The sequence below is a fragment of the Mytilus edulis genome, chromosome 6, assembly GCF_963676685.1.
Source record: "Mytilus edulis chromosome 6, xbMytEdul2.2, whole genome shotgun sequence".
Lineage (NCBI taxonomy): Eukaryota > Metazoa > Mollusca > Bivalvia > Mytilida > Mytilidae > Mytilus > Mytilus edulis.
Genome location: NC_092349.1, coordinates 64,621,130 through 64,689,778, shown reverse-complemented (window position 1 = coordinate 64,689,778; position 68,649 = coordinate 64,621,130). Strand labels below are relative to the sequence as shown.

The window sequence follows — 68,649 nt, the reverse complement described above, 5'->3', positions numbered from 1 at the left end:
AGGTTAGATAATCCAAATAAATCATACAACATCATGAAGGTAACAATAATTTTAAAAATATAACGTTAGATATTGCTACTACCACGCAAAAAAACGCTAAGTAAATATTTGATAAGAAAATTTTCTTAGAAATACTGAAATAGATTTTTCAAATTATATATGAAAATAAAGGTTGCATCTTAAATTTTCACATTAGGGTGGAGAAAGAATAAGAAAATAATATTCATAGGCTTCGGAAGACACAGATTATCAGCAAAAAAGTTTACTTAGCGTTGTCCCATGTAACGAACTCGAAACATAAAACTCGAACAATAAGCGAAATGTTCACGCAATTCTTCGAAATTTTGCATGAATGTTCTGTGACGTGATATATTTCAGTATTGGTTTACATGACCGTCTCCATATGAAATTTGAATAGATATTTTGAAAAGAATATGAATAAATGACTGTCCCAGGGGAAATTTGGTTTGGAAACTTGAAACATTTCAGTTAAAAAAATAAACTTTTGACATATAATTTATTAAATTGTAAGCACGATCGTTTTGTACTACGTGTAAGCTCCAAAAATTCAAATTAATAAATAAATTGAGTTACATATTCAATTCAAAACAATAGGTTAGCAAGGTCTTGCGGACATTTAAGTTAATCTTACATGCCTTTACAAAAACTTTTACGGCCAAAAAACAGAGATTTGACTTCGTGAAGATTAAATTTTGGCTTTGATTACTATACCAATGTTACATCAAATTGTATTAAGATTACAGGGTTATCTATAAAAAATATTGATTAATGTAAATGTCTTGCAAGGTTGTCCGTTAACATTATTTGACGTCGCCACAAGCGTAATATGGGACGACATGAACTGCATTCGCAGGTTCCTTCCTCCACTTAATGTAAATGTCCTACTGACTTTCAACGAAACGAAATGATGCACATATTACAAAAATACAAATCTATTAGACGATTAAAAAGTTAAGAAACTTTAGTGTCATAAATACATGTATAAGCCATTTAATTGTCTCTTATTCCACTGCTTGAATAAAATTTTAATGATAAGAATGATTTTTAATGATATGGATGATTTTAATGATAATATGAATGATTTTTCTGATATGAATGATTTTAATGATAAGAATGATTTAAATGATATGTATGATTCAATGATATGGATGATTTTATTGATATGGATAATTTTAATGATACATTTGTTTAATAAATTATTTGATTTCACTAAGTTTCCCGAAATAGTCATTTTAAACGGTAAGTTATTTGATATACCGAGGAAGGGAAATTTCCAGATCAGACAGATAACTCATATGGCATAATACTAAGTCTTGATATTTTTTGTAAAAATTAAGATAAAATTTATCCTGAACAGTCGATTTTTTTTGGACACAGTTGGTCACCCAACAAGTCGTAATCTAAGCGTAGTTGACCACGTATTGAGCTCTATATGAAATATGTTCCACAAAATTGCTGATTTTAAAAATTATGCAAATTAGTTAATTCGGATATTTATACGCCAATCTATTTAGAACAAAAATGTAATACCGAATCCGACATTTTAAAAGTAAATGGAAGCATAAGAAGTAATAACAGATACAGACTCGCTAAATGAACACTTAAAAAGAGTATTGATATGTGGTATTAACAGAGATGAAATTACCGGATTATCGTCGCATATTTAAAAAAACAGGATAATATTAATCATGTGGATCAAAGCAGAATCAATGTCGCAATATGACTATGTGCCAAACGACATTAAATTGACGACAAAATGACGAGATACACAGCTTCAGGAAAAACAAAAGAGTAACTTCAGGAACATTTCCGCCAAATTGGTGTTGAAAACAAGCGTCACCAATTTTTTTTATTCCGTTGGTCAGTAGATCAGCACAAAATAATATGTTATAGCGAGGGTTGTACGAGCTCAATTTTTAAATTTCTAATAAAATTGAGAATGGAAATGGGGAATGTGCCAAAGAGACAAATACAACAGCAGAAGGTCACCAACAGGTCTTCAATGTAGCGAAAAATTCCCGCACCTGGAGGCGTCCTTCAGCTGGCCCCTAAACAAATATATACTAGTTCAGTGATAATGAACGCCATACTTCTTTCCAAATTGTACACAAGAAACTAAAATTAAAATAATACAAGACTAACAAAGGCCTGAGGCTCCTGACTTGGGACAGGCGCAAAAATGCGGCGGGGTTAAACATGTTTGTGAGATCTCAACCCTCCCCCTATACCTCTAGCCAATGTAGAAAAGTAAACGCATAACAATACGCACATTAAAATTCAGTTCAAGAGAAGTCCGAGTCTGATGTCAGAAGATGTAACCAAAGAAAATAAACAAAATAAGCATACTTGAGTCTTATGGTTGAAAGATTTTGTATTTGTCTAATGATGATTTAATGCATAAATCTATTCTTAAATGTTGTTTTACATACAAGCCCTTAAATAAAAGTAGCAATGCTGTATCAATGATTATAGATTCAATAACTTATTTTGTAAATACACTCAGAAACCACTTACATGTACTCCCGAAATTGCATTCTTACATTTCAAAGAAACAAACTAATTATTCCTAAAGACTAACATGTACAAGGTTCTTGATCTTAGACGTGCACATGCATTTTTTTTAGTAAATGTTAGCACTTTCCCTTTTTAATCTGTTAAAACTCATACTATTGAAACTGGTTTGATATTTTTTTAAATGTCATTCGTTGTCACGTTACAGCATTGTGTCGTCGAATTTCTGAATGTCGTGCTTTTAATATACTATTATATAGGTAAAAGTTAGTTTTTTCCGCTATCTTTTGAAAACCATTTTTCCAGATTAAAATGTTTTTAAATTTCAAATTGGCTTATTCTCATTTCGGAAGCGTATTAGGGACATAGAAAAAATAAAATTGGCAGTGAACTTTTTTTTCAAAGTCGAAATTTTTACTTTTCAAATCTGGAAATTTTGACTTTAACTTGAAATTTTGACTTTTCAAATCCCGAAATTTTGACTTAAACTTGAAATTTTTACTTTCTAAAATCTTGAAATTTCGACTTTTCAAAAAGTCGAAATTTTGACTTTTCAGAAAGTCAAAATTTCAACTTATAAAAAGTCAAAATTTCCACTTTAAACTCGAAATTTTTACTTTTTTAAAACTCGAAATGTCGACCTATCTTTAAACTCGAAATTTCGACTTATCTAAAACTCGAAATTTCAACTTATTTTAAACTCAAAATTTCGACTTTTTTAAAACTCGAAATTTCGACTTATTCTAAACTCGAAATTTCAACTTATTTTAAACTCAAAATTTCGACTTTTTTAAAACTCGAAATTTCGACATATTTTAAACTCGAAATTTTAACTTATTTTAAACTCAAAATTTCGACTTTTTTAAAACTCGAAATTTCGACTTATTTTAAACTCGAAATTTCAACTTATTTTAATAGACACAAAATTTCGACTTTTTTTTTTTAAATCGAAATTTCGACTTTGATCTCAAAATTTCGACTGTTGAAATCTCGAAATTTTTTACTTTTTCTAAGTACTCTTAAAACTTTGATGTTAGTATTCAAACAGTTATTACAATTTTAGAAGGACGCAAATTATTAAAGCGTCATTTACTTATTTGGGCAATTTATATTCAGAAACTGGTTTTGTTCTTAAGATATGGATTAGCATTTAATATTAAAGAAACCATTCGTAAAGAACATGCATGTTGACAGAATTCCCCCCCCCCCCCCGCATATTCCATGTTTTAGTTTCCACGACACTGTCATAGGATCGTCAGACCTGAGGACATTTAGCATCACAGTTGCAAAGGCCTGTTTGGTATACCAATAGCAAGTCACTGACTTTGCCTTGTTTAAACAATGGTATATCAAGTAGCCCAAAATGCCATGCATATTCAGAACGACCAATGAGCTGCCCCAGTTTTCTAGTTTTGGAAGTTTGCATTCTTATAACACAACTATTAACCCTTGTCTTTATATATTAGACTGTTGAATAAAAGTAAAAACGAACTTGAAATCAGTTGAAAAAGGCTTAACTCATCAGATGAACAAAAATACAAGTGGACGTGGCCGGGTATTTGTACATCCCGATAACAAAAAGACATTAGGAACAGATCTGAGAGTACTCGCAGTTATCTGACAGCTAGTTCAAAGCCAATAACAACTAATAAAAATAAATCATGCATTTAAGACTAAACTATCAATCCGTACAAATTTAACATCCAATGGATTTAGTGTAGAGACAAAAGAACTTGTTTTGTTTGTGACGATAAAATTTGTTTTGTTTGTGACGATAAAATTGAAACGGAGGAGCATGTATTGACTGAATGTCCGTTGTACGACGATCTTAGAGACGAACTGTATAAGATATTAAACTTTGAAAACGAAAATTTTAGTCTATTGCCGAATTCCTTGAAACTTTCATTTATTTTAGCGAATGACAATATTAATGTGATACAAAAATGTGCCAAAACTTGCCAGCTTATTTTAGACCGTAGAAGACATTTTTTATACCGATAATAGATGTAAATATGTTTGATGATGTAAATCTTGTTTTTATAATAGCTTTTTGAAAATGTGTAAATACTAGTTTCTTCTTAATCCGGCTCTCATAAGTCTTTTAAGAATGGCATAAATAATTTTAAATAGATTACTTTTAAAATGTGAATTGTGTATATATACTGTACTATTGATGGCGAGACGTTAATAAATTATTATTGTATTGTACTTCATAATTTACGTATTGTTACGATAATTAACACTGTTAACTGATCCTTTTATTAGAAATTCCAAATGTCATAAATTTAAATCTGGATGATCCTTATACATGAATGTGTTTCGTGTTACATTTAAGACCAACGTACAATTGACTGTTAATAACATATCAACTGCATGTATATTACAACTCTCTTACAGATTAGTACACTTCGGCAATACCAATATGTATTAAGAAATAAATGATATGCATTAATTGGTATTGATACTATTCAATGTACTTCTAGAAACGTGGAAAAAAATAGGAATAAAAAGATTGAATAAAGCATCCGTTCTTGGTAATAAACCCCGCAATTCGGAAAAGTATCTATTCATCTTTCGTGCTCAATTCAATGGTTAGAATTTAGATTGAAAGATATGATTGATTAAATAAAGAGCTAATAAATAATTCAGATGCTCACGGGTATAAGTGATTAGTTATAACATTGTAGCTCTATTTTCAATCAGCATGTGCATTTAGATATGTGCTAATTGTGTCATGGAATACGGTTGATATATACTTTAATAAAATAAATTATTATTTTTATTTATATACTGGCAAAACAAATTGGGCATCCAATGTAAGAGACCTTTTGTTTAGTTTAGGTTTGAATTATGTACATGTATGGATTAACCAAATCACATAAATGTGTCATTTGACCTTATTAAATCACGTTTCAACGATCAAATTTATCAAAGCTGGTAAGCTAATATTAATGCTTGTGAAAAACTGTCTATCTATAAATGTTTCAAACTAGATTTTTGTATGGAGAATTATTTACAATATGATTTTAATACCAATATACTTACAAAACTACGTAGTGGAAGCTTGAAATTATGTTTAGAAACAGGTCGCTATGACAATTTTCCTAGAGACAATAGACAATCGTATTTGTAGGTTGTGAAATGAATAATATTGAAGATGAATATCATGTGTTGATTTGTCCTGCCTATAGAACACTTAGATGTCATTTTTTGCCAAAGTATTATTGTTTATTTTGATATATACAGGTTATTGTTGTAACAATAAGATAAACAATATGTCAGATATGTACTTTATACATATAATTGTTTGTGGAAAAGGTATGCATAATATAAGTACAAAAAAAAAATAAACAATAAATTCTGTGATTAAAATAATTACAAAATCCCTAAAGTATTTAATTGTGCAAAACTCTCATTTGCAAATCCATTAACACATTTTGACAAAAAATCACACGAAACACAACTATCTTCATTTTTCGTCTCATCTGCATGTTCTTGAAAGAAATGTTTAACAGTCCGCAGTGAAAGAGGGTCTTCCGAAATACTATCAAACTGTTTACTCGAGTAGTTTTTTCAATACAATACAAGTTTATTAATACACTCAGGCACATATTGTGTGCAACAAGAGCAGCATTATGTAGTATACAAAATAATAAATATTACAAATAAAAAATAACGCAAACCTTTTATCACTACGGGTGAAAAAGAAGTTTTAAGTATCTGTGAAATAAGTTTAGGATAGTACTAGCGTAGAATTAATTTTTCAAGATAGATTATTGATAGAGTTCATGCACTTCGCACTAATTTGTATAGGCCAGGCTTTAAATTACGTATCAGGTTCGTCAGAATTAGTTCTATTCCGCTTCAGCATTTCCCGCAGATTTGGTATCGGACGATTCCATGAGTTAAAATCACTGGGTCGGGTCGAATTAATTAATTGACATTTATCCGATAATTTATCGGGTTCAAAAATTTGGCTGTTTCTGTTCTGTATTTCCTTGCGATCCATGTCTTTTGATACTCTGTCATCGTTTGTTTTGTACAATTCTCCTTCTATGAAAAGTTTGTCTCTTATCAAAACAGCTTTTTTTCGGTCTTTCTTTGCCTGCTTTAAAACAGGGTATAGGCTTTTCCTCTTCTTTTCAATTTTTACAGGAAATTGTGCGCGGACAGAAATATTTGTCCCTTTTAATTTGTGACAGTTCCTCATGACTAACTGTTTATCTTTCAAAGATACAAACTTAGTCATTATATTTTGTCTTTGCTTTCCGAAACGATGTACAAAAACGAAATTCATATTTTCAACGATTCCGAGTTTTTTGCGGATAAAATCCCTTACAATATTCTCTGTATCCTCATTTGGCTCGTGCTTTAATCCGGATATAATGATATTGTTAGTCATTGATCTCCATTGTAACTTCATTGATATTGCATGCTCATATTAATATTGTATTGTAAATTATTGTCATTCGGAGCGGACTTCATAAGTATGGCTTACTTGTGTCCAATCCATTTTACTTTGAGTAAATAAAATATGTTTAAACTATTGTTCATGACCAAATACACGAAAGCTAATTTTTCTGTTACAAGCCGGGTCAAAAAGCTTAACTAAAAAACTATGTAATTATCTTAAAGCTGAAGATAGCTAAGATTGCAAATTATCAGTTAATATGTTATTCATGTTATTATATTAAGTTATCCCTGCATTATTTAATTTATTTAATTGTTCTCTGTATTCTGTCATATTTGTCATATATGTATATACCTTGTATTATGCTAAAGCAATGTTGTTGCTAATGCAATAAAGATTCATTCATTCAATCAATATAACTATCAAATTATAATTAAACTACATTAATTCTGAATTGTTGATTAAATCCCATCTTTTGTTGGTGTAGCGCTGAATAAAATTGAGAATGGAAATTGGGAATGTGTCTAAGAGACAACAACCCGACCATAGAACGGACAACATGTATTCCTACCCTTTGAATTAAGATTTTTTTCGTTCTTGACAATTTTGATTGAGAATGTAACATTTAAAAAGCGGGGAGATTGGTAAGAGAGATTTAGATTTATTTTCATTAAAATACAAGAATTAGACATGTAAGGGTAGAATACCGGAAGTTTTAAAGTCACTGCATTGAATGTTTTTTTTTAAATTTTAACTAAAACAAATCAACATATAGGCCGTACGGCCTGTGTCATTTTGGTCTCTTGTGGACAGTTGTCTCATAGGCAATCATACCACATCTTCTTTCTTTATATATACTTCGTTATTGGATTGCCAGTAGTTTTGTTAATATCAAAACTTTGAATACACTACCATACATTTATGATGTTTCGTAGGTCAAATGTGTGATCTTTTCATCATTGTACATCCTATGGTATATATAAAAACCATGAGATAAAAATGCTTCAATGTACTTCTGGCAGTGCCTCTAATTAAATTTTATATTGAAAATAAGGTATAAATTTAGGTCTGTTAATATCAGCAACTGTAGTAGACTCTCAATTCATTGGTACTAGTAAAAAACAAGAATGTGTCCATAGTACACGGATGCCCACTTGCACCATAATTGAACATGTGTACTAAGTTTCAAGTTTCAAGTTGATTGGACTTCAACTTCATCAAAAACTACCTCGACTAAAAACTTGAAGCGGGACGAACGGTCGAACGGATCCGGACTGACGAAAGAACGAAAGAACGGAGGCACAGACCAGAAAACATAATGCCCCTCCACTATCGTAGGTGGGGCATAAAAACACGTTATTTATATATATATTTCTTGCGTCCGAAGCGTTTCTTGATTGACCTTCATCAGGAACGATCAAAGGCAAATATTTGAATACCAATGATGTGTTGTAAATTATAATTGATGTTGGTCCTCAAAAAGCCCATAGCCTCATTCGACGGCTATGTATCTATGAACAAATACATTGCATATATTTTTTGTTCATTCTAGTGCATGCGCATGCAATTTCATGATGCGCATGTCGCAAAATTAGCTGTAAAAAAACGCGAAAAATTAAAGGAAATTACACGATTTAATAACTTTATATATATTCTGAAAAAAAAACTTACCTGCAGCTCCGGTCCGTTCCATTCCAAACGGAAAATAAAAAGTTCCTCTTTTCCCAGGTAACAATACTAAAACATTTGTAACGGTAGTAGAAGATATGTAAAATAGTTTAAAAAACACTAAAAGAATCAATTTCAACTGTATCTTTTCCATTTACTTTTTAAATCAGTCTGAAACAACTTTTGCAATATAGAGATTGTCATAGAAACATACCTTATATTATTATATTGATTGAATGTAATAATTGAAAACTGATCAGGAAACAAACCATTGTCACCTGAGGGACTAGTAATTACTGACTATTCTATTGGATCAAGTTGACGACCAATCGCTAAGTAAAAAAAAAAGGATATTTTAAAAGTATAGGTTAGATAATCCAAATAAATCATACAACATCATGAAGGTAACAATAATTTTAAAAATATAACGTTAGATATTGCTACTACCACGCAAAAAAACGCTAAGTAAATATTTGATAAGAAAATTTTCTTAGAAATACTGAAATAGATTTTTCAAATTATATATGAAAATAAAGGTTGCATCTTAAATTTTCACATTAGGGTGGAGAAAGAATAAGAAAATAATATTCATAGGCTTCGGAAGACACAGATTATCAGCAAAAAAGTTTACTTAGCGTTGTCCCATGTAACGAACTCGAAACATAAAACTCGAACAATAAGCGAAATGTTCACGCAATTCTTCGAAATTTTGCATGAATGTTCTGTGACGTGATATATTTCAGTATTGGTTTACATGACCGTCTCCATATGAAATTTGAATAGATATTTTGAAAAGAATATGAATAAATGACTGTCCCAGGGGAAATTTGGTTTGGAAACTTGAAACATTTCAGTTAAAAAAATAAACTTTTGACATATAATTTATTAAATTGTAAGCACGATCGTTTTGTACTACGTGTAAGCTCCAAAAATTCAAATTAATAAATAAATTGAGTTACATATTCAATTCAAAACAATAGGTTAGCAAGGTCTTGCGGACATTTAAGTTAATCTTACATGCCTTTACAAAAACTTTTACGGCCAAAAAACAGAGATTTGACTTCGTGAAGATTAAATTTTGGCTTTGATTACTATACCAATGTTACATCAAATTGTATTAAGATTACAGGGTTATCTATAAAAAATATTGATTAATGTAAATGTCTTGCAAGGTTGTCCGTTAACATTATTTGACGTCGCCACAAGCGTAATATGGGACGACATGAACTGCATTCGCAGGTTCCTTCCTCCACTTAATGTAAATGTCCTACTGACTTTCAACGAAACGAAATGATGCACATATTACAAAAATACAAATCTATTAGACGATTAAAAAGTTAAGAAACTTTAGTGTCATAAATACATGTATAAGCCATTTAATTGTCTCTTATTCCACTGCTTGAATAAAATTTTAATGATAAGAATGATTTTTAATGATATGGATGATTTTAATGATAATATGAATGATTTTTCTGATATGAATGATTTTAATGATAAGAATGATTTAAATGATATGTATGATTCAATGATATGGATGATTTTATTGATATGGATAATTTTAATGATACATTTGTTTAATAAATTATTTGATTTCACTAAGTTTCCCGAAATAGTCATTTTAAACGGTAAGTTATTTGATATACCGAGGAAGGGAAATTTCCAGATCAGACAGATAACTCATATGGCATAATACTAAGTCTTGATATTTTTTGTAAAAATTAAGATAAAATTTATCCTGAACAGTCGATTTTTTTTGGACACAGTTGGTCACCCAACAAGTCGTAATCTAAGCGTAGTTGACCACGTATTGAGCTCTATATGAAATATGTTCCACAAAATTGCTGATTTTAAAAATTATGCAAATTAGTTAATTCGGATATTTATACGCCAATCTATTTAGAACAAAAATGTAATACCGAATCCGACATTTTAAAAGTAAATGGAAGCATAAGAAGTAATAACAGATACAGACTCGCTAAATGAACACTTAAAAAGAGTATTGATATGTGGTATTAACAGAGATGAAATTACCGGATTATCGTCGCATATTTAAAAAAACAGGATAATATTAATCATGTGGATCAAAGCAGAATCAATGTCGCAATATGACTATGTGCCAAACGACATTAAATTGACGACAAAATGACGAGATACACAGCTTCAGGAAAAACAAAAGAGTAACTTCAGGAACATTTCCGCCAAATTGGTGTTGAAAACAAGCGTCACCAATTTTTTTTATTCCGTTGGTCAGTAGATCAGCACAAAATAATATGTTATAGCGAGGGTTGTACGAGCTCAATTTTTAAATTTCTAATAAAATTGAGAATGGAAATGGGGAATGTGCCAAAGAGACAAATACAACAGCAGAAGGTCACCAACAGGTCTTCAATGTAGCGAAAAATTCCCGCACCTGGAGGCGTCCTTCAGCTGGCCCCTAAACAAATATATACTAGTTCAGTGATAATGAACGCCATACTTCTTTCCAAATTGTACACAAGAAACTAAAATTAAAATAATACAAGACTAACAAAGGCCTGAGGCTCCTGACTTGGGACAGGCGCAAAAATGCGGCGGGGTTAAACATGTTTGTGAGATCTCAACCCTCCCCCTATACCTCTAGCCAATGTAGAAAAGTAAACGCATAACAATACGCACATTAAAATTCAGTTCAAGAGAAGTCCGAGTCTGATGTCAGAAGATGTAACCAAAGAAAATAAACAAAATAAGCATACTTGAGTCTTATGGTTGAAAGATTTTGTATTTGTCTAATGATGATTTAATGCATAAATCTATTCTTAAATGTTGTTTTACATACAAGCCCTTAAATAAAAGTAGCAATGCTGTATCAATGATTATAGATTCAATAACTTATTTTGTAAATACACTCAGAAACCACTTACATGTACTCCCGAAATTGCATTCTTACATTTCAAAGAAACAAACTAATTATTCCTAAAGACTAACATGTACAAGGTTCTTGATCTTAGACGTGCACATGCATTTTTTTTAGTAAATGTTAGCACTTTCCCTTTTTAATCTGTTAAAACTCATACTATTGAAACTGGTTTGATATTTTTTTAAATGTCATTCGTTGTCACGTTACAGCATTGTGTCGTCGAATTTCTGAATGTCGTGCTTTTAATATACTATTATATAGGTAAAAGTTAGTTTTTTCCGCTATCTTTTGAAAACCATTTTTCCAGATTAAAATGTTTTTAAATTTCAAATTGGCTTATTCTCATTTCGGAAGCGTATTAGGGACATAGAAAAAATAAAATTGGCAGTGAACTTTTTTTTCAAAGTCGAAATTTTTACTTTTCAAATCTGGAAATTTTGACTTTAACTTGAAATTTTGACTTTTCAAATCCCGAAATTTTGACTTAAACTTGAAATTTTTACTTTCTAAAATCTTGAAATTTCGACTTTTCAAAAAGTCGAAATTTTGACTTTTCAGAAAGTCAAAATTTCAACTTATAAAAAGTCAAAATTTCCACTTTAAACTCGAAATTTTTACTTTTTTAAAACTCGAAATGTCGACCTATCTTTAAACTCGAAATTTCGACTTATCTAAAACTCGAAATTTCAACTTATTTTAAACTCAAAATTTCGACTTTTTTAAAACTCGAAATTTCGACTTATTCTAAACTCGAAATTTCAACTTATTTTAAACTCAAAATTTCGACTTTTTTAAAACTCGAAATTTCGACATATTTTAAACTCGAAATTTTAACTTATTTTAAACTCAAAATTTCGACTTTTTTAAAACTCGAAATTTCGACTTATTTTAAACTCGAAATTTCAACTTATTTTAATAGACACAAAATTTCGACTTTTTTTTTTTAAATCGAAATTTCGACTTTGATCTCAAAATTTCGACTGTTGAAATCTCGAAATTTTTTACTTTTTCTAAGTACTCTTAAAACTTTGATGTTAGTATTCAAACAGTTATTACAATTTTAGAAGGACGCAAATTATTAAAGCGTCATTTACTTATTTGGGCAATTTATATTCAGAAACTGGTTTTGTTCTTAAGATATGGATTAGCATTTAATATTAAAGAAACCATTCGTAAAGAACATGCATGTTGACAGAATTCCCCCCCCCCCCCCCCCCCCCGCATATTCCATGTTTTAGTTTCCACGACACTGTCATAGGATCGTCAGACCTGAGGACATTTAGCATCACAGTTGCAAAGGCCTGTTTGGTATACCAATAGCAAGTCACTGACTTTGCCTTGTTTAAACAATGGTATATCAAGTAGCCCAAAATGCCATGCATATTCAGAACGACCAATGAGCTGCCCCAGTTTTCTAGTTTTGGAAGTTTGCATTCTTATAACACAACTATTAACCCTTGTCTTTATATATTAGACTGTTGAATAAAAGTATGTCGTAATATAGGTGTGTCGGAATAGCGGGGTTACTTGATACACATATCTGAAGTCCAGACTTGAAATATGTATTTGAACGTGAAACATATTTTATTTATTCTTTGGCAAGAACAATATTTTCTATCTAAAATAACCTCTTTAAAATGTTTTAGTTTATTAAAATATGCTTATGAATCTTTTGTGGATAGTTGTCTCATTGGCAATCATACCACATCTATTTTTTTATATTATGAAGTTTATGATGTAAATGACTCTCCGCCTCGTTGATATAAATGACTGTGAATGTGGTAATCGCAAACGTATAAATACTGAGGAAAAGTCGAAATTTTAAGTTTTAAAAAAGTCGAAATTTTGAGTATAAAAGAAGTCGAAATTTTGAGTTTAAAAGAAGTCAAAATTTCGAGTTTAGAAAAAGTCGAAATTTCAAGATTTTAGAAAGTCAAAATTTCAAGATAAGAAAAGTTAAAATTTCGAGTTAAAGTCGAAATTTTGAGATTTGAAATGTCAAAATATCGACTTTAAAAAAAAGTTCACTGCCAATTTTATTTTTTCTATGTCCCTAATACGCTTCCGTAGTACTACATTTCGCCTTAGCTGTCAAAATTATTATATAAAATTAATCCCAGTTTGCCTTAGTACAAATTTTCAGGTTAAAAGAATTAACTAAGGCGAAATGGGAACTTGTGTAAACAATGGAATTAAGTTATTCTTTGTTTGTATTGCAATTATGTTTGATATCATCGGCGTTATTTTAAAATCGGCAGCAGTCCTTTTGCGCCAATTACTGTTTTTCAGGGGTATCATTTGCGCCAAATTTTATTTTCAAAATGTATCAATTGCGCCAATATTCGGAACTCATTTGCGCCAATTTACCTGTACATACATTGTATATCTATCATAAATATTAATGATTACTATATTATGTATTCTTATTTTTGCCCCAAAAGGTATCACATGTTAGGAGATATTTCACCATAAAGACGAGTTTCTGAAGAGATTTAAATGACTTAGGCAGCATTAGACATTCAATGTACAGAGAGAGAATAAAACTTATTGCTTTGCTTTACAAAGATATGCCAATATAGAAAATACAAGTTTTTGCTCTTTATGTTTTAGCCACAAATGTTGATGACAAAGAGCTTTGTTCCCACCATGCGTATGGGCTTTATTATTATTATGAACTATTATTATTATTAACTATTTTATGGATTTCATCCTTCAATGTTTGTGTTTTTGGACAATAAAAAGAAGTTAATAGCTACTACATACATTAAATTGGGAAGTACCCATGCAGCAGCAGTAATAAAAACATGTTTCAGAAAAGGAAACATGTGCCGTGTTACACTGCCGGTTCCAAGTCCGAATAAAGGAGTAAGGAAGTAATTTTCTTTTAACTGGCGCAATCGTATGTTTTATTTTTGGCGCAAATGAAACCATCTGATTTTTAATCTAATGTGGCGCAAACGTAGCATTTGAGAAAAAAAGTTGTGGCGCAAAAGGACGCATTTTTGGCGCAAACGGATCTCTCCCTCAAAATCAGTCTTGAAATACTTTTTAAAAGATGTTTTTTTTTTGTGTCTTTCCAATGTCTCACTTTTTGAATAATTCTTTTAAGAGTGGCTCATCTTTATCTTAAAAATGTATTTTTAAACTAGAAAACTAATAATGTACATATAATTAAGAATCACATCAGAGAAAAGCATTAATAGAAAAAGCACAAAAATTATTTACATAAACATAAATAAATATTAATATAATGATAGTATTTTACATATAAATGGACTTAGTTTTTCTGTCAGGACACATTACATTCCCTCTGTGGTTAAAGTTTTTAAAATAACTTTCTTAAACTATCCTTGATTTCTACCAAACTTGGACAGAAGCTTGTTTATGATCATAAGATAGTATACAGAATAAATTTTGTAAGATGAAATATTCATTTTTTTCAGTATTTTACATATAAATAGACTGATTGTTTCTGCCAGGAAACATTACATCCACTCAGAGGTTAAAGTTTTTTAAAATTTTGATAACTTTTTTATACTATCCTGGATTTGTACCAAACTTAAACAGAAGCTTGTTTATTATCAAAAGCTAGTATCTAGAAAGAAATTAAGTTAAAATTTTGTTTATTATTTCTGTAATATTTTACGTTTCTTCTAGATACAGTACATATAGTCTGCAGTAAGTTTTTAAAACATTTATTAGATTCATAAACTATCCTGGAATTTTACAAAACTTGGACAACCAAAAGATAGTATAGAGAGGAATATATATATATTTTTTTTTATCATTTTTGTTGAGGCTGCGATTAACATCAAACGTAGGCGAGACACCAGGTTCAACGAAATCCTTACAAATTTAATATACAATAAGCACAGTTTTTTTTTAATTCAATGTTTTTTTTTATTATTAAAGTTTCTATTATAAAAGTCTGTTGAAAAACATGTTTTTTTTTGTTCTATTAAACTTGTTTGTGTGTTGCATAATGTAAAAGGATAATTAGATTATTTAGATTTTTCTAACTGAATAAAATAAAAAAAAGTTTCAACTTTTATCAAATATGAAACAAACAATATTTCAAGAGAAGCAACTTTCCTACTTAAAAATGTTTTATTTTAGATTTTTCCTGATTTCACAACTTTTGAAATCATAAAAATGGTCACTTTATAAAAATAATAATTCAAGAGAAACAATTCCCTAATTGCATGTTGTTTAAATAGCGATAAAAACACAGAGGTTTAATTTGTTTATCTAAATTCACATTTCGCCTTAATTCAATTCCCATCTGGCCTTAGTATATTTTTTTACCTTTTTTACCTGGAATTTCCAGTCAAGGCGAAATGAGAACACACCTTCAAATTCACTAACCTTTAAGCTGTTTTAAATAGAATTATCTAAGGGTTTTGTATAAAAATAACGAGAGGTAACATGATTCCCATTGAGACATCTATCCACCAAAGTTCAAATGAAGTAAATGTTAGCAGTTATAGGCAACCGTGCGGCCTTTAACAATGAGAAATAAAAACTTACCATATAGTCGGCTATTAAAGGCTTCGAAAAATATGAAACAATTCAATTGAGAAAACTATCCGCAAAAACAAAACAATTCACGGAAAATAAATATGGCAGACATGAAACCACAACCACTGAACAAAAAAGTCAAATAAAGAATGTGGCAGGAATAAGCATGTTTGTGAGCACTCTCCATGGAACGGTGCTGTTGCAGCATGACAACATAAGAATAAACTATAAAAATCAGATGAAAAGGGTTTAACTCGTCAGATCGGCACAAAACAGAAAAAAATATCTAACAGTCCGGACGTATATATGAAAGACTATAGTAAAGGTTTTTAATCATTTGTGGTAACGTAATCCCTCACTTAATTATCTACTAGTATTACATACATGTAGCTCATTGAACTCCAAAAGTTTACAGACACGGGCAAAGCAAATGAGTTTGTATATATGAACACCGCAAGACGGTGCAAAAGGGACATCACCTTCCAAAAAAGGAAATGTAACAATAGGGAGAGAAAAATCATCCCATCCGCTGCAAATTTTTATGTAGAGTTTCTGGTGTAAAGATGAAAAATCTAAATCTAGGTAAATGCAATAATTGCTGTCTCTATTTTATTTATTCAAAGTAAGTTCCTTTTGGGTAAAATTCAGCAGTATATTTAGATTGATTGTTTAACGAAAAATTATCATCAAGATGGCGGTTAGTGTTGTTGAATATTTCAGTACATGGAATTTAGACGGTCTTTACGGAGTTTGGACATGAACTGTGATTCCTAAAAGGACAGGGACAAGTCTGATATCAAAAGGGTCACAGTTGTTGTCCATAGGCAGTACATAAATGTTTTCAAGGAGAAAAGTTACAGCCTTAATCATCTTGTAACACCTCCAGTAAGTATATCTAGCAGATTTACCTTTTTTATTTGGGAAACAGGCTTTATAGGAGTTGCAGCATAGACGGATTTATAACCCCATTTCTCTAATTCTATATTCTAAAATTTCCCTTTCCGAACCCATTGTATAAAAAAAAATAATCAACGTGTGGTTGCCGGTGATCTCAGAAGATGATTGGCTGAGTCAAAGGGTCATAACCTTTCTCAGCTCTCTGAAATGATCAAAATGTTCTAACAGGTGTTATTGAAATTGTCAACTTTGTGGAAAGTGAAAAGCACTCGAAGGGGATTTTGGTTTAGAAAAACGGAAATTTATCTTTTAATCATCAGAGAAACAGATTATTACATAGTAACGCGTGGATTATTGGATTTATCCAATCTCGAGGCTCGGACTTTAAAATTGATAATTTAACTATCTCGATTGGATAAATCCGATAATCCACTTGTATCAATGTAATAATCTATATTTATCAAACAAATAGGAAATCATTTGTTTAATTGATAATATTGTTTGAAAATGTAGTATAAAGATTTGAAATCTTTTAAACGAATCAGAATGACTTTCAGATGCACGTTATCTATCTAAAATATCCAAAGAATTTTTCCACTATTTTCGTATGTTTTTTTACAGAAACTAATGATAAGTCTTTGATAGTAGACAAGAAACTCGTTAAAAGCCCTAACGGATTAGAAGTAGAACACTTAGTAAAGGCCGAGTTCAAACGATATTTTACAGTTTGTTTTTATTTAGTTTAGGTAGGGGACTTCCAAATGTTCAGAGGAGACCTTAAGCTGAGTTGTGGTAATAACATTATTAACTATAATGACTCTCTGTGGAGCGTACGACCTTGATTGCAGTTCAATGCACGTTTAACTTGCTTTTGTCAACAACAAACAGCCGATATAAAGACATATAATTTAGGAAGAATGCAAAGGTATAAGGGAATTAGTTTTTCTTTTCATCTTTCGTTATGCTCGTTTTGGGAACTAGTTTTAATAGAATATGCTATGGTGAAATTTTATTCTATTATGATTATAATCCTGTTATTATACATTAAAAAGTTAGATTCTAATGAAATTGTGTTAAAACATGAAATTCAAATCAATTATTTGGTTTTTTTTTAAAAACAAACACAGTTTTTCTCATCATTATTTATTCTACAATAGACATACATGTACTCGCAATCGAAAACGAACTAATTGTTTTCGCACTTATATACTAACACTGTATAATGATTTATTTCTAATTTATTTCTAATGAAAAATCAAAAATTTATATCGTTTTGTAAATAATGCTTCATTTGTAGAAATTAAAATAGTCACTGAACATTCCTGAAATATGTACCGTTTGTGTAACAAATGATTTTTTTAATCGATAAAGTTGCCATAAAATTTCATTTTATTTAAAAACATGGGGATTTTATTCCCAATGGAACATACATAATTTACATCATACAATTATGATCATCGACATTCGCTGGTACTTTAAGGTATAAAGCAAAACGAGTATGTCTAATGAGAGTATGTTTGCTGTCAATATAAATCACCGAAGAAAAAGAACGGTGGATGATATATAGTATTTTGTTATTGTTATATTTTCCTTCCTCAAATTTTTGTAATGTGAAGAGGCTAAAGTCTGTTTTATATGTTTATAAAGAAACAGAAACCAGTGGATGATATATTGGTTTTGCTTTTGTTATATTTTTTTTCTTCCTTTTTGTTTCTTAAGTCAGCTTTATATTTTTCTTGATAATACAACCGAGAAACAATTCACGCCTTGAATACGTTTTCCTAGCTTTTACCATGTATATCCAATATATATCCGTACATCACTGATTAAAAAAAAACCCGTCTAGTCTTAGAGGTGACTTTACGGTCTCCAGAATATTCTTTATTCTATTCGTTTTTAACTAATCTATGCTGCTCCTACTAAACCGATGTCAAAAATATAAATATAATGATAACATAACTGAAACATACGAGAATATTCTCTTTATAGATTTATATGTATTTCTTTTATTTTGATAGCAAAAAGAATATAAAGAAAAAGCATGCGGGTCGTCTTTCTCTTGAATATTTCTTTTCGCATTGATCCTGACAATTAGCTTTTATAAGATCCCTTCTTGAAACACATCCATCTTGGAATCGTGCCTCGTCTTGAAGATGCTATACTATTATTGGCGCCACACGAACAGCGGTTGGATCCATCCAGACAGTCTATCAGAAACCTTGGATCAACGGGATAAATGGCTCCTCCATAACTACATGTACCTAGGATATGATTATAAAGTAAATATATATAAGGCATGAATAAATCATATTTAGGCATAAGGATCAAATATCCTGAAAGTCGTTTGATAAACGGCTCCTCCATAACTACATGTACCTATATGATATAATTATGAAATGGATTATCAATAAGGTACTATCATCTAATGATTGAATCGTGATATTTTGTCATAAGAATCAAATAACATAAAAGGCATTTATAAGAACAGTTTTTTTCACAAAGCAAAGAGAAAATTGAAGCATTATTCTATAAACAAGTTCATCGTATTTATGTATAAATAAAAAATTGTGTGACCTCATTCAGATAAAGAAAATTGTGTGGCCTTATTCAGATAAAGAAAATTGTGTGGCCTTATTCAGATAAAGAAAATCGTGTGGCCTTATTCAGATAAAGAAAATTGTGTGGCCTTATTCAGATAAAGAAAATCGTGTGGCCTTATTCAGATAAAGAAAACTGTGTGGCCTTATTCAGATAAAAAAAATTGTGTGGCCTTATTCAGATAAAGAAAATCGTGTGGCTTTATTCAGATAAAGAAAATTGTGTGGCCTTATTCAGATAAAAAAAATTGTGTGGCCTTATTCAGATAAAGAAAATCGTGTGGCCTTATTCAGATAAATTTTTTTTTTCATTAATTGCATACTTGACATGTGAATTATCTACTACGTCACAAGCGTCTTTTTACACAATTATTCCAGACTATTAATCAATACAATAAAGCACAGCTTATTGACACATACCAATAAAGCTAATCTTCCCTGTTTGAATCGTATTACACTAGCCATATTGGAGTCCTGTATAGCTTGCTCTTCGGTGTGCGACTAGGCTACATGTTGAAGGCCATACTTTCACCTATAATGATTTGCTTTGATCATTTGTGACTTGAATTGAGAGTAGCATTGGCACTCATACCAAATCTTCTTATATCTATTAGAACTTATAACTAAAAGCGAACAGTTATTACATTTTTAACTCACCTTTACAGTAGGAACATCCACCTGTTTCAGGAACTATTGGTTGTTCACACTCAGTGGCGGGACAATCGAATTCCTTACAATACACAGCATCGTCTTCTGTTAAACAAAACCTGTCACCATTTGGAAGCTCAGTTTTGGTTTCCCATACGGCATACTTAATACAGTCGCCATATTTTTCACTCCCTGAATAGATGCAAATTTATTATCATCTAAGAGAATATAAGTCTAAAAAGTACAGTATCTGCATAAAAATTCTATACAAGACACAATAATTTAGATTGTTTAGTGTGTTCGTTCTTCACACAGGATTACAATTACAGTTTGAAGCTTAATATAATAAAACTGAAACTTGGTCAGAGAGTGTCACTTGGCTTAAATTCACACAATCTGCCTTGTAGTTATTTTGTCAAAGATATAAGCGTTTTATGATTAAAAACTCAAAAATAGTTATTCAAGACTACTAATGTTTATAGAACAAATAAACGTAAAAATTTTCAATTTCATTATAATCAAAGCAATAGCCATACAAGTTCAAAATACAGTCGAAATTCATGAAAATGTTTTTTTTTACATGGTAAACTACAACAAATTATTCGTTGGCATGAACACAATTAATTGTTAATGACATTGCTACCTGCAATCACTTCGGAAGTGCATTAGCTGGTATTCAAAAATAATCAGACATGGATTGTATGGGGAGTTGTCACATTGGCACTCGTACCACACCTTCTTATATCTATGTAATTGATATTTGCTCGTTTACAATTTTGAGCACTGGTACTATGTATTGAAACTTTTTTTTATATATACAATGCCATAACAATGTGCTCTCTCTGCATCGATTTTCATAAGCGTTATTCTATATACGCATTATTGTTATTACACCGATCGAGGGCAACAGATGAATCATGTTCAAATGCAAGATCCAATTCGTGAACTTCAGCAGTGTTATTTAGGGAATCTAGCGGGTTATTCAGTGTGCACCAGAATGGTTTTCTAATTTTCATATACCATTTTATTTGTACATGACAGTTCAATAAAGTCTCTCTAACATATTGAAGTGTAATTAAAATCTTGATGGATTGTGTATCCCAGACAGTAGAATTTTAAAGTTCTAATGAATCAATTCTTCTACAGTTTCAAAACTAATGAAGGTTTTTGACGCAACAGTATTGTTACAACCGTTTTCAGTTCATTTAAGTTGAAAGAGTTACAGGATCGCTATTTAAATAAGTAAGTGCAATATGATGCAGTAATTGGAAAAAGCTTTATACAATGACTTATTTTTTCGATTTTTGCTTACACAGGGGAATCTGAGATAATCGTTATTTCTTAATTTAATTATGGTAGGAAGTTTTGTTAATGAAGATTTGAAAAAAAGAATAATATCTTTTTAACTCTTTGTTCATATATATATCTTTATTCTCACAAACCAAATTACAAAGGTATAGAGATAAGAATATATTAAAAACCACCATTGTGGTACTGTGGCAAATTGTTCTTCTCGAGTGCTGGAAGTACACATGTCGTGGATTCAATCAAAAGTCGTGTGGTGAAACAAAATTGCATCTACTATTGACATACGTGATCAGCTTTTAGAATGTAATTCATATTGATATTTTCCAATCCACAAACCAACATGTAACTTTGTTTGCCCATTGAAATGAAAGAAGATTAGGCAGAGGTGTAATCGACAAGTATATTATTACAGATAACTTCTAGGTCACTAGCCCTTTGAGAAGATTAACATACTGCTACGTATCATATTATTTTTGCATTTATTCTTTTGTACAACAACCAGGTCGTTATTTTTCTCGTTCGAATTGTTTTACATCTGTCACTGCAGAGCCTTTGATGAAGGCTTTATAGTTTGCTGTGCGGTATGGGTTATGCTAATTGATAAAGGTCGTACAGTGACCTACAGTTGTTCACCATTACTGGACATCACAAAGGTTGCCGTAAAAATTAAAAGTCATTATAGAAAATATTTAACGGCACTTTGAAAAAGTTCAAGAGGCGCAGATTATCTGGTCAAGCGGATCAGATTACAGATCAGGTCTGTTGGTCTCTAGTGTAAAGATGTCAGATTGGCAATCATACCGCTTCTAAAATTCGTATTTCTTTATTCCAAATACTCATAACAAAAAGGCAAAGTATAGATACATTTTGATCAAGTGTGTGAATAAAAAAGATAAACCCAATTTTTTACGATCATTTTTTTTCCCTGAGTCTGGGGTACATTTATAGTTTGATAAAGCAAGTACCTATACACCTTATCGCTATTTGTCCGCCATTACTGGATATCACACAGGTTCCCGTAAAACTTTGACGTCACAATACAAAATATCTGACGCCACAATGGAAAAGTGATTGTTGTATGCGTCAAAAGTTCAAGCGGCCGGGTCAGCCGGGATTAGCGATAAGGCGTATTTATACCTCAGGATATAACGATGTTTGTCAAGTTGGCTTTTAACAGGAACCACCACAAAAGAAAAGGCTACAAGCAAATCCGATCGTATAGTACCTTCGAAACTGCTTAAAAGACCTACAGAAAGTCTTTCTTGTCACCCCTATTATCCACCCAACCCCGAGGGCCTGAATAGCTATCGTTCATTTCTGTATTCTTTTTTTTTAAAGAAATTTTCATTTTTTAAAAGATTTTTTGCCCATTATTTTTAATTCTTTATACACTATCACCCCGGTATTCTATAATCTTTATGTATTTCGTCCATTTAACTGTATTCTTTATAGTTTAGCTCCAATCATTCTCTAGAAAGTTTTACTACTTTTATATATTTTTCATTTTTTGGCCTAATTTCTGTAACATTAATCCGTTATTCTGTATTCTGTTGACCTCATTCAGACCCTTCTTCCTTATTGCAAATAATAAAAATTAAAATAACGAATAAATCTAAAACAAAATATGTAAAAACAACATATTTACCGAAAGATCTTCCTACGAAACTGAACATGTATACCACAATCAGAACATACAGACGTAATACCATCCTTGGAAACATCTCGAACTTATTTTCTGAAATAAATACCGTAACAAGACCTTATAAACTACATTATTTCATTTGTAATAGAACGAATTATCTTTTATAAGGTTCATCACTGAATGTCAAACTACAGGGCTAGTCTTTCGTTACAAAGGTCGAATGATCAACAACTCAATTTAAATATAATGACATTTTGTCATTACAAAAAACCTATTTAACATTAAAAAATCAAACTGACAACATATCCGTGAGTAGCATAGCATGGTAATAAATTACTTCATGAAAGTACATAGAGGCAGATATTAAAAGGTCTCAAATACTGCCATACTGAAATTGACTTAAGCTTGTGAAATTCAAACGGTACGTCTTGGGGAATAAATTAGATGACATTCATATAATTATTTATTGAGGTACTACTGAAATGTTATACAATGTCATACAAATCTTACATAAGGTAAGCAATAGCTAAAAACATAAACGGTACCATTTTTCTGTACCAACGGCGCATATATGATGAATACGAATATTCCACGAGAATCGAAAAGTTCAAGGTACGAAATGTTTAGGGTACGGAATAGATTTTTCAAATTAACGAAAATGACTTATTCATAACGTCATAAACATTAGACATGTAGATAAAGACAATAGTCATGCTCTCGTACAATGCCGAATAAACAGAATAAAACAGATTATACAAACAAACCAAACAGAAATATTTTAGTTTTACTTCAAACTTCTAAAAATTATGAAATTTGTATTTATCGTTGAAAATACGAAACTCATTGAGTGAATAACAACAATATGGTATATAGTTACCCTTAATATCATGATAAAAAAAAATCTATGAGGCAAAGATGACCTTGATTGATGTTGTTTAACACCATTTTAAGAACTTTTGGCTAAATGATTATCGTGGATGCAAGTGCCCGAAGAGAACCACTGCTCTTCGACAGTATACTACCAAAAGAGGGACGAAAGATACCAAAGGGACAGTCAAACTCATAAATCTAAAACAAACTGACAACGCCATGGCTAAAAATGAAAAAGACAAACAGAAAAACAATAGTACACACGACACAACATAGAAAACTAAAGAATAAACAACACGAACCCCATCAAAAACTAGGGTTGATCTCAGGTGCTCCGGAAGGGTAAGCAGATCCTGCTACCAATTCTATCCCTAGTAAACAGATCATTTTCATATTACTGACTTTTGACTCCGGGTTCTACAATTGTTAGGCAGGTTACCTACAATAGGCAATACTCGAGTGAATCCGCTACTCTCCTTCTATGAAGTACGGATTCGGCCGAGTTGTGACGAATGAGGTAACCTACTCTGTGGTAGGACATTCTGGTACTCGGTCAATTACGAGCAACCAAAAGAAGTGAAATCAAATATATGTCGGTGCAATTTAGAGGGGGCGGGGGTAGAATTTACCGTTTTCCGATGATTTAGTCATGTGTAGAAAGTATCTAAACAGTTAACTTTCCCTGAAAATTGTAACGATTCAAATCTTGGAAGTTACTTTTTTACGTTGCTCTTGCTTGACCGAGAACTAAGATATTCTACCACACAGAGAAGGTAACCTGTCGAAAAAATATAAATTCCGGAGTCAAATGTCGGTAATATGAAAACGGAATTATGACGTTGATGTTATTCAAATTGTTAGAACTTGTTGAAAGCACAAGTAGTGTTATTGGTAACGGTTAGAAATCAACTTACCTACTCAGTACAACTTGAACGTAAATGAGCACAACCCTTGCGTCCGTCACATGTTAAATAGTAGTAAAAATACTAACGTAGATTCAGCTGTTAATGAGCCAGGGGAAGTACTTTTAATTACCGATGTCCGGAGTATTGTAACCGCATCAACTAACGTTCTAAATTTTTCAAAGTTCATTAACATAACTGAACAATGTAAAATTAAAACTGACCTTTCGACATCTATATGTCGTTTGACATTTACATTCCTCTGGCCGTAATCCGAGTGTTATGATGATAAATTGATGATGAAATTGTTCGCTTTTGTTATTCATCAAACTTTTATAATTATAACTATGACAAGTTTTAGCTTTCTAAAATGCTTTGGAGTGTTTCGCTGTATTATACTTTTTAAAAGTAAGAAGTGGTTGCTTACACATTGGGAAACAGTTATTTACATCCTCTGTGCATATACTCATCTCATATGTTTTGTAGTTTAAGCCCGCCATTTGTTATTTTTTACGCAATATTCAGTTACATTTGAATATCCTCATAAATGTTTCCTACACCGCCATTTTACTAAATTGTCATGGTGGTGGATGGGATCTTGGATACATTTTGTCCGTCACTATTATCTAGATCTTTTCCTTTCTGTGATATGTTCCGCATTGTAGCCAATTGCATGTTTTCCATATCTTTAGGAAACCAGTGAGAATACCTTTTGATATCGTATGAAAGTTATAGCTCGCACCGTGATGCATTCGAAGCAACAATTACAGAATATTCCTCGGGTACTATATGGAACTCCTTCTGGTCCAGTGTTATCGTTTCGAGATGGCGTGAATACCGTATGAAACTAATAGCATTTGGTATTCTGCATGGGGTTAGGATTTTGAAAATCAGTATGGTGGTAAAAACTGAAAAATAACTATGCCGAAGATTTGATGAAAATGCCCTGCCAAAAGAATAAGTAATAGTCGGACTTACAATAGATGAACATTAATTGTTAATTGTCAATCTTTTTTACCTATGTTTTGTTATTATTTGAATTTATTTATTTTCTTCGCTTTGATGAGACATATGTTCAAGTGCATTAAAAAACACCCCACATTGTCATTTCTGTTGATTTAATTTATATTAGTTATAATAATGTAAAGCAACTTTTCCTATTGCTATAATAATTTTAAGATAATCCAGGTTATCTCCCCTTTTCTGATTACTGATTTGTCTAAAAAGTGTTCTTTTCACAATAAATTAAATTCGATTTGACTTCTGATTAGCTGATATTATAACTATCATTGAATTTCTACATTCTGAACGACTAACATGAAAACGCTTCAATTTGGATTTCATTTGTCAGTCTCTTTTCTTTCAATTTAATTTTCCATGTTCAAATAATGAAGACATACCTGTTAAATTTAAGGTAGCACTCCACAGTTAGGTGTGTAGTTTCGCATTTTGGCCCCTGTGGATTTTTCAAATATGAGAGCTAGTGTGCAATAAAATTCATTTTTGGATAGCTGAGTATTAAAATAGCCTTTGTATTGGGTTTATATGAACATCAAGAGTATGTAATGTATGTAATATAGGCTGTTTTCTGTATGACAGTCCGTATTTGCAAGTCCCTACCATACATTGGTCCGGCAATTATTGTAATGTTTTTTTCCAACTTTTTATCGCACGAACTTTGTGATTGGATTTTACGAAAAAATGAGGCGAAAGACACCCATTTTTTATTTGATCATTAGGAAGATTTATGAAAACAGTTTCTAAAAAGGTATTACTCAAAGGCATTGAAATTCTAGTTTGATCCAAATTTTGGGGGGATATGTGACATGTCCACCCCCCTTTTTGCAATATTTTATGGTAAATAAATGCAGAATGTTGCCATGGATACACATAAAAGGAATTTATTTTCACTCTTTTAACTTTTGAAAATCAAATCTATGGAATATACTGATTACATACATATGCACATGTACAACACAAACAGTTAGGTTAATGTATTAGAAATCCAGGAATAGGAGATGATAAAACATTTTGTGGCTCATTTTTAATTTTATTTTCTAACTGTGGAGTGCTACCTAAGGCTTCAATTTAACAAACCCTTTTGATTGTTATGCCCGTCAACGCTAGGCGAAAGGGCATCGTCAGTTTATAATTGTCAGTCTGTCCGTATAATTGATTTACTTTAGTTTGTGTAAAACAAATATGAACCCTATACAACAATGCTTATTCCACCAAACACCAACCACAGATCAAATACGAATTTGGTTGGCGTCACTTTCACCGTTCTCTTATTTTCTATTACTACTCACAACATCAACTATATGAGGGGAGATTCTCAAACCTCTTTCCAAACTTAGTTTATTTTGGCACCTTCTGCAGGAACGAAAAAAACTGGATAGCAAAATCTAATAAAGTTTATAATTTTTCTAAAACATAAAATGCATTTAAAATTTATATATCTAGTTCCTGCCATCCTTAAAACTTTGCAGGTGCATAGGTTTGTCTAATTTGTGGTGTAAATACGGCCATATTAGCCAAAAGGTTATGATGAACCTTAATACAGAGATTTTTGTTGTAAAATTTTAAACATAGATTACTCACTTGTTTTGCTATGATGTGCTAGCGTTTATTATTTACAAAAAGTTCTAAACAACCTTTCAATTCTCCAAAAACATTTCGTGCTAAGTCACTAAAGTCGAGCGCACCCTGAAAGGTGTACTTGATTTGGTCCATATATTTATAGTTGTTTTAACCAATAACTAAATTAATAAACTTGTTTTAAGAAAATCAATGCTAGCACTGCATGCAATAATCCCCTATCTATCAGTCACGGAATTGCCAAACATGAGAGTATAAGGGGAAAGGATGTTGATTTTCTATAAAAGTTACATGTCATATGTTTAGCATTGAATCGACACAAGGGTACATAATCCTTAACTCTTGTTGGTTGATTGCTTGATACACAGTGGCAAATATTTCATTCATTCATTTTTAGTGCAAATATAACGATAGAAATAGTTAATTTTGTTCAGTTAAATTCATTGTTTACAAAGTAAATTAAATAACTATATTAATGATTTTCTATAAAATCTCCACCCCCTTTTATGATCCATAACGTTAAATCTGAGATTTGTAAAAATCGAGAGGGAGTCTACATCCATGGATATAAACAATTCACCAAAGTTTTATGGAATTGTGAAAGCAGGTTGTAGTTAATGTACGACATATTGACGACAGACAAACGGTCAGACAACGATATACTTTAATTCGTCCCGTCTAAAACACATGTAGTATAGTTATTGTACGACATGTTGACGACAGACAGACGGTCGGACAACGGTATACCACAATTCGTCCTGTCTAAACACAGCTAGGCGTTTAAAAATAGATAAAGCTGAAATCTTGAATCAATATTTTTTTTAAGTTTGTCTGATATTTGGTTGAGAGTTAAAAAGTACTACTTTCTATGTAACTGTAAATCTGGCCGCGGTAAAGTAATTGCAGAAAACCTAAAAAAAAAAAAAAAGAATTGTGTAATTAATAAATTGACTTAATACACTGATCCCTGTTATTTAGGGGGTGAACATGGAATGAATCCCACTTGCCTCCCCCTTTCTATTTTTTTTTGTGAAGCATATGTTATCCTTCTTTACTTCCATCGTCACCTGGTTCCCGCCCCACTCTAAATTCCCTCCAAACTAACTCCGACTCATTTCCAGGCTTCGATTCAAGCATCGTGTCCACCGGCCTAGTGGCATTTTTGAGGGTAGGCGATTTCGGGGGTTGGAGACGACCAATGCATTTAAATGGAACATATGGTTGTAACGATTGTCTCATTATATACAGACTGTCGTCTAATCGATGGTGAAGCGGTATATATTTCATAATTTTAATAAATCAAATTATATGTATATTGAACTGGGGAGAAAGATATTGCGACTGATATTTGAAACCTTTTCATCATTATTTAAAGCATGTTTTTAATATAGAATTAATCATTAAATATAAATACCATGATGGAGAGCTTAGTCGGTTCTCGAATTTAGACGTGTAATGTGTGCAAATCGTCTGCATCGGTCAAAGGAAAATTTCGAAAATGTTTACAGAATTGGAGAGAAAACCAACTGCGACTTGATGGAGAGCTAAGTCGATTCTCGAATTGAGGGGTGTGCTGTGTGCGAAGCGTCTGCATCGGTCAAAGGAACATTTCGGAAATGTTTACAGAACTGGAGAGAAAACCTATAGCTACTGATATTAAAAACCTTCCCATCATCATTTAAACCTTATTCTTAATATAAACATCCCTTTGGTAGAAATAATGATTAAATATAAATACATTGACGGAGAGCTTAGTCGATTCTCAAACTGAGGGGTGTAATGTGTACGAATCGTCTGCATCATGTAACGGAAAATTTATGAGGGGGATAGGACCTTTTTTTTTTTTTTGAATTTCGGGACCTCGGGATTTCGTGTTTTTAAGCTGGGGATTTTGTTTTTGTAGCCCTGGATTTCGGGATAAGGACCCCACCTATCCTCCCTCATTTATGAAAAAGTAATGAACGAAAAACAAATATTGCAACCACTGAATAAAAGGCTCCTGCTTTGGGACAAACACGTTTTTAGTGTTTGTGAACGCAAAGCACATGGATAAATTCTTCTTTCTTCCCCTAACATGCAAATGGGACAGTCCATACCTGTATTGAGGAGCATATAAACGGATAAGTTCGGCACCTTTTACCGTGCTATGTATGATGCCGACATGCAAATATCTAGGCTATATCCGCATTTATTTCGTCATCATGTAGCGTCATTTATTGTCATGTTATGACGTCAAAACAATTTGTACGAAGCCTTTAAAAAAAAAAAGACATTTCTCGCGAAAAATTATTGGCTCTCTATTAAAAATCTCAGAATAACAAGATTAGAATAACAGGGAATTTTGGTTTGTATTTATATCTGTATGACATAAACTCCGTTTTAATTCTGATGAACTATATATTTTTTTAAGATATTATTACATATATTTGGTTAGAAGGCGGGCTTATTTCAATATCTCTTGCTGGTTGTTTTTGTTTGTTTTGTAGATTGTTACCTTTTGGGCATTTTGCTCCCGTCTGCTTTAGCAAATAACAAGATATTGAATAAAAGAGTTTGATAGCAATGTTAATTTTTTAACTCTATTCAATTTTAAAAGATAGTATCAATTAAAGTTCTGGGTTTATCCGTCTTTGGATTAATAATAGTTTAATCACATAAAAGAAGAGATACAATTTAAAATGAAAAAAAACCCCAAAGAATACAGAAAGATAGAGTAAGACCACCATTCCTTACACTTTATATCTCAATTCTTTTGAAAAGCCAGCTAAAAATTGAGAACGAAATTGCGTCTTCCATTATGACTTTGTTTCGTAAACTACGGAAGCGTATTAGGGACATAGTAAACATAAAATTGGCAGCGAACTTTTTTTTTCAAAGTCGATATTTTGACATTTCAAATCTCGAAATTTTTACTATAACTTAAAATTTTGACTTTTTAAAGTTAAAATTTTGATTTTTGAAATTTCGAAATTTCGATTTTTTATAAGTATTTTAAAACTTTGATGTTAGTATTTAAACACAGTTATTACAATTTTAGAAGGAGTACCCATGGACACAAGTTATTAAGGCGTCATCCACACATTTTGGCAATTTATATTCAGAATTTGGTTTTGTTTTTGTTTTTTTTGTTTTTTCCAATTTGGTTTTGTTCTTAAATTAAGATATGGATAAACATTTAATATTGAAGAGGTTCATTCATGTCGGAATAACTTGGTTGTCTTGATACACATATCTGAAGTCCATACTTAGATATGTATTTGCACTTAAAGCACATTCAATTTATTCTTTCAAGAAACAAGATTTTCTATCTACCATTACCTCTTTAAAATGGTTTAGTTTATTAAAATATGCTTATCAAGTTTATGATTTATATGGTTCTCCGCTTGCTGATATAAATGACTGTGAATATGATAATCGCAAACGTATAAATACTGAGGAAAATATTTGAGTTTTTAAAAAGTCGAAATTTTGAGTTTAAAAGAAGCCAAAATTTCGAGTTAAGAAAAAGTCGAAATTTCGATTTAATTAAAAGTAGAAATTTTAAGATTTGAAATGTCAAAATTTCGACTTTGGAAAAAAACCTCACTGCCAATTTTATTTTTACTATGTCCCTAACACGCTTCCTTAGTAAACCTCTGTGCCATTGATATTTTTAACGACCGAATCAAGTCATCGTGGCATCCGTTAAACCATAAAATTGTCATTAGAATATGATCTATTAGCTGCAGATTGTCTAAGTTTGATGTTGATCAACGTTTTTTTTTCTGGATAGAGAGCCTTTTCTTGAAATAATGTATGCAAAAAATAAGATTTAATGTATAGAACACGTTGAAGCTTATTGATAATTTTATCGCATGGTGCAATGAAAACAATAACCGCTTGAGAATTTCGATATTATACAAATTTCTAGAATGTACGAAAGCCTTTTAGGGCCATGTTGATTTACTACATTCTTCATGTGGAGAGTTCTCTTATTGGTATTCTTATCACATCTTCCTACTTTATATAGATTTACTTATGCTTATCAACCAAAACAAGTTTAACACACACACGTGCACTCGAGTGTAGATTTAATAGAGAGGGAGATACAATCAAAGTTCGATAACCAACAATTAATTCTTCAATTTGTAAAAGTTATTGAATAATTCATGAATTAACCATGACAAGAAAATACTGACAAATTAAAACATACATGATACAGGTTGAGATGACAGACAATACCGTTGCCACACGATTGATGGATTGATATACAGTCAAAATTTCGAGTTTCAAAAAAGACAAAATTTCGACTTTTTAAAAAGTCGAAGTTTTAAGATTTTAAAAAATCAAAATTTCAAGATTAGAAAAGTTAAAATTTCGATTTAAAGTAGAAATTTTGAGATTTGAATGTCAAAATTTCGACTTTGGAAAAAAAACCTCACTGCCAATTTTATTTTTACTATGTCTCTAACAATTAATTTTTCAATTTGTAAAAGTTATTGAATAATTTATGAAACCATGACAAGAAAATACTGACAAATTAAAACATACATGATACAGGTTGAGATGACAGACAATACCGTTGCCACACGATTGATGGATTGAGTTTAGCTTTTTGATGTTCAGTGGCAAGTATATCATGTAAATTAGAATGATAATATATATTGATGTAATAAGAATGTTAAGAACTTAACTGACATGAACATTTTATCATGCTTTTTTAAAGAAGCAGCGCACTCGAAAAAAATGTCGAATTACCCGCACACAATATTACGACTCGAAGGTAAATTACAACGCAGACGAACTTTTGCCAACAAAAAAAAAGACTCACAGATAAACAACTGTCTACAAAACAAAGTAAATAAACTTCAGATTAAGCAGACCTAAACCTAATTCAAAACTGCATAAGATAAACTATGGGGCTCTTGTTGAGTAAGCAGACTCAACACTTTTAGTGTGACATGTCGTTTTGACCTTTAAAACAAGTGAAAAGTTGATTGTAAGTCACATTTATTGAGGTAAGGAGTGACTTAACTTAACAAAATATATATATTGTGCCTTCAAATCGGTTGTGTCTAAGGCTTTTTGTATTACCACGTTCAATCCGCCATTTTCTACATCAGAAAATGTCTGTACCAAGGCAGGAATATGACAGTTGCTATCTATTTGTTTGATGCGATAATGATTGACCTTTTGATTTTGAAATTGGTTCGGTGACTTTTTGTCTATGAATTTTCACCGGAATTGGGTATTTTTCTTTAAATTACTTTTGAATGTCCCTTTGGTATATGTTGCCTCTCTTTCTGTTAGGAAGACAATACAATGTCATGTCAGTGAACTGCTAGTAGTCTGTTGTTGTTTATGTATTATTGTCATTTTGTTTATTTTCTTTGGTTACATCTTCTGACATTAGACTCGGACTTCTCTTGAACTGAATTTTAATGTGCGTATTGTTATACGTTGACTTTTCTGCATTGGCTAGAGGTATTAGGGGAGGGTTGAGATCTCATAAACATGTTTAACCCCGCCGCATTTTTGCGCCTGTCCCAAGTCAGGAGCCTCTGGCCTTGTTAGTCTTGTATAATTTTTAATTTTAGTTTCTTGTGTACAATTTGGAGTTAAGTATGGCGTTCATTATCAATGAACTAGTATATATATTTGCTGAAGGACGCTTCCAAGTGCGGGAATTTCTCACTGCATTGAAGACCTGTCGGTGACCTTCTGCTGTTGTCTGCTCTTTGGTCGGGTTGTTGTCTCTTTGACACATTCCCCATTTCCATTCTCCATTTTAATTTTACATTTTAGACATCTTTTTATTAGATATCTCATCCTCAGAAAGAAGAAATAAAAAAAAAAGCATGATTCATCTTTTACACAGATTTATTTTCTTTTCTTGAATCCCATTCAGTTATTCAACGAATTTATTTCTTGCACATCAGTTTTTCATTCGATGCCGCTGCAGAAGACCCTATAACATTATTATTGCTGCATGAACAGCGGTTTGCTCCATCGAGGCATTCAAACCCGGCTCCAACTTGATAAACAACTCCACCATAACTGCAAGTGCCTATTTATTGAAATAGATATAAATGAAAAATAAATAAATTACATTTTAATTGAAAAAAAACAAAGGATATGAGGTAAGCATCCATGACACACAAGAAGCAAGGACACAGAGATTTCGTTGCTGTTTTTCAACTTAAAGTCACAGTGGGGCCTTCAACACGGAGCAAAAAACCTGTTGCACTGACTTGAGCGGAATTCTTTGTCAAAATGATCTGGATATGCATGTTATATAACAAATGGTATTTGACTTACAAGTAAAAAGATTTAGTTATTTAACTGTTCAAAGTCGTATGAGGACAAACACGAGTGACAAGTTTTAAGTGTTCAACAAGAGTCTTGTTTTTCAAAACATTTTACCGCGGAAATCATCCTCTTCTTTCATTATCTAATTCAAAGTTTAGGGAATACTCGATTAAAAACCACTGACGTTTTTTTTATACATGACGCCATAATTGCGTTTATTGGCAGTTTATAAGTTTTCGTGAAAAATACAAATATTTTAGTCTGAAATATTTTAATTAAGGTTTTGTAAAGTAATATTTCAATAAAGGTTTTGTAAAGTAATTTGTTTTAACGAATTCCAAGACGTCACATAATAAATTACCTGTCAGATAGTTTAACTGGCCTAAAATGTACCTGATAATGCATGTATACCATGATTCGAACAACATCTTTCATTTAGCTATATTTGTGAATCCCACTCACAAATATGGATAAATAAGCAATGTTTATAATTTGTATAGAAAAACTAAACTGCATGCGTTTTTTTCATGATTATTCATAATACTTTGCGTATTTACATAAAAAGATACTTTATTTAGTAAAACACAAAATTTTAAGACCGATTATGACCTTAATGCACCCGTTGTAAAGCCTATCAATAATAGTAAGCAAATTTTTATGAAGATATAAGAGTACCAAGGGCCATATGCATATATAATTTACAAAGTTGCTGATAGATCTTAGATAGTATACTGTAAATTCAGAAATTATTGAGTGCATTTAGTATTGCGATTTTGTCATTTTAGACTAAAATATGAATTAAATTTTTGCGACATTGTGAAAAATCTTGTTTCATTCCTATAAAAAATTAAAAATGTGAGTTTAAATTATTACAATTATAACCCTGTCGTATTTTGCAAAAATAAAACATCGCAATAATTTTGAATTTAAAGTAAGTAAAACTGTTTCCTATATTGGTACTCCTGACATTTTTGTAAAGAAAAACCTTTGTCCTTTTGAAAATTGAAGACTGCATGTTGATATCTAGATCACCTTTTGTTATACATGTATGTATCGTTTTGTTGCTGTTTTATTGGAGTTTGATTTATACTTCTTAAAATTTATATGCATTAAGTATTCAAATAAAGTTAACAGAGGGGCGTTAAGGGGGGTATCTTCATGGAAGAATGCGGAATAAGATTGCCATTTCACGATGAACGAACAATTTAAAAGTTTCTTTCATGTTGATCTTTTTTTTACCGATTTTACCAAACACGGTAAATAACGAACCTTTTTTCACGGCTTCACGTGAAATAAAAATGACAAAACACGTTGCACGAAACTAACCCTTAACCACCCTCTTAAAATATTTGCCAAATGTCGGAAAATCTGGACCAGAACTGACTTACACGATGTATTGAAGATGAAACTGACCTGTACAATATGAACATTTTCCATCCAGGGTAATAGGGCTTGCGCAATTCGTTGTTGGACACGTGAATTCCCTACAATACACATGTTTCCCTCTCGTTAAACACTCCCGGCCACCATTTGTTAGCACAGGTTGATTTTCTCCAACTCGATACTTTATGCATCTTCCATATTTTTCACTCCCTGAATAAATACATTTTTTAAATTAATGAAGTTTAAGAAGTAGAATCAAAAATAGTATGGCAGTTTAATTCACCATCTGTAATGACTTTTTAAAGTCAGGTAGTATTGGTTGATCAAGAGTACCAACGATTGATGTTTGAAAATTCAAAGGTTACCCATATAAGACAATACATAATAATTACTATTAAAATTATTACCAATGAAGTAACACATTTGTATTGAGATTTTTGGAAATCAATCTAAATATAGTATGCGATATCCAGTTTGTAAGAAAGTTCCAGGAACAGCCCAACTTCCAAACCAGATATGTATATCAATGAAGGAATTAAAAATATATTTCAAGTTATTTGTGGTTACCATCTACGACTTTTTTTAAATATTTTACTTGTAACACATAGATTACAAACGTTTAAATTTAAATCTTACTGCCTCTGTCGGTACTGTGGTATTTCCCTTAACGAATTTGCGTTTTACGAAGATGGTCCAGTTTGCTTAGTAAATGCAGCCTTTGTTTTGATGATATCACGATAGTAGTAAAGAAGGGAAAGTTAATTTTAATTCCTACTTACTTAACAATCATCTCTACTTATACACGTTATAATGAAACCAATATATCATCCCCAGTTCTGATACCTATGCTTAACGACTCATGAATGTGATTTGCCTTCTCTCTATTTGGTGTTTTTCATTAAATCTCCTCTGTGAAATGACAGATATAATTTTAAATCCATGTACGGCTTTATGGAATGATGAAACTATCCAATTGTTATTGTTTTACTTTGATACATTGAGTATTAATGTTTAAGTCATCGTGCCTTTTGAAAATAAATAATGGCTCAATGCTAGTACTTTTCTAAAAATAATTGACGTATTTATTTGAAGACAAATGTATGTATGTTTCGAGAAGTTCTTAACAAAAATAATTTGTTAAAAAGTAAAATACCAAAAAATACCGCATTCCGAGGAAAATTTCTCAACGCAAAGTCCGTAATCAAATTGCATAATACAATGCTCTAACACATCAAACGAATGGATATTTCTGACTAGATACGGACATTTTGTCATGTAGAAAATGGTGGATTAAACCTTGTTTATAGCAATCTACAAATTTTGCATGTATGACAATGGTAATATATCATAAAACTAGAAGCTACCATCTCGGAAAAGAAAAATGTTGATGGCTACAACCGATTTTCTCAGGAAATATTCATTTACATAAATTATAAGCACTTGCATTCGTTCGCACACGTGTTAATATACATTGAAAAAGTATAAAAGAAAAATATATTTACCGTAGGATCCTCCAATAACACTGAACATGTATATTGCAACAACGATATACGCTGGGAATACTATCTTTTGTATCATGTTGAATGAATTGAATTTACCTCCTGAAATATATACAAAAATGTGTACGACAACAGCACCAGTCTATTCTTACAACATTTGAAAATTGAGAATGGAGATGAAAAATGTGCCAAATTGCAGAAAAACAGTCCAATGCCACCATTGGTAGGTCTCAAACAGCGATCACATCCCGCACCCGTAGGTCTGCTTAAACTTCGCAGCAATTAAAAGAAAACAGTTTTGTAATTAAAATAATACTTGCACGGGTATTGATATTGTAAAGAGTCATATCTTCCATGTCAAACCTTATTTGGAATATTTAAACGTGTATGAAAACTGGTATTCTAAGGATTTAAGTAATGGCGCGTCAGAGCAGAATGAAAACCTTAAATCCGAATCACGTTCTGCTATTTTATTTCCCCAACAACTTTCTCGCATGTACCTGTATTTATTTGCATGAAAACGTATCTGCAATTTCTCTTACGTTTGTATTTGAAATATGCTAACTGAAATTGTTGTTGTAACAGCATATTTCAACATTCCCATTAGATAAGAAAAAATGGTGTTAACACTGATGATAATGACTTACCTGTCTATAAAACATATTTAAACATCAATACTCAACAGTTTGCAAAAATCTTACAACACGACGAGTTTTGAAAGACTAAATTTGTCAACTTCATTTATTTTTGCGCCAATTGATTCCATATGCAAGATAACATTTCATTCATGTTTGTGGATATAGTGCTGCTTCATTTATTGGAATGCAATTTTTTTTTTTGCTAATAGAAAGTAAAATAACAAAAATACTGAACACCGAGGAAAATTCAAAACGGAAAGTCTCTAAACAAATGAAAAAATCAAATGATAAAACACATCAAACGAATGGACAACAACTGTCATATTCCTGGCTTGTTATAGGCATTATCAAATGTGGAAAATGGTGGATTGAACCTGGTTTTATAGCGCTAAACCTCTCATTTGTATGATTGTCAAATTCCATTATATTTATAACGATGCGTGAACAAAACAGACATAATAGGTAAAATAGTCAAAATATATGTACAGCAGTCATCACTGTGTCACAATCTCAAAACAAACAAATATTTAACAAAAAAGCACAAAAATGTATCAAATCTAAAAACACATTCATTGCTTCGCGTGTTTGACGTCAGAAAATGTAAACGTCGTTCAGTAAGAAATACAGAATAATTTTGTCGTTCAAAGTATTTGAAAAAAACCCAACATAATTTCACATGGGGAATGAATAATTTAACCAACATTTTTCGAAATTGATTGATATTCTATATTCATGTTTTATAATCAAAATGTCCGTCAAGTGTATGGGAGTTGCGCATACGTTTCGTACTAATAAAACCTTTTGAATGTATTAACATTAGCGTTTTCATGCACATAATGGAGAAGGCCTTAATCTTTAGAATACATTTGATATTATATTTTTTATATATTATCTTAAATATGTCATCTATTATATTTTTAAATCTTTTAAACGTTATTTTACACAATATATTATACCATATGCCCCAAGAATGTCTGCAATGGCATTGACAATTCTTTATCAAGGATTGTTTTTTTACAATTGACTCATCGAACGGTTACAATTTTCAAATTTGAAACAAGGGATGAACTAAAAAGGCCAAAAAAAACCCAGTAGACGAACATTTCGCACGTTTTGTAAAAACACACCAATACCGACCCATTGTAGTTATATATATTAACCGGTTAACTTTTAAGTATTTCCTTAATTGTGGAATAGTTAACCGTCAAGTATTTGGATTTACCAACATTCGAAAATAAAAGGTACCCCAAATAAAAAACTTTCAGCCTATTGCTAATCGATATTATGATATTTTACAGGCGATCGTTCGTCAGCAATACAGTAGACTAATTCTAGGTTAAACTGTTCAAAATGTATTGACTATTGTGATATTTTGGTTGATTTACATAAGAAACACTCAATTATTGATTCTTAGCACCATGATTTGATTCCGTCGTTAATTTATTAGGACATTGGTAAACTACTATTGCCTTAATTCAACAAAATAAAATACATTCTGTATGTTGTTTAACATGTTTAACTGATTGTGGATGGTAGTTTACACCAGCTTCTATTTTTTACACTGAAAACAAATTCGGAATTCTCCGTGCAATTTGTTAAGGGTCTTAGTGGCCGAGTTTGCTAAGAAATCTAACTTCTGTCAACTCCTGCACGTGGCAGTTGCATTTTACTCCAATATAAATTGACTAGGATTATCAATTATCCTGCCAAATGTCGGTGGTTGCTTCCGGACACTACAGTTCCCCAATCTTTGACAACTGACACTATGTTATATTTATAGAATATCAAAAGCAGATGGAATTTGAGACGTTTAGATTAAACATGTTTATTACAAAGATAAGAACACAGCTTATATAAATATAGACAATTTCCCAAACAATTATATTTTAATATTTTAGTAAACCTTCATTATAAATGTCTATGTGTACAATTTTAAAATACGACGTGAAAATTAACAAAATACAAAGTTCCGATAAACATACACACTAAATTATTGGACCTTTATCGAATTCCATTTTTTTAAGTTGATATCTTTCAAAAACAATTATTCAGTTTGCATTATATAAAAAAGAAAGACAACACAACTTACCTTTGACAAAGTGTATTGTTCAGTAATGTAACATTTGGGTCTGTTATTTATATAGGGTCTTGAAAATGTAAAAACTACTTGAAAAGGTAACCTAAATACATTTTTCAATAAGAACGATGGTCTCTTTAAAATGTCTACTTAGTGAAGTCCTGCACATCCTGCTGATATTTTTCTGTTTCTGCGAATTGTCACAGTAATATATTCCATGTTTACACGATGCAACACTTTATGCACTAAATATCAATTAACAATTATGATGCATGTCATGAACTGCAACGGAAAAAGCCAAGTGATATTTAATACCTTTTGGTATTTTACAGGACATCAAACTCTTTCCAAATATAGGTAGGAGTTCATCCACTGCAAATTATACAACTTCACCGTAATTTCAGTTTGATATAGGATTTTGTTTTTAATAATTTGTGTGCATTTTGAGCTCAATGAACGAAATATATCAGCCCAATAGTTTGCACTTCTGACATGAATAATCATTGATATATAGATATAAGAGGATATGATATATATGAGTGCCAATTAGACAACTCTCCATCCAAGTAACAATTGATAAAAGTAAACCATTATAGTTCAAAGAACGGTCATCAACACGACGCCTTGGCTCACACCGAACATCAAGCTATAAAGGGCCCCCAAACATTTTTATTGAGCGCCCAACCCCCTCCCTTATTCTGGAACGGCGCTGCAACAGAACAACAAAAAAACGGTACAACAAATGAAGGCAACAGAAGTATACAAATTTGGGATACAACACTAAAACTAAAGGAAACATATCAAATATAAGAGGAAAACAACGAAACAACAGAAACACTAAAGTGCAACAAAAAAATAAACGACAATGCAACACTCACAGAAACGAACTATAAGATAACAATTGCCATTTTCCTGACTGGTTGAACCTGGTTTTGTAGTTAGGCAAACCTCCCGCCTAAATGACAGTATAAAATACAATACTGAAATGACAACATTACATGACAGGACTACAATACAAATAAATGGAAGAACATACAGGACCGGGAAATACACAAATAAACAATACAATAGAAAATCGAACATTACGACACGCTTATAGTTATTAAAGGTACAAGGCTAATGATTTAAAACGCCAGACGTGTGTTTTGTATACATAAGACTCATCAGTGACGCTCAAGTCAAAACAATACTCAAACAACACATATGATTAACAGAAACAAAAACAATCACGCAATTACAGATTCCTGACTTTGACAGGCACATAAAGATTATGGCGGGGTTATGTACGTTAAGCGGGCGCCCAACCCTTCCCTAACTTGGGACGTGAGTGTAACAGTACAGCATATGGACAAACTATCAAAATCTGTTGAAAAATACTTTTAAAAAGTCATCAGATTGATACAAATAGAAAAAATTCTTACAAAAACATGGAGTGAACGACATAGAAAACTAGAGATTGATATACATGAACCAAACCAAAAGCCAGGCGGGATTTTGAGTGGTCTGGAATGCGAATTATTGGAATTTAATTTTCTTCACGAAGTTATGCTTATATTTTTATTTTTTATTCTTGTTTCCACGCTACACATCAAGATAAATTGATTGCTGCTTAAACAAACAAAAATCCGGTAAAACTCTATTATTTGTTCTATCGTTTAAAACAAAAATCCTTGGTTTGTAGCAATAACATTATATTTCTTATTTAAATAAGTGGAAGACATTTCAAAAGTAGAGGAATTTTCAAAAGATGCAATTTCAACATATTCAAGTACACAAAAGGCGTTTTCAAACTCTTTATGGGCAATACATACATTTCTAGATAAATTTGAATAACATCACTTGATTGCATTACTGTATGTATAAATGTTACATATATTTTGTTTTCCCTATTCAGATGCAATTCTAAATAACCACAAAAACTCATTAAAATCATTTATTTGCGACTGTCATACAAGTGCGAGGTTTAGCTATCTATAAAACCAGGTTTAATCCACCATTTTCTATATAAGGTATTACCTGTACCAAGTCAGGAATATGACAGTTGTTATCTCTTCGTTTTGTGTGTTTGGGCTTTTGATTTTGCAATTTGAATTGGGACTTTCCGTTTTCAATTTTCGGTATTCATTCATATTTTACTCTTCATATCACAATTGTTTTTTTTTATCTATTCAAAAGAAGGGTAATATTGTAAAATAAAATCACCATGTCTAGATCTTTACGCCGAAGGAAATGATTTGCAACGTAATCGGTAAGAAAATTTGTATAAATATTTAATGTTAAGTAACAAACCAAAAAAAAAACAGGCTATGTAGGTCACCTGGCTATTTTCATTTCAGGCTTATTACATGCACCTTGATGATAGATGTAGAAAACAAGAAAAGTGTATAAGATGACATAAATCGTGCAACATGTTAAAATGAAATATATTACAATTCGCGGAAACCGAAAATGTCAACAGGATGTGGTGGCAAAACTCCGGACATCACTAATTAAAATTTAAAAAAAAGTTGTTTGTATTAAAATATGTATTTACCTTAGCCTTGATACTATATTTAACCAGTATTATAAATGACTGAAATAATTGTAGTAATATCCAACACTACAACAAGGTAAGTTGTATTTTTCTTTTTTATTCAAAATAATTTTGAAATGATTTTTTTTCAACATATCTAAGCCATATAAAAATATTAAAAACTGAGAAGGTAGCAAATTTCTCTAACTTGATCTTGTATACAGTGTATTTACATACAACGTGATAGTTTGTTAATCTCCACGAGATCTAATGTCATAATGTGCCCCAAAAAATGTTCACTTAAATCCCGGAATCTATATTGTTTAGAAAGATTCTTCACATACTATGTTGTGATTCTCTATAAAATTAGTTTAAGATAACCTTATTCTCATGGTATATTTGTCTATGAGAAATCCACCAAGTCGAGTCTTTCTGTTCAATAATACATGTAAAGGATGAAAATAAAATTTGCCTTTAACATCTTCGCTTGCACATTTTGTACGCCTTTTTAAACGTAATCAAGAACAGTCCCTAAAATGTCAATTGTAAAAATGTTCCTTTTACTTGTAAAGGGTGTGTGTTTTGCTCACACATTGTTGTCAATCTAATAAAATTTCAAACGACTGTCATACAAGTGAGAGGTTAGCTAGCTTTGAAATCCGGTGACATGTACAAAATAATAAAAGAGAAAACACATTCTTTCGTTGTGATTTTTTTTTTCTTTTTTTTTTTTTTGGGGGGGGGTAATTTTTGTATTGGAGATCGGTACATGAGGGTTTGGATGGGGTTAAATGATTTCAGAATAATGCCCTTAAAAAATGAAGATTAGAGAATAACGGGCAAAAAAAATTTGAGAAAAAAGGGGTATTTTTTTTTTAAAGATTAGAGAAAAAGGGCGTAAAAATTAAATGTTTACAGAATAACAGACCCCCCCCCCCCCCACCCCATCCAGACCCTCGTACATGTTTGTTTTGTTATTTCTAAATTATGCAATACAACTTTTCGTTGCATTATCTGGCAAAATATTTAAATTTTAGATAAGATATCGGAGAAATTTGGTCTTTTATATACTTGATGTTTCGCTATCACAATCTCGAACATACATCATCATATCTTGTAAAGAGAAAAATTAAGATTTGTTTTCATGGTATTTTTCTTATTAATCTGGAAGATTTTGAAATGCCATCTATTGGAAAAAAAATAATTCTTTTATAAATTGATATCAATGCAAAACGAACATATGCATCAATCATTTCTATTACACTATTTTATGTCAAAAACAATCAGCAGCTTATTTAAGTGATCAACACACGTAACGGTATATTTCAGCATAATGTCTAACCAAGAATGAATAATATTCCATATGTTTATATTTTACTTTTCGATTAGAAAATAATAATACTTCGCTAATAATTTATTTTGTGAAATAAAACTAAATTTGATTACGATTTACAAATATAATGAATAAAAACACTACATTTTTTTTTTTTTTAAACTTTTTTGGATTCGAGCGTCACTGATGAGTCTTTTGTAGACGAAACGCGCGTCTGGCGTATATACAAAATTTAGTCCTGGTACCTATGATGAGTTTATTTACAGATTGTGTATATTAGCCAATGTGCTGATAGAAGCATATTAATGCATAAGGTAATATTGATGCTTACCATTCATGAAAAAAATAATCATAGAATATTTAAAATGAAGATTCATATAGACATATACAAATTTTCTTTTTTGGTTGTTGAACTTAAATTGTGTTAGTTATCTATTGTCGACATCTTGTGGTTTACAATTTTGGCGAGAAATAAATTGCCTGCCAGTAAATGGAACACAATTACACTCACATCTATGATATCAAATTCATTTGTGCGTATGTGAACATTTAATTGGCACAAAAAGAGAAAGAATGTACAAAAATGTATCAAGGGGTCACATCTAGAACTCTAAAATTTGCCATGTTATCAACTGTATGTATGTCTGAATATGTTTCATAGACATGTTTGACGTCATGACTCCTAATTGTAACTATGTGTGATTACTCTTTTGATAATGTTGAAATGTACTTTAACGGCAATAACAATGTTATTCAGCTGTGCAAAATAATTCAAAAAGAAGTTGTGATTAATTTTGAATACCACGTCAATGATATACCGGATTTTTTTCAAAGGAAGCACACAGGTTTTTGCCTTTGTAGAGTAAAAAATGTCTTAGTCAGTCGTAGCTTGTTCAAGTAATTTTCGACAATGCAGATGTTTCATTCTTACAACATCAAACTCTCAGTGCTAGTGATAACGTTTTTACGGGCTATGTTGACGTGAAAGTAAACGACATTGAAAACATTGATGACTGTGCTCTTTAGAATTTGATGTAGTGATCAGTCAGTTCTGGCATGACAGAACAGACTTCTTACAATATTTGAATACTATGAACTCATTTATTTGAATACTATGAACTCATTTATATTCGTGAGTTCCAACTTTCGTGGAAAAAGGAAAACTGACACTATCGTGGATATTTAATTTCGATCTTTTGCAAAGGTCTGCATGTAGGACAATGAAAAATTTATAATTCGTTGAATAATAAAGTTCGTGGTCAACCTGTACCCACGAAATCCACAAAAATTTGTATTTTACAAATATCAATAAATCCACAGTTTAGGCACATCCTGATCAATTCTTAATTATATTTCAGAAGGTGAAAATAAAAATGTTACAAAGAACAGTATCTTCTGTGTATGTACTTGCTGCAATATACATATTCTGTATTATAGGAAGCACTTCCGGTAAATATGTAGTTTGTTAACTTGTTTTCCTTAATATCCATTACTATTAACATATGAAAATGTGATAAATGAGGTTTAAAATAGAATTGACATCTTCACGTGGACATTCCACTGTTTCTAATAATATACACTAACACGAGAGTGCATGAACCAATGCCACTGTTTGTAATGTTTAAAATATTTCCCGAAGAAAATCCATTGCTGCCAACATCACTGGTTATACTGAGATAACTGCTGCTAATTTATTCAAACTTAATATATGCTCTTTTTTGTTCTCCCGAAATTTTATATTAGAAATTCTATTTATTCTGTGAAAAATACTTTTGACCAATAACACCGACTATTTGATGAGTATCAGGAAGTGTTATTCTTCTCAAAGGCCTCTATGACAACATATGTACCACTAAATATTTCTAATAAATACGTATAAACAACTATGAGGAGTATTAGTAAGTGTTATTTTTCTCAAAGACAACATAAAATTGAGAATGGAAATGGGGAATGTGTCAAAGAGACAACAACCCGACCATAGAAAAAAACAGCAGAAGGTCACCAACAGGTCTTCAATGTAGCGAGAAATTCCCCCAACCGGAGGCGTCCCTCAGCTGGCCCCTAACAAATATATACAAGTTCGGTGATAATGAACGCCATACTAATTTCCAAATTGTACACAAGAAACTAAAATTAAAATAATACAAGACTAACAAAGGCCAGATGCTCCTGACTTAGGACAGGCGCAAAAATGCGGCGTGGTTAAACATGTTTATGAGATCTCAACCCTCTCCCTATACCTCTAGCCAATGTAGAAAAGTAAATAGTTTGTATAAAATAGTATATTAAAACATGTGTTTTTTTTTATATATATATATTTCTATTGTAGACTTACCATACGTTGACCTATAGTTATTAATTTCTGTGTCATTTTGGTCTCTTGTGGACAGTTTTCTCATTGACAATCATACCACATCTTCTTTTTTTATATTACATGCATTTATTTAAAAATGTATTTTCTTAGGAAGTAAAAAGTATGGAGACTGTTTAAAGTATAGAGTTGGGGAAATCAAACCTGTGCAAATAAATGGTGACCGGTTTTGCTTAAAAGAAAAGGGATATGAGTATTGTAAGGAATTTACATGTCCTCCAGCGGCATGTGAACAACCATTAGTTACTCCGTATAATAAATGTCTTTATTGTACAGGTAAGTTCAAACAATCAAAAATCGCCCAATTTCTAATTCAGATTTCCTACATTTGGTCGATATCATAAATATATTGTTCTAAACAATGGTAATCAAAGAAAATAAAGTGTCAATTACACTAATAATTGTTGGGTCCCTTTATAGCTTGCTGTTTGATGTGAGCCAATGCTCCGTGTTGAAGACCGAATTTTGGGCTTTAATGGAACGAAAATTGACATATACCCAATAACATATACAAACTAGAAGTGAAAATATATGATCAGTCTTCCGGATAAATGTGTCAGTGTAATGTAAACAGTAAAAAAATCAAAAGGCAACAGCGATATAAAAAAAGACATTGTCATCAATCTATCATCAACATTCACCTCTTCAAATATTTAAAATTAAATAAAGATTTAAACGAAAGACAACCACGTGGACGTGTCTGGCCTATGTCAATAGCATAAGCACAGAGAAGGATTGATATTTGTTGTAGATCTCAACCCTATGCATGATTAGTTTCGTTCAAAGGGATAAAAAGGGTACTAAAAACATACCAAAAAAATTAGCCAAAGAAAGCTATAATTTTTTTAAGTTACATAGATTTATAAAGTCATAAGCAACACGATGGTTGCACATTTGAATTAGATTTCCTGAGATCGCTATCAGTTTTTGGTGGGGTTCGTGTCTTTAGCTTTCAATGTTGTTTTCTGTGAACTGTTGATTTTCTGTTTGTTTGGTTTTTTTCTTTAAAAGCAATGGCTTTGTCACTTTATTTTCGACTTATGAGTTTAAATTTCCCTTTGGTATCGTTCCCCATTTTGAGAAATATATACTTGACAATGAAAATAGTGGATCTGTTTGATTTAATAAAGTTTAGTAACAATCAGTCTCAAAATCTGATAAACTGGCTGTTCATACTAGTCTTTAAAAATTAAGAAACAAATGATAAAAACGATATAAATATATCAAGTTTATTCCAGCTATATTTTGTTAAATTTAAATCAATAGCTTCACGTGTTTTTCCTTGTCCATTTATAGAGACAGCTATATACTATATAAACTATTTAGTGACGGTATTGGATATTGGTAGATAATTTAGAACCCACATATGTACTTCAAAGCCACTTAGTAAAATTAAAATTATTGATAATGATATAACTGTTCATGTGTCCGTGAAATTACAACAACAAAAAAGAAGTGTGTTCTTCTTCAATGTAAATGATTTTCAATTTCAAAAGTACCCTTACAAACAATATTGCATCAATTTTTATGTATTTACCCAGAAACGGTTTAGGTAGTAAAGTCCGCTTCATGTCTTGCAGGACTTTAATTTATGATGTTTAATTAGCTTGTTCAACAAGATAGGTGGCACTAGCGGAGGAATATGTATTCCTCTTGTGCGCATGAATTTCAAACCCTGTTTTCCCTTGGGTTTATGATTCTTAGGTTTTAGTTTTCCTTGTACTATTGTGTTTTTTTAAAGATGTTTCACAAAACACGCTCCTTTTTGGGGAGATATATAATATTCATAGAATTTCGTTTTGTTAAGCTTTTGGTTCCCAGATACAATCTCCATGTTTCAAATCGTTGAGACACAACTGGGGAGTTTTCACAGTATAATAAACATGCATAGCGACCATATTGAATTTTGAGGAAAGCCCAGAGTGAAGGGAGGAATATTACAGATTTATTCTTATTTGCCAGGCATATAGATATTTAAAGTATACTACACAGTCCTATATTTAATATCTGAAAAAAATTAGTAGTGCAACTGAACTTTCCATAGTCTATTACAAAACTTCATAGTAAAAGTGGCACAGTTTTCTCCGTTCGAGGAGTTTCTTTGTGGGCAATTACGTACGTTGACTATATTTACAGAAGTTTAACTTCAGTCTTTTGTTTTCGTTTTGCTCTCTTTGCTTTTACATCTGCGGTTGTGTATACATTTCACGATATAATATATGACTCATATAAGACTAAAACTTTAATTGCATGCCTCAATTTGGTTTTAATCGCCTCAAAGGGGTAAAAAATACAAGCGGTGGAAATGTTAACTTTTAAAAGGTATTTTCACGTCCTTTCCATACCACTATATAATGGTGACAATGCTTTGTGATATTATTTGCATCTAGTCTTAAGGCTGTAAGTACAGTTAATTCGTTAAATTAAGTTATTCATTCATTATTTAAATATTTTTATTCTTTTAAATAGGAACTTGCAGTTATGGAGGAACAGTTTATCAAGTTGGTTCCGGGTGGTTTCAGTGCCTTGATGGAACAAACCGCTGTAACTGTGGCACTGAAAATGGGATATCATCTACAAAAATAGCCCAAAATCCAAGATCGATGTGCCTTAAGACAACACCTTAATGATAGTTGATTGATATAAAGAAAAGAAAACAAGACTATCACGACATAACAGTATACATTTATTTCCTATGCTTGTTGACGTTTTGTTGTTAGATTGTAGGAAAAGGGAAAAATAGAATAAAAATAGAGACTTTGATTTTCTTCAGATATCATTCCTGTTTAACATGTTACATTAGGGAGTTCCTCTGTTTCATCATTTTCGGTGTAATGTGATGGCTTATATTTCAGTGAATGTTTCATTCTGTAGATGCCTGTAAATTAAATGTATTCGATTTATACCAGGAAGAAATTAAACGTTGAATTCTGATTGTATCTTAATATCATATTTCAGCTTAAATGTATGTTTCTTTTGATTGCATTGACGTGACTCAGTATTAGTGCATCCAGCTATTTGGATTTTTACAAAGAGCGCTTCAGGGGTCTGTTGTTCAACTTGTCGTTAAATTAAACGAGTCGTTAAATTTTACTAATCACTGCGTTAAATTTAATCAGTCCATTATCATGTTGTTCAACTTGTCGTTAAATTTAACGAGTCGTTTAAAATTGTCAAAGTGTCGTTATATTTAATCGACCTCATTGAGGATGATTAAATTTTAATCAGTTGATTAACCTCAATCTAAGATGGCTGTCAATGTTTTGTTTCAACCACCTGTTGTAAGAAGAGAGCGACATTTTCGCGGTTTTGACCCTCTAGAAAGGGAATTTTCTGATGAGGAGCTAAGGCAGAGATATAGATTTGGCAGAGAGACCATTGGGTACCTGTCAGATTTAATGAGAGGGGATCTGGAGCGTGGGACAAACAAGGAGACAGCCCTTTCAGTGGAACAACAGGTTATGATTGCCTTGAGGTTTTATGGAAGTGGATCACACTTGCAAGTAGTTGGGGACACGATGGGATTTGACAAGTCAACTGTGTCTCGGGTGATTGACCGTGTGACAGATTCATTAGTTGCCATGAAGGATGACTTCATATCGTGGCCAGATAATCAGAGGAAGAATGTGATAAGGGCTGGTTTTTATGAAAAGGCTGGTTTTCCAAACGTGGTTGGATGCATTGACGGGACTCACATACGGATTACTGGGCCTAGCATTGATGAACCAGCATTTGTTAACCGAAAGGGGTTCCATAGCATCAACGTACAAGCCATTTGTGACCATGAAGGTAATTTAAAACACTGTATTATACCTATTTTATGTTTACAACATGCTTTGTGTGCGTCCTTTTTCTTGACATCTTCATTCGTCCTTGACCATATATACATGGCTGGTTTTCTGTTGAACTGGTTTTCAGCTTATATGAAAATCGATGGATAAAGAAAGACAACTCAATCTTGACATATACTTTCTATTGGATTTGTAGACTCGATCATGAGTTGCTTTTTACCAGAGACATATACATGATATACATGATATATACACATAATTTGTCTCAGTTTTTACCGTTTCACTTTTAAATATGCTGAATCGAATGAACTGCTAAGAGTTTATGAACATAAATTTATTGATCAAAATAGTTATAAAGATTTGCCCACCCACCCCTTATCTGCTTTAGGTAGAATTTGTCACAGTCAGGCTTATAAACTTGTGAAACGTCAACAAATAGTGTGCCCCATGTAGTTTGAAGAAATTCTAGATCTACCTCAAAATGTTTCTGTGAGAAGCCCCCCACCCCCCCCAAAAAAAAAAAAAAAACAACTAAAAAAAAAACCATACAAAACTGAAAAACACAAAACAAAAAAATAAGTGTCCAATCTGTCATCCAAATATCAAGTTCGCCTACCCATTCTTTTCGGTTGGGAAATAGTGACCAGTCCTTTAAAAATAAGCCAGTCATTGTTCAATATATTTTTTTTAAATGTTAAGGGAGCATATTACTTCGATCCTCGATGTATTGTTTATCTGAATTGTTTATACTATACATATTTTGCTTTCATCACATTGCAAATTCGGCTAATGTTTTAATGACTCGAACTATAATGAACAAACTACATGCATGCACATAAAAGAAGATGTGGTAATGATTGCTAATGGGACATATCTCCACAAGAGATTAAATGACACAGAAATAAACAGCTTTGGGTCACCATACTTATTCACAATCACTGACTCGCCGTTTGCCTTGACAAATGAATTATGGAACTACTTTTTTCCACTTTTTTAATTATCATATTTTTGTTTAAAGGTAGATTCACCAACATCAGTGCTAGGTGGCCAGGATCAGCACATGATTCTCATGTTTTCAGAACCTCAGCCATAGGACAACATCTTGAGAATGGATATCGAGGAATTGGACAAGGTGTATTGTTAGGAGACAGTGGCTATCCCTGCAGACAGTTTTTGCTGACACCATACAGACAACCAGCTGCTGGTAGAGGTCAAGCAAGGTTTAACAGAAGACATTGCTCAACAAGGTCAACAATAGAAAGGACATTTGGAATATGGAAGAAGCGTTTTCACATTCTAGGATCAGAGGTACAATTCAATTCTTTACAAATAAATATAGTAGTAATATGAATATTTGACATGGTGTATGCCCTTATATTTTAAAAGTCATGTTTTTTTTCTTGTGAGACTGCTGTCTACTAAATCTCTCATTAGTATATTTTTCGATTTCTCTTTTCAGTTAAGGTCTTCATAATGGTCCCCTTCTCTGTCTTTTGGTTATAGCTACTGTACGTTTTTTTTTTTGCTGACCACAGTTTGGTTGCCTATAATTGCTTACATCCACTTCATTTTAACTTTGCAGGATACATACATTTAAGTTATAAAATTAACAATCACTCCAAATCTCCTTATTTTTATTACGTAATAAAACCCGAAAATAAAAAATGAAAAATCAGTTGTATATTAAAGGGCTGATAAAACTGACCTCAGTTAAATATCAAGCCAGGACAAGAACACAATGATCGACAATTTATCACACAGATCAAAACCCTAAAATTATACGGATAACAGGGATCCAGTTGGAAAATTGGTAATGTTAGTTCGGTTACTTCATGTAGTCCTGTTTGGGGTAACTGCTCCAAGTTAGTCATTACTGTAACTTTATTAAATCGTGAATGCTACAGTACATCATCAGTTGGACAGTTTGTTCAGCTTTATGTCTGATTTGGTCCTTTTTTTAATTAAATTATAGTGTTTTTGTAATAAATTTACTTATTCATGAGCAATGTTAATTCATGCTACATACAAATAGTAATTCTGTCACACTTTAAAATAAACATTTTTAAATTGTATTCCAGATCCGAATGAAACCTGATAAAGCTTGCAGAATCATCATTGCTTGTGGTATTCTGCACAATATTGCCATCATGAGGAATGAACCTGAAGTTGCAGAAGAACAATTGATTGACAATCAACCTCAGATGCCACCCTATAATGGTCCACAGGACGGAAAAGGCATACGGGACCATTTTGCTACCACTTTTTTTGCCTAATAAATTGCATGTTTTTATTTTTCCATATTTTCATAAATGGTCTTTCATTAAAAAAATGAGGAAATTTGAAAATAGTAACAAATCTTTGTATGATCAGTTTGACAATGTGTTGAGAGAGGAAGTGTGCATTTTCGCGACTTCAATACTGGTATAGTAAATGGTGAGCAGTTAGTCGCCTATGAAATCAAAAACCCAGTAGCCAGGAAACTGTTTTTCAGTACAAGAATAAGAATATGTGGTATGATTGCCAATTGATTATATCAATTACCATATGGAAAAAAAATTATTATTTAAATGCCCAAAAAAGGCACAAGCCATGGCCGACAGTGCAAGGACTGTATAGCCAAGCAAGGTTATTTAAAATTTTTTGATTCATGTATCACTTATTATTTTTTGAATGATGGAGGTGCAATATGTGGCTTAATTGTAATTACTGGTCTATTTTCTTTTACATAGGAGTGTGCACACAAAATTAAATGAATGTGTTGGCCTCATAGTAATTTCTGAAATACAAATCAACAATATAACAATGAATTTAATACATTTAATACATAGAGGCAAGTGCCTGAGAGAGTGTAACTGGTTCAGAATTGCCACCCACTAACTTCTGCAACAGCTCAATTTGTAGTTCCAGTTTGTTCCTCTCCAAGTCCATATGCACTTTCTGCTTCTCTTGGATTTCTAGTTTACCTTGCAGTGCACGATACTGCATGTCGTGAATATCCTGCACTGTTACCTTTTTCAAAGGTGTTCTCACTGTCCTACAAATAATAAAAACATAATGAATTCTGTAAAAGATCGATTAATTTTACATCTCTTTTTATTGATCGATTCAACGTCATAGTTCCATCAAATAACCAGTCAGAATATGTCACGTTTTCCGGCTTGAAATATGTGAATAGGTGGGGGGAAACTGTCAGAAAAATATATGAAAATGTAAAAAAAGAAAACTTGAAGTATTGACCAAATAATCTAGCGGAACCTGTTTCCACAACACATTTTCAAAGAGTTCTTGTATACATCCCCATAGTACGGTAGAAAAATAATTTTTTTTAAATCTAAAATTTCGGGAAAATATTCATTCTACTTATGAACTAAAAATCGTTTTTGTTGAAGGTGGCTTACGGTGACCTTCAGTTGTTAATTTCTGGTCTCTTGTGGGGAGCTGTCTCATTGGCAATTATACCACATCTTCTTTTTTTACATTTACAACTTACTTCTGCTTATCTGTCCTATCTGTTTGTTCTTGAATATGTGGAACGACTGTTTGTGTCAGGATGGGGTCATATCCTGAAAGCAGAGACGGACTTGGTGGACTGGAGGGGGGTGGACTGTCCCTTATCAGAGATGCTGCAGATTCATACAAATCCTGGCTGGCATCTTCTTCCGGCAAAGTGGCATTGATAGATGGTTGATCTGTAATAAATGAGAACAAAATTATTCGTTGATACTGTGTTTGGGTATATTTTATTAATTCTAAAGGGGGGGGGGGGGCAATTGAAAAGGCATACTATCATCATTCAATTAAATTCAGATACAATTACTTTAAATTTCAAGATAAAAATATTGCACAAGACTAATTAAGACCCTATTTCAACCCTTTTCAGATTATCAAGGGTCTCAGCTATAAACTAATATGTGTTCCTGTCTAGGTTCAGTCTGCAACAACAAATTGATCAACTTTATTCCGGATTTATGACAACCAGTCCGTATCTGTTTTAATATTATAAATCATGACTTGTTTTCGGTCGAAATTAGCTATTGCGGTTCCCTTTAATCAATCAACAGATACCAGTTTAAAGACGACTTGGCGGGCACCTGCAGCCACTTGTGAACTAATGTTGAAAATAATACTTTAAAACTGTTATCAGTTTAAGCAAATGCAATCTTTCAATAGTATATCAAGTGGAAAACCTTCAAACCAACAAGAAACACGTTGGCAATCATTTAATGATCGAAAATATTGGTTAAAATAAATTGTTATCAGTCACGTGATATCAGTTGGGAATTCCCCTACTTGTTGTGACGGCGGAGCAGACGAAACTTTTACCAAAATTTAAGAAAGGAAACTATGTATCCCGGTATTAAAAAGGATACAAATATTTGTGTTAATTTCATTGAAAATTAACAATAACAATAAAAAGAACCTTCAAAACAAAATTTAGCCAAAAAATGTTTGTTTTTATATGATAAATAAAAACATGTTAAGTGAAACTGATCAAGTTACTTTTTACAAAGTTCAATAAGAAGGGTAGAGCCTTGAGAAGTTCTAATTAAGGGGAAAACACATTTGGGGATTTATTTCAAAGTGTTAAAAAATATTTACTTACTTGTCTGGAATGATTCAGTTTCAAGTCCACCCTGAATCCCCCTGAAGCTGGTGGTGTCCTTCATAAGATCGATAACTTTTCCTACTGCAGAGCTAGGTTGTTTTGGAGCTGGTCCTCCCCCAGTTTTGAACAACTCACTCCTGTGAGTTGTGTACACAGCCTTGGCCACTCTTGTGGTATTCCTCCACTTGTTCCTAACTTCTGTGGCTGTACGGATGGCAACTCCAAGAGAATTGACTTTTATGGCTATGTCATCCCATACCTTCTTCTTCAACTGGTTGGTCACTGTATTAGTAAGTTTTCCATTAATTACACCAGAGTGTTTCTCTACTAGTTGCTGGATCAGGTCTTCCTCTGCCACAGTGAAGTTGGTCTTCTTCAGTCTTTTAAGTTTACTTGGGTTTTGTTCAGTAGATTCAGCCATTGTTGTACAGACAGGATGCTCCAGAACAATGCATGATGGGTTGGTTTTATTTAATCACTTGATTAATCAGTTGATTAAATTTTAACGCATTGATTAATCAGTTGATTAAATTTTAATTCATTGATTATTTAATCGACACGTTAAATATTGTTGAACAACAGAAAATAAACGACTCGTTATGTAACGACTGGTTAAAAGATTTAATGACTCGTTAAATTTAATCAATCGTTAAAATAACGACAAGTTGAACAACAGACCCCTGATGTGGTTTGATTCAGAGGTGCGATTCGGACGCATGACACTTTAATTTAATTCGTAAATTTTACGGACGTAATCACGAGTTGGTTGACCGTTATGAAATAACCGTGTCACAGATGATATCGGATATGTTCATTATGTGGTAATAACAAGCCTTTCCCTTTTTACGAATGTGACCAACCGAATCAGACTGTTAACCGGAATGGTAATAACATGAGCAACACGACGGATGCTGCATGTGAAGAAGGATCTGCTTACCCTTCCGAAGCACCTGATATCACCCCAGTTTATAGTGGGGTTCGTGTTTTACATAGCATTAACATTAGTTTCCTATGTCATGTCTTGTATACTATTATTTGTCTGTTTGTCACGTTGTCTTTATCTTTTTTAGTCATGTCGTTGTCAGTTTATTTTTTGATTTATGAGTTTGACTGCCACTCTGGTATCTTTCGCCCCTCTTTTAATGGTTTTTACCCTTTGTTTTTATATTTTACCTACTGTGTGCATTATCGAGAAAGCGAAAATGAATTATGTTTTATTATTGTAACAGAAGGGGATAAGTGTCAATACATCGCAGTACATTGAATGGCTGGTACTTTGTCCCATAAATGTAATAGAACTCAACAATTTACTTACAGACGTAGAAATCAAGTACAATATTGTCAAAATCAATTAAATTATAATAGTAAATCAGAAGTTCCGTAAAAAAACATTAAGTTAAATTAGATGTTGATAGTTTATTTATGAAAATAGATATGAGAAGTATTCAAAGGTTCAGTAAAAAAAATGGTACTTATCTATACTATTAAACGAGAAGACCTCATTTTGTGTGTCGCTTCTCCTCCTTCTCTAATAAATCAATCATTATAACTCTGTGTCCTATAGGTACAGTGCATAGTCGCATTTGTCATCCATTCCTATGACTATTCAGTTTGGGTTATTTTGGGAGAAAAACGAAAACAAAGGCGTCTGGATATTGATTCCGTATTCAAACTGACTTTTAAGTCAGATAGGACTTCCGGTTTTAACATTGAGAACCAATCGTATGATAGATAACAAAAATGAAGAAAAAAAATAAGCCAATCAGGGCGTTGTCCATATCGTGGTTTTTAGATCCTAAGAACCACTACATTATACCTCGGTTTAAACTTGCTCATAATTTCCATAAGTACTCGGACAATTATTTAGCGTTTATCTTCATGCATACTGTGATTGATATTCTACTATAATATATAGAGACTGTCTATATAATATAGTAGTGATCGCCATGGATAAGAAACTTAGAATTAATAGTAAACAGAAAATTAAATAAACTTTAATATCTATAATATAGTAGTGATCGCCATGGATAAGAAACTTAGAATTAATAGTAAATATGAAATTAAATAAACTTTAATAATTATGATATAGATATGTATGTTTATATTATATAGAAACGCGAAAATAATGGAATATAACTGAAAAGAAAATAATAACGGACTTTGAAAAAAAGAGAGAGGGCATAAAATGTTTTACAAAAAACATCCTAAAATGGTTAACATACTTTCAAACAAGCTTAAAATGCCCGCGATTTCGTTTTTAAGTCAGACAGGACTCTCGGATTTAAACTTGCACATAAATTTCATAAGAGTACTCTGAGACAGAACAATAATTATCATCAGTCGCTTTGACTCTCTATTTAAGGGACGACATCTAAAAATCAATTAAAGATAAAAAAAAAAAAAAAAAAATCAATAGTTTGAGGGGGGGGAGGGGCGTTAAACTGCTGTAAGTTTTGTTTATCCGAAATTGGTTTTTACATATATCCATATTGGTCAATCAATTTTTTCCAAATTAAGTTAAGAGGGTGTGGGGTGGGGGTAGGGGGATGGGGGCTGGGTAAGTGAAAAAACTAATTATGAATTAAGTTTGTTGGCCTTCATTGAACTTTTGATGTCGTCCCTAATAAAGCAGTAATCAGCCTAGGAGAAGAAACTTGAATTTAATAGCAAATACACTTTAATTATAATATATGTATGTTCACAGTATACAGAAAGGCAAAAATAATGGAATTAAACAGAAAAAAATTATAACGGACTTTGGCTTTAACTGTTTCCAAAAACCTATAATTTTGATACCTTTTCTGAAATTTTCCAGTCATGAAATCTTTTACGAAAATTATCCAGGCAACAGTTTACATACTTTCAACCAAGCTCTAAATGCCCGCGATTTCTCGGGTGTGTTCTAGTATACTTAATATTGCCAAATTGAATTTAGTAAATCATATTAAAACAATGACAATGTAGATGCGTTTAAAAAACTCGAGGGGAGATAAAGCATTCAAATCAAAATATTTGAAAACCGAAGTGTATAAGGATCCTTGCTAGGCGTATAACAAACAGCAAGAGACACGAAAGGCATATGATGATTATTAATAAATGTTCCAAAAATATGCTTTAATAGTGCTAAACAACCAAGGTTCATAAAAAGGCTATGTAAATGTATAGATTTAAGAATGTAAAAACAAAACATGTTTCTTGACAAGTGCTGTTTACAACTGTACTGTGCATCAATGAAATCTGGTTATAATAATTTAGTTTAACAAGTCTGATTTTATGATGTTTTATTACATCATGTGCATTAATTAGGTCTTTTAATAACTCTACAAAATAGATAATAATAACAAAATAGCATATACAATTTCAACTTTCGAGAATTGCATAATCCGGGTTATGACAGTTTGTGTTATATAATATATAGGGTAGTAGTTGCATATAAGGAAATAATTTCGCACCAAATAAACTACAAAGTAATGCGATCAAAACTCATATCTGTATAATCATGTACTATTAGTTACAAAGTGTGCTAGTGACCTAATACGGTATATATAGGGTCAGTAAATTCCATATGGGGTGAGAGCAAAGCTCGAATCCCCATATGGAATTTACTAACCCCATGTATACCGTATTACGTCGCTAGCACACTATGTAAGGAATTTATCTTACCGACTATCTTAACGTGAAAAATTTAGACTTGTGATCTATCAAAATGAGCAAACCAGTCTTCAATACTGTTAGCGTTAAGAAACTTCTCCATTTGAACCTACAAGAACAATACCCAACGATACCAACTTTTTAGGTTTAAATGTGTTTAATGAATTTATTTCAATCTTAATCATCAATTTCTTCGCCTGTTGAAACCTTTGAGATTTTTTCTGAGTTCCGTTTTGTTTTTATAAAGGGACGTAACACCACTACTAACCGTGTATTAATTGAAGTTGTAGTATAAAAAAGATAGTATGTCAATGTCAGAAAAAAAAAGTGTTTTTATTCGGCTAAAACGGGGGAAGGGGTTGGTTAAACCTTACTCTTCCCCAGTTTATCAGCCTCTTTGAAAAACGTTTATATTTTTCTGATATTTACATAATATTGTATATACTGCAACTAACTGTGTTTATTTCCTAATTATGGTAACACAGCTAAATTTTGTGCAATGTCAAATCATCATGGAACACTTTACCACAGTCAGGGGTTCATTGAGTAATGAAAATAAGTTTGAAATTTGTGTTACAATTTAAATAGCTATGAATTTATTTATTTAAGTCGCAGTATAAAAACAATAGTAGGTCAATGTCTGAAAAATATCAACTTTTTTGTACTCGGCGCATAACTGAGGAAGGGATCGAAAGAACCTCGCCCTTCCCTAGTTTTTCAGCCTCACACAAAAAAGTTGATATTTTTCTGACATTGACCTAATATTGTATATATATTTCGTACAATTTTAATTAACGAGTGTTACATTTACCTGACAGACGAATTAACTTTAGTTGGTAAACAAAAGCAGTAAATAGGATGTGGTTAAACAAATACGGACATCACTAATTACGCAATTTTAAAGTATCAACTTGAGCCTTGGTACTATATTTCTAACGTGTTAGATAAATGACATAAATATTCTTCTACTAAACTTTACATGACACTTTATAATTGGTAAGTTGTATTTAAAAATGTAAGTAAAATGTTGTTTAAATTGTTTCAAACATAATACTTAAAAAACATCGTCAGGTAGTTGAAATCATAGACCATTGTATAAAATATGACACTGTTACTCGACAGTTTTATTGATAGTCTGACTCAATGGTAATGAATCAATGGATGTATTTTATCTTTTAAAATTTTGAATATTTTTCAGAAACTGAAATTAAAAATGGTACAGTGTAGAGTGTTCCCTGTGTTAGTTTTTGCTTCCATGTATATGTTCAGTTTTATAGGAGAATCGTTCGGTAAATATATTTTTTAAAGTATCTTTGTTTAATTTCATAGGTATGATATCACTTATTTTATGGATTTCTTAAATCCTATATTTTTTTTATATTTTAATTTAGTATGTAAAACGTCTTCCGATAATCTGAAATTATTTTGTCTATCAGCTCATAGACATAATTTGTCATCTGACCGTGAAAACAATTTTCTCCTTACGTTTCCTTGAGTTATAAGGAATGACTGAAATGTTTTTTTCAGTCTATTTGAAATAACATAATAATTGTGGTGCACACTTTTAAAAACAAGTAACCGTCTACATAGATACCACGTAAGAAGAGGATAAAGAAACATCAACATCGGAAAATAGAAAAGAAAATTTAACAGAAGAAACCGAAATTTCCTATCGTCTTAAGTTTTTGTAAACATATCAAAGCTATAGAAAAAAAATGTCATATTCCGGTAGTTTCATTATTTTCCTTTTGTAAATTGAACAATGAGTCAAAAGACAATCTTTCCAATCCCATGCATGCCTACAAATTTGATTAAGTTTTGTGTAGGATTCAAAATGCTTGAACATGTTAAATTAATATTTAGTCAAGCCCTATTCCTTGTAATGTTTTGTTAAGGAGAAGGTTTGATAATTCTTTAAAGTGAAAGCAAACCGCCTCGATTGGATTTGAATCATATGCTACCGGAAGCTCTTTTGTTGCACGTGTACTTCCGGCAAAAACATACAGTAAGAACATCGCCACCATATGAATGAAATCGGCGGGCCTGTGTATTTTTACATAAAAAAGATTAATTAACATTTTAATAATGTATTAATGATATCGTATTATTACTGATATTTTCAATTTGTTAGTAAATGTAACTGCAATAACCCCTCATGAATTTATTACGTACAAAGGGGGTTTCTGGATTAACCTAAAAGCCAAACATTTGAAAGCTTAAGATTAATGAATACATACCTAAATATCTTATATGAATAAGGAGATGTGGTATGATTCCGGAATAATAAATTATCCGTGAAACACTAAACGACATGAATACTTTAAATGTATTTTTTTTGGTATATTGAATATGAACTTTTTACATTAATAAAAATACATTTATTTATTCTATTTTATGAGGAAGGCAAATATATGGAAATTGTGTAAAATATGCAGTTTGGGAAACGAAACCTATTCTTAGGAATGGTGACAGGTTTTGCCTAACAGAAGGAAGATATGTGTATTGTAAAGAATTTAAGTGTGCAATCACAAAATGTTTAAAACCAGTAGTTCCATATCGTGGATGTCCATATTGTGAAGGTGAGATCAAACGTAGTTATAATTAAGATTGGTCATACGACCGGTCAATAATGTACGTCTGGTCAATATCGTAACTACAAATAATTCTATATGATTTAAAATAGATGGAAATTATGAAATAAAAAATGAAACATCACCACAACAATAAAATAACAAAACGAGATATAAAGGACAACAAAGAGTCTTTAACGATAGACAGAACAATTGGTATAACAGGTTAAGAGTTCTCTAGTCGAGAAAAGTTGAAAACAAATTTAACAGATATTGCTTTCGAATTACCATAAAAAATGACATCTTTTTTTTCTAAAACGCGGAAAATTATGATATGGTGATAGACAACCACTGGCGAGGTATATGCTTTCGCAATGACATGCAGACATTTGACGGAATTACACTACTTTTTATATGAATCAATAGATGTTGAAAGAAAATATATATTCATGTATCCAATGTGAATCATTAGAGGAAAAACGCTTGTCTCATTAAATTTATGCATGTTATGATAACTGTTAATATGGTCATGAGGGGATTCAGTGGTTTTTTTTATATATTAACTTTTAATCCAAATAATGTACCTAAATTTTGAGGCGTTTATAAGATACAGTTACGGAAGGACAAATCGTTTCATTATTTTGTCTGTGTTATTATATATTATCTAATTCGCCAAGCTCAGATAAAAATGAAATATTTAATAAATAAAAAACACATCAATAGGATATATTTGCCTGCAGAAAATTTTCTTATAACGATATTTCTTTCAGATTTATATCATTTACAAAAGTAAATTTTCATAAATTTCTATTAATTGTAAATGTATATCCATTATATTAAATAGGTACTTGCAGCTACGGAGGAGCTTTTTATCAAGTTAAAGAAAGATTTGCTTGTTTGGATGGAGTAAATCACTGTTTTTGTGGCGGCAAAAATAGCATTGGATCTTCAAAAATTGGCCCTAATTCAAGATCTATGTGCTTTAAAATGCAATGAAGCTGATGGATAAACATAAACAAAGGAGAGCGAATCGGTTAAAAAAGATGAACATTACTTTTTCTTTTCTTATTGTTGTTTTGATAAATGAATGAATAAACTAATTTTCTCTTTCTTTTTTACGTTATTCTTACTCTTAAGCCTTTAGAAGGAAAGCAGAACGAACTTGTCGAATAACAAGTAGTGTCTATCTGAGACTATCGCCATACGATACATTCAAATTAACATGAGTAACATCGCGAATTTTAGAATTAGTTAAATTTGCTATAAAATTCATCGTTGTGAGACAAACATAGTAATTGACAAAAAAAGAAAGGGCTGTTTAGCCAGTCTGGGTCGTTAAATGCTTCCATCGTCTGTAAAAATATGTCACGAAAGGTCCCTTTTAGTTCAATATCGTGAAAATGTTTCATATATGCCCGTGTCACACTGTCCCGATTTTTATATACGATGGACATTCGAATGCGAAAATTGTAAGTTCGTACGAAGTTGGTCCCGATCTCGTTAAAATACCAAAAAGTAACCGAAGCAAGTACGATGAATAACGAAGTCTATACGAGGGTGCCGAAAGTATATACGATAGCAAAAGATGGACATACAAAGGTTAACCGAAGACGGTATTTAAGCTTCATATCTCAGCCGAAGCCTACAAGATGGATCACGAAGGCTACACGATGGATTACGATGATGGCGCGATGTCCATACGATGTCTGTACAGCTTACGATACATTTAAATTATATGCCGAAGGTATCACGCGTTTTAAATTGTTTGGTCAATATTGAATATATATTATATTGTACATTTAATTTTTGGTTTAATCATAAGACGGAAGACCGTGGGTATTTCCAGTTACTGAATAATTTGGTTGATTTCTAAAAAAATAGTTTATGTATCAAATATGCGTATTCAATTTACCATTTTCTGCATGTGTCATATACAAATATAGTGTCCATATTTGTCCCCAATATGTTACATACGAGGGGATGCCACGCTCGGCATTGCCTTGTTTGAACTGTAAAATGTGTGCACTAGTCTGAATAATCACCCATAATTATGCCCATGTTTACTGATCTATCTTAAAGGTAAGGTAATGGGTTCGTTGATCCCTTTTATTCAAAAAGAGCTCTTTCCAGGAGAATATCATAATAATATAGACTAAAGGAAGGATGTGGGGAAAGCAACAAATGCGGCAAAATATGACATATAGAAAACAAAATGTTTATGGAGTAAACATTCGTGTGACAACATCTCAGACGATACATAAAAAATCAGAATAATGAAGAAAAAGTTGGTTTCCCTATATACGTGTACCTTCAGTGTTGGTATACGAGGCACGTTTATGATTTTCATTATGTTATTTGATATGAAAAATTGACAAAAAATAATATTTTATTTGTAAAAGTAAATCCTGAGTCTGTAATACCTGCTCTTCTTGTTCCATTTGAATTAATAGAAACAACGCTGTCGCCTTTCTTGTTCTCATAGAATCATATGATATGAGCTCCATGTTTTATGAACGTCTTTCTTAACTGTCGTATTAGACTGACCAGTGCATATCGCGCATGGCACTTTAATGTATTTAAAGTAGATTCATGGTATACCGCCATCTTGGATTGTACAATTACAGTACAAAATCGGTCTAGTTATTTGCCCAAATCAACAAATTTGGAAACATATTTGCAATTTAATGGTTAGACTGTTTATCTATATTAAGAAAACTTGTAAATTTATTGTATTATTCAAAATATTTTAACAAATATCAAGCTTTTTGGTTTTTAAAATTTTTTTTTTTCAAATGAGCCATTTAAGGGGAGATAACTCTTTTAGTACAAAATTCTGGACTAATAGGGAATGTATTTATGCAAATTCCGTTGCCTTAGTAATAAATTGCCCATTGAAACGGGCAGATTTTTTAATATTGATAGAACTGAAAGACATTGTAATCTTTGTAATGCTAATGAACTTGGTGATGAGTTTCATTACTTATTCAAATGTACCTTTTTCAACAATGAAAGAGCTAAATTTTTACCTTTAAATATATGTAATAACCCAAATGTTTTAAAATTTAAAGAATTGATGAATACATCAGATTTATTTACACTTACTGGAATAGCAAAATTTTGCAAAAGTGTTATTAAAACCTTTTAATACATGTGCTTAATCATGTTACTATAATTTGTACTTCCTGTCAAATATCTGTATTAATTATATATACTATTATTGCACCTTTGTTAACCATGTTGTTCTAATGTAAATATGTTCACACTTTTATTGTTTGTTAAAAATGTTGTACTAACATACCCCATGTGGGGGCTTTAGTGAAATATAATGTCTTATGTCTTATGTCTTATTTTCTTAAAATATATTATGAAACCTATCTTCTCATAATTTATTTTTAATTTTTTTTATGCACTCTTATGTGTTTTTTCATGAACAAACTTACCAAATTTATGCAGTTTCCAACGACTCACAGCTCGAAAAATAGCACTGTGACCCATACTTTGTGTCATATTTTTGAAAAAAGCGTAGTAAGATCTTCATTTTAGCAAATTATAAAAAATTTCTGTCTCAAAAAACATTTACTTATTATCTACCTTAAGCGCGAAAATCAACTTACATTTAGCTGGATTTATTGCCGTCGTAGTTCCATCTTGTCACCTTCGTACTTGTATTCGATGGCATCACGACGGGATTACGAGGTCTTCACAAAGTCGTGCTGCCTTCGTAAGACCTTCGGGTAGCTTCGTGATTCATTCGTGTAGACATCGTAATGTCAAAACTGCCCGATTGAAACGATGGAAACACGAATGCAATACGATGTTCAAAGATGCATTCCCGGTGACATTACGATGGTGAGGATGGTGATACAAACTCAATACGAACCCTCAACATTGGACGCACCTTCGGGGATTTTTTAACATGTTAAAAAATTTAGAACCCTTCCCGAAGTTGTCCCCGAAGGCTAGAAAAAGTGGCCGATGGTTCAACGATGGTTAAAGATGGCACTACGAATAGCCCGATCTGGATACGATCAGTCCCGATTTTGAAAATTTCCATAATCGTGTTGCCATCGGCGTAAAAATCGGGACAGTGTGACGCGGGCATATACATTTTTTTTAGATCAATTTAAATAACTTTTTTGAAAAGGACATTATTATAAAACCAAATGCCAGCTAAAATATAAGAATAATATCTTTGAGAAGTTACATATAGATAACACAAATATATACTAGGTTACTAAAAACAGCGAACACAAACATATCATATATATTTTTTAAAAACTATTCATTTAGGATTAGAATATGAACGATTGGAAAAGTGAAGTATCAATTTATGAAAGTATTTTATTTTTTATTATGCCTTATATAAGAATAATGTATTTTGATCTCTTGTTAGCAAGTGTATTTTTCGCACCTTTTAACCTTTTTTCACATTTCAAACGAATTTACATATTTTTCACCACTGCCGGTGAATTTGCCTCAAATTCCCCTTATTGCTGTGGTATTTGCCATTTTGCAAATTCCTTTTTTATCCTCGCGAGCCTCTTCCCGCCATTTTTTTTCTCTCGGATATGACGTTACATTAAGACAGCGCTAGCGCGTATTATTACATATATTATGATAGTCTCTACTTATCCTCAAAATTAAGGGAAAATATGTTTATGAATTACATCTTACAAGTAAACATATATTTCCTTCCACCAGTACAGAGAGTTTCAATCAAAATCTATTCGGTGTAATTAAACAGATATATCATATTATTGAGAGGTATTTGCGAAAAATAATAGTCTTGAAAACAAATTTCCCTTGCCTAGCGGTTTGGAAATTTAACAGTCCCTCATTTTTGGGCGTCATTGCTAGATTTTGTGCCTGTTTGTTTGAATTCTAAAATCATTTCTAAGGCATTTCTACCTCAGGAATAGATTACCTTAGCTGTATTTGGAAAAACTTTTAGGAATGTTGGTCCTCAATGCTCTTCAACTTCGTACTTTGTTTTGGCTTTTAAACTTTTTTGGATTCGAGCGTCACTGGTGAGTCTTTTGTAGACGAAACGCGCGTCTGATGTATATACTAAATTTGGTCCTGGTATCTATGATGAGTTTATTATGTTCGTATGTGTGTGATGTTTGTGGAATTTTTTATTATAATAAGATTTGGTCAGACAATATATTCTTCTATCTGCATTACGTACGGGCTCATGTATCATCCCATGAATATAACACTGTTGATAACATTCACCGATTGGTCCTAGAGATATCAAATATGCAATAAAATTAGTTGGGACAAGCACACTCTGTCAAAGATAAAAATCTCCTTGCACACTATATGACCACTTTTATCAAGAAACAGTTACATGGCTGATCTTAATGCATTGCTATCATCTTATATATCACTGCCAATCCTAAACGGTTTGTAATAATGTTTCAGAAATAGAATGATTCTTTCAGAAGGAATATATGTTATAGGTTAACTGTTTGCATCATTTCTTCTTGTCTTACTTATAAAGTTTTCGAATAAATTTATCGGCAAATATTGAATCTAATAATGTAATGAAAAATATATTACAGAAATAAATATCACAATATTATTAAAATATGCATATTACAGATTTTTGTATGCAGTTCTTTTTTTTTTGTATTACGTGTAAATGAATTTTCACAAAGACGGAAGTTTGTTTAAAAATAATACTCTTTATAAATAATGAATAGTCACAGCTGTCCATATTATTCAAACATTTCTTGCATAACAATAGTTATCCTCAGTCACTTAAATTAGCGCTTGTACAAATTAAAAATCCTGCAACAGATTTTTGTGATTTGAAATAGCTGGAGGGCTTTTTAGGGGTCTCAATCAGTTCGATCGTTGTCAAATTAAGTAAAAAAACCTGTATTGTGCCTCATATGAAAACAAAGTCACATGACAGTGGTGTGTTTTCTCGCATTTTGAGTCACTTGCAATGTAACCTTCAATTAACAACCGTTATGGTTATTATCGCTTGTCTACTTCCAGGTGAGTACATGTTTATTTCAATACAAAAGTTTATTTAAGGGAAATAAGATCAATATAGAACAAACAAACCACATTCCTTTCTCCAAACACCTTTCCAGCGGAATAAAGAAATAACATTCCGCTATCGCCAGTCAATTTGCTTCAATTTTGTCAAAATATGCTTAAAAAACATCGATGATAGATTTATTACCGGGTTTGTACTAACATGAGCAACACGACGTATGTTGCAAAAGAACTAAGCAAAACGACGATGATACATAGATTCTCAAAAAGTAAAATTACAAAAATACTGAACTCCGAGGAAAATTCAAAACGGAAAGTCCCTAATCAAATGGCAAAAACAAAGGATAAAACACATAACACGAATGGAAAACTTGTAGTTTGATTTACTATATCATTGTGTTGAAAAGGCTTTTTTCATATAGGATATAACTTTGATTTGGCAAAGGGATATAGCTACGGTACTGTTGTCAGGTATATTATGGTAAGAACATTGATTAACGCACAGAGTTTTCGCATCGGAAACCCAAATGCTAACATTCGTAAGGTACAGGAATTTTTAATTTTAGAAAATGGTGGATTGAACCTGTTTTCACAGCGCCAAACCTCCAAATAGTACGACAATCGCATCAAATTTAATAATATTGACAATGGTGCGTGAACAAAACAAACAGACACAACTGAACAGGAAAACATGTCACAAATAAAGACAAAAAGTCTAATTTGTTAGGTCACATTCGTGAAACGGGATTGTAGTTACGACATAAGGAACAAACATCATCATAGATACCAGGACTAAATTTTGTATATACGCCAGACGCGCGTTTCGCCTACAAAAGACTCATCAGTGACGCTCAAATCCAAAAAAAGTTCAAAAGGCCAAATAAAGTACGAAGTTGAAGAGCATTGAGGACCAAAATTCCTAAAAGTTTTGCCAAATCCAGCTAAGGTAATATATGCCTGAGGTAGAAAAGCCTTAGTATTTATGACTATTATCAGTCACTGGAATGCCAGCTCCAGACCTCAATAAAACTGATTGAAAATTTATGTCTTCATCATATGAAAGCAAGCATAATTCCTCCCATTTACGGTTTAGTATCACACTATCATAAATAATATGAAAAGAACATAACACACCTCATGTCAACAACTAGAATATCATGTTACTTTGATTTTTTGTGTTATTAGAGATTGTGCATAGTACTTAATGATTTTGTCTGTTGTGGACATTACATTTATATGCCATTATTGCCTAAATTTCGCCTTTAAAAAAAACTTATGTTGTTAATAAGAAGCTCGTTCGATGATTTTGTTGCACATACTATATTTGTCGCGGGGCTATTTTCCGGTTGAATTTTGATTTGTACTTTCCGTGCCTAGCGATTCTGAAAAAAAATATTGATGAATTTTGATCACAATACAAATTTTTACTAAGACGAAACATAATTATACTCATAATGATTCCAAAGAGTTAAATATATAAAAGATAAGCAATTTTCTTACTAAATCGTGTTTCCTTCATGAATGGGTGCGTCCATGTAATTTAATTTACTATATTACTGTGTTAAAACGCTATTTTAATAGAGGAACTTATCCATGTTCCCTTCACGAATGGCTGCGTTCTTGTAGTTTGATTTACTATATCATTGTGTTGAAAAGGCTTTTTTCATATAGGATATAACTTTGATTTGGCAAAGGGATATAGCTACGGTACTGTTGTCAGGTATATTATGGTAAGAACATTGATTAACGCACAGAGTTTTCGCATCGGAAATAAATTGTAAGTCACAACAATACAGAAGCAGGTCCGCAAAAAATGTTGCACAGTTTGTCACCATTCAATTTCCGACTTTTAAGATAGACAGAATCTCCAGAGCGAACAAAAATATAACCAAGCATAAATTCAAGCACAGTTAAAGAATAAAAGAATGTCCAATTGACATAGTTTCTTTGAATATTGTTACTAAAAAATGACATTAAATTCGGTTGTATAAATATATCATTGTATCTAATTCGCTGTTTCAGAATATAAAGTAAAGAGCTCACACTAAATCGCTGTGATTGGCTAACAACGTCCTAAACAATCAAAATACAACCAATGATATGACTTTCTTTTCATATTGTATATAAGCATAGTGAAAATGCAGGCGAAGGGAAATTGTAAAGAAAGAATATACGTTATGAAGTGAAATTCACATGAAATTAACGGAAATTAATATGAATTCAAATTGAAAATAGGCAAAAGCAAAATAGGGCAGTGCTATTATAAAACTTTTTTTTTTCATGTAGAAAAATGAGTTTATGTCACAATAACTTCTTATTCCATTTCTCATGTTAAAATCAAAACAAAATTTAAGTATTACAGAAATAACATTTCATTTCACAGATTAACTTGTATATATTTTATTAGCTTCTTACTATATATTGATGATTGTTC

The 68,649-nt window shown here is 31.7% G+C and overlaps 5 protein-coding genes and 2 long non-coding RNA genes across 7 annotated transcripts in view; 4 read left to right on the top strand and 3 right to left on the bottom strand.

The window, feature by feature from the left end:
* Positions 1-18,889: 18,889 nt before the first annotated feature.
* Positions 18,890-23,243, bottom strand: LOC139528115 (uncharacterized). Its single transcript, XM_071323944.1, has 3 exons — positions 23,121-23,243; positions 20,177-20,359; positions 18,890-19,183 (listed from the first exon to the last, which is right to left on the bottom strand). Exons 1-3 carry the CDS (start codon positions 23,194-23,196, stop codon positions 19,014-19,016), a joined length of 429 nt encoding a protein of 142 aa, XP_071180045.1. The 5' UTR covers positions 23,197-23,243; the 3' UTR covers positions 18,890-19,013.
* A 10,085-nt stretch (positions 23,244-33,328) lies between these two features.
* On the bottom strand, positions 33,329-39,485 carry LOC139528114 (uncharacterized). Its single transcript, XR_011665529.1, has 4 exons — positions 39,385-39,485; positions 36,661-36,759; positions 35,189-35,368; positions 33,329-33,533 (listed from the first exon to the last, which is right to left on the bottom strand). It is a non-coding gene; the product is annotated as an uncharacterized lncRNA (long non-coding RNA).
* A 2,371-nt stretch (positions 39,486-41,856) lies between these two features.
* Positions 41,857-48,522, top strand: LOC139528145 (kielin/chordin-like protein). Its single transcript, XM_071323998.1, has 4 exons — positions 41,857-41,981; positions 44,576-44,666; positions 45,682-45,864; positions 48,058-48,522. Exons 2-4 carry the CDS (start codon positions 44,591-44,593, stop codon positions 48,213-48,215), a joined length of 417 nt encoding a protein of 138 aa, XP_071180099.1. The 5' UTR covers positions 41,857-41,981; positions 44,576-44,590; the 3' UTR covers positions 48,216-48,522.
* A 180-nt stretch (positions 48,523-48,702) lies between these two features.
* Positions 48,703-51,679, top strand: LOC139528143 (putative nuclease HARBI1). Its single transcript, XM_071323996.1, has 3 exons — positions 48,703-49,377; positions 50,398-50,687; positions 51,458-51,679. Exons 1-3 carry the CDS (start codon positions 48,837-48,839, stop codon positions 51,650-51,652), a joined length of 1,026 nt encoding a protein of 341 aa, XP_071180097.1. The 5' UTR covers positions 48,703-48,836; the 3' UTR covers positions 51,653-51,679.
* Positions 51,680-52,169: 490 nt separating this feature from the next.
* LOC139528144 (myb/SANT-like DNA-binding domain-containing protein 4) lies at positions 52,170-54,542 on the bottom strand. Its single transcript, XM_071323997.1, has 3 exons — positions 53,983-54,542; positions 52,870-53,068; positions 52,170-52,413 (listed from the first exon to the last, which is right to left on the bottom strand). Exons 1-3 carry the CDS (start codon positions 54,404-54,406, stop codon positions 52,197-52,199), a joined length of 840 nt encoding a protein of 279 aa, XP_071180098.1. The 5' UTR covers positions 54,407-54,542; the 3' UTR covers positions 52,170-52,196.
* Positions 54,543-58,512: 3,970 nt separating this feature from the next.
* LOC139528113 (uncharacterized) lies at positions 58,513-61,317 on the top strand. Its single transcript, XR_011665528.1, has 4 exons — positions 58,513-58,632; positions 58,835-58,925; positions 60,036-60,215; positions 61,051-61,317. It is a non-coding gene; the product is annotated as an uncharacterized lncRNA (long non-coding RNA).
* Positions 61,318-66,118: 4,801 nt separating this feature from the next.
* Positions 66,119-68,649, top strand: part of LOC139526774 (uncharacterized) — an 11,910-nt gene continuing 9,379 nt past the window's right edge. Inside the window, exon 1 of the mRNA XM_071321942.1 lies at positions 66,119-66,212. The gene's annotated coding sequence lies outside the window, so the exon portion shown is untranslated. The remainder of the gene's footprint in view (positions 66,213-68,649) is intronic.

Coding starts and splice junctions, on each gene's coding strand:
- LOC139528143 (XM_071323996.1), top strand. CDS start 48,837: ATGGCTGTCAATGTTTTGTTTCAACCACCTGTTGTAAGAAGAGAGCGA. Junction 49,378..50,397: donor AGCCATTTGTGACCATGAAG/GTAATTTAAAAC, acceptor TTTTGTTTAAAG/GTAGATTCACCAACATCAGT. Junction 50,688..51,457: donor TTCACATTCTAGGATCAGAG/GTACAATTCAAT, acceptor ATTGTATTCCAG/ATCCGAATGAAACCTGATAA.
- LOC139528145 (XM_071323998.1), top strand. CDS start 44,591: ATGTTACAAAGAACAGTATCTTCTGTGTATGTACTTGCTGCAATATAC. Junction 44,667..45,681: donor TATTATAGGAAGCACTTCCG/GTAAATATGTAG, acceptor GTATTTTCTTAG/GAAGTAAAAAGTATGGAGAC. Junction 45,865..48,057: donor TAAATGTCTTTATTGTACAG/GTAAGTTCAAAC, acceptor TCTTTTAAATAG/GAACTTGCAGTTATGGAGGA.
- LOC139528115 (XM_071323944.1), bottom strand. CDS start 23,196: ATGTTTCCAAGGATGGTATTACGTCTGTATGTTCTGATTGTGGTATAC. Junction 20,360..23,120: donor TTTCGTAGGAAGATCTTTCG/GTAAATATGTTG, acceptor GCATCTATTCAG/GGAGTGAAAAATATGGCGAC. Junction 19,184..20,176: donor TGGATGTTCCTACTGTAAAG/GTGAGTTAAAAA, acceptor ATCATATCCTAG/GTACATGTAGTTATGGAGGA.
- LOC139528144 (XM_071323997.1), bottom strand. CDS start 54,406: ATGGCTGAATCTACTGAACAAAACCCAAGTAAACTTAAAAGACTGAAG. Junction 53,069..53,982: donor AACTGAATCATTCCAGACAA/GTAAGTAAATAT, acceptor CATTTATTACAG/ATCAACCATCTATCAATGCC. Junction 52,414..52,869: donor GATAGGACAGATAAGCAGAA/GTAAGTTGTAAA, acceptor TATTATTTGTAG/GACAGTGAGAACACCTTTGA.